The sequence below is a fragment of the Arachis hypogaea genome, chromosome 14 (assembly GCF_003086295.3).
Source record: "Arachis hypogaea cultivar Tifrunner chromosome 14, arahy.Tifrunner.gnm2.J5K5, whole genome shotgun sequence".
Lineage (NCBI taxonomy): Eukaryota > Viridiplantae > Streptophyta > Magnoliopsida > Fabales > Fabaceae > Arachis > Arachis hypogaea.
This window is the reverse complement of record NC_092049.1, coordinates 39,921,185-39,993,273: the sequence shown is the minus strand read 5'-3', so window position 1 is coordinate 39,993,273 and position 72,089 is coordinate 39,921,185. Positions and strand designations below refer to the sequence as shown.

General features: G+C 36.9%; 3 protein-coding genes and 2 non-coding genes across 5 annotated transcripts; 2 read left to right on the top strand and 3 right to left on the bottom strand.

The window, feature by feature from the left end:
- Positions 1 to 32,175: 32,175 nt before the first annotated feature.
- LOC112745566 (small nucleolar RNA R71) lies at positions 32,176 to 32,283 on the bottom strand. The gene has a single exon (XR_003173486.1). It is a non-coding gene; the product is annotated as a small nucleolar RNA R71 (small nucleolar RNA).
- An 8,052-nt stretch (positions 32,284 to 40,335) lies between these two features.
- Positions 40,336 to 40,443, bottom strand: LOC112745565 (small nucleolar RNA R71). Its single transcript, XR_003173485.1, has one exon. It is a non-coding gene; the product is annotated as a small nucleolar RNA R71 (small nucleolar RNA).
- A 20,728-nt stretch (positions 40,444 to 61,171) lies between these two features.
- Positions 61,172 to 62,794, bottom strand: LOC112742009 (serine carboxypeptidase-like 50). The gene has a single exon (XM_025791221.3). The coding sequence runs from the start codon at positions 62,576 to 62,578 to the stop codon at positions 61,259 to 61,261; it is 1,320 nt and encodes a 439-aa protein (XP_025647006.1). The 5' UTR covers positions 62,579 to 62,794; the 3' UTR covers positions 61,172 to 61,258.
- A 4,302-nt stretch (positions 62,795 to 67,096) lies between these two features.
- On the top strand, positions 67,097 to 68,006 carry LOC112742548 (zinc finger BED domain-containing protein RICESLEEPER 2-like). Its single transcript, XM_025791787.1, has 2 exons — positions 67,097 to 67,385; positions 67,465 to 68,006. The coding sequence occupies exons 1-2, from the start codon at positions 67,097 to 67,099 to the stop codon at positions 68,004 to 68,006; spliced, it is 831 nt and encodes a 276-aa protein (XP_025647572.1).
- Positions 68,007 to 68,051: 45 nt separating this feature from the next.
- Positions 68,052 to 68,975, top strand: LOC140178580 (zinc finger BED domain-containing protein RICESLEEPER 2-like). The gene is made up of 2 exons (XM_072215773.1): positions 68,052 to 68,611; positions 68,930 to 68,975. Exons 1-2 carry the CDS (start codon positions 68,052 to 68,054, stop codon positions 68,973 to 68,975), a joined length of 606 nt encoding a protein of 201 aa, XP_072071874.1.
- Positions 68,976 to 72,089: the final 3,114 nt, after the last annotated feature.

Here is a 72,089-nt window from a genome sequence, read left to right as displayed (position 1 = left end):
TAATAGAAGATGTCTAACTGAACCCACTCTGAAAACATTTCAGAGGGGCATTTTCGTAGCATCTCTCTGTATCTCTCCCAGGCGTCATAAAGAGATTCATTATCTCCTTGTTTAAAGCCTTGGATGTCCAGCCTTAGCTGTGTCATCCGTTTTGGGGGAAAGTATTAATTCAGGAATTTTTCTGTCAGTTGTTTTTATGTCCTTATGCTGGCCTTAGGTTGGTTATTTAACCACCTCTTAGCTTGATCTTTCACAGCAAATGGAAACAGTAATAGTCTGTAGACATCCTGATCTATTTTCTTATCATGTACTGTGTCAGCAATTTGTAAAAACTGTGCCAGAAACTCTGTAGGTTCTTCCTGTGGAAGACCGGAATACTGGCAATTTTGTTGCACCATGATAATGAGCTGAGGATTCAACTCAAAGCTACTGACTCCAATGGAGGGTATGCAGATACTACTCCCGTATGAAGCAGTAGAGGGGTTAGCATATGACCCCAGAGTCCTCCTGGACTGTTTATTTCCACTTAGATCCATGATGGAGAAAGGGAGATGATGTAAAAAAAAAATTATTTATTTATTTATTTATTTTGAAAATGAAATAAATTAAAATAAAATAAATAAAAATGGTTGAGAATTTTCGAAAAAAATGAGGAGAGAGAAAGTGGTTAGGATGTTTTGAAAAGGATATAATGATTTTTGAAAAAGGTTTTAAATTTTGAAATAAAAATATGAATTTTAAAGGCAAATTTCGAAAATTTGCTTTAAAATAGAGAGAAAAGATATTTTTGAATTTAAAGAGGAGATAGAAAAACAATAAGATAGCACAAGATTTAAAATTTTTAGATCTAATGCTCCTTGTTTTTGAAAATTTTGGAGGGAAAACACCAAGGAACACCAAACTTAAAAATTTTAAGATCAAGACACAAGGAAAACTCAAGAACACTTTGAAGACTCACAAGAACACAAGAACATGAAGAAAGAACACCAAACTTAAAATTTTTAGAAAACCAAACCAAAATTTTTGAAAACCAAAGGGAAATCAACAAGAAAACACCAAACTTAAAGTTTGGCACAAAATTTAATAGAGAAATTATTATTTATGAAAAAGAAGATTTTGAAAAGAATATAAAAGATTCTAACCCAATTACCAAGAACACAGACTAACGCTCTAGCTAAATGAGTTATGAATGTAACACTTGTTTTGAAGAAGTATTTTTTTTTAACCAAGAACAATAATAAGAGACTCTAAACCAAAAAGAAAATTTTTCCTAATCTAAGAAACAAAATAAACCGTCAGTTGTTCAAACACGAACAATCTCCGGCAACGGCGCCAAAAACTTGGTGCACGAATTGTGAATCACACTTTTCACAACTCGTACCACTAACCAGCAAGTGCACTGGGTCGTCCAAGTAATACCTTATGTGAGTAAGGGTCGAATCCCACAGAGATTGTTGGTTTGAAGCAATCTATGGTTATCTTGTAATTCTTAGTCAGGAAGTCAATTTTATTTATTAGTTGAATTGCGAATAAGCAAGAGAGTATGGGTTAAAGGTTACTTGTTATGCAGTAATGGAGAATATGTTGGAGTTTTGGAGATGCTTTGTCTTCTGAATCTCTGCTTTCCTTTGTCCTCTGATTCACGCACGCACGTCCTTCTATGGCAAACTGTGTGTTGGGGCATCACCGTTGTCAATGGTTACATCCCCTCCTCTTGTGAAAATGGTCCAAATGCTCTGTCACAGGACGGCTAATCATCTGAGGTTCCCGATCATGCTGGAATAGGATCCATTAATCCTTTTGCGTCTGTCACTACGCCCAGCACTCGCGAGTTTGAAGCTCATCACAGTCATTCAATCCCTGAATCCTACTCGGAATACCACAGACAAGGTTTAGACTTTTCGGATTCTCATGAATGCCGCCATCAATCTAGCTTATACCACGGAGATTCTGATTAAGAAATCTAAGAGATATTTATTCAATCTGATGTAGAACGGAGGTGATTGTCAGACACACGTTCGTGGATTGAGAAAGGTGATGAGTGTCACTGATCATCACCATCTCCATAGTTAGGCGCGAATGGATATCTTAGATAGGAACACGCATGTTTGAATAGAAAACAGAAATACTTGCATTAATTCATTGAGACACAGCAGAGCTCCTCACCCCCAACAATGGAGTTTAGAGACTCATGCCGTCAAAGAGTATAAAGTTCAGATCTGAAATGTCATGAGATGCGAAATAAGTTTTCAAAAGTTGTTTAAATACTAAACTAGTAGCCTAGGTTTACAAAAAGTGAGTAGACTATGACAGATGGTGCAGAGATCCACTTATGGGGCCCACTTGGTGTGTGCTGGGGCTGAGACTTAAACAATTCACGTCAATAAGGCTGTTTTGGCCGTTCAACGCCAGGTTTGGATCCATTTCTGGTGTTGAACTCCAACTTTTAATCATTTTCTGGCGCTGGACGCCAGAATTGGGCAGAGAACTGGCGTTGAATGCCAGTTTACGTCATCTATCCTTGATCAAAGTATGGACTATTATATATTGCTGGAAAGCCCTAGATGTCTACTTTCCAACGCAATTGGAAGCGCACCATTTCGAGTTCTGTAGCTCCAGAAAATCCACTTTGAATGCAGGGAGGTCAGAATCCAACAGCATCAGCAGTCCTTTTTCAGCCTGAATCAGATTTTTGCTCAGCTCCCTCAATTTCAGCCAGAAAAATACCTGAAATTACAGAAAAACACACAACTCATAGTAAATTCTAGAAATATGAATTTTTTCCTAAAATCTAATGGAAATAAACTAAAAACTAATTAGAATATACTAAAAACTATATGAAATTAACCCCAAAAAGCGTATAAAATATCCGCTCATCAGCACACATGCTGAAATTTCCTCTTGTGCGTACGCACACATGGCTGTGTGCTTCTCCTTTGATTTCTTCATTTGTTCTCCCTTTTTGCATGCTTTCTTCTACTTCTACCAAACCATTCTTGCCTAAATGACCTGAAATCACTCACAAAGCATATCACGGCATCGAATGGAATAAAAATGGGATTAAATTGCTCAATTTAAGCATAAAATAGCATGTTTTTACATTTAAGTCCAATTTAGGGATAAAACACGAAGTATGCTATTTGGATGAATAAATGTGGGTTTATATGATGAAATCCACTCAAATCAAACCAAAATATATCGTCAAATATGGATTCATTATAGCTGAACCAGGATACATCTGCGTGTTATTTCTTCTTCCCTTCTACTTTTCTGTTTCTATTACTAATGAGACAAAAATGAAAATGACTCTCAGTTGACTACGAGACAAAAGTGAAAATATCTCCTAAGTTCTCTTGAGAAAGAAAAAGCAATATTCAGCAGAAAAAAAGTAGCTAAGATTCAACCCCCCCTTTTCTTAGCCACTAATTGATGCCAGGGTATTTTGGCCAGTTTCACTGACCTTTTCTTTACTGTTTTAAGGTAGTTTCATACATTTTCTTAGGAAATAAGCAAGTTTTGGGTAGAATTTCACTTACATCTTGATTCAAGCAAACATTGTGCACTTTACATGATTTCATGAGAATTATGCAAGAATTGAATGACAAATTGGATGATGCATATCTCATGACTTGGATTAGAATTTTGATGCACTCTATTGCTTGATTTCAGGACAAAGGAAGCAAGGAAGAACCACGTTAGCAGCCACGTTAGTCTAACTAACGTAACCACTAACGTGGAATGGGAGCTAGCTTGCAACGTTAATGAGAAAAGTAATCGCCAATAACATTCTCGAAGCCATCATAGCCCACGTTAAAAGTCACATTAACTCAGTTAACGTGAACTCTAACGTGGAAGAAGAAAATGAAGCCAACGTTAGTGACACTCACCTTTGTCACTAACGTTGGACCAAGCTCATATTGGCCACGTTAAGAGCCACGTTAACTCAGTTAACGTGGACTCTAACGTGGGGAAGCAAAAGAATAGCCAACATTAGTAACACTCACCTTTGTCACTAACGTTGGACTAAGCTAGTTTGAGCCACGTTAGTTGCCACATTAGCTTAGTTAACGTGGAAGCTAACGTGGAGGGAGCAAGAATCGCCAATGTTAGTGACACTCACCTTTGTCACTAACGTTGGAATGAGCCACTATGAGCAACGTTAACTCCCACGTTAACTTAGTTAACGTGGAAGCTAACGTGGATTGAAGAATGATGAGCCAACGTTAGTGACACTCACCTTTGTCACTAACGTTGGAGATGGCTATCACCACCACGTTAGAAGCCATGTTAACCTAGTTAACGTGAACTCTAACGTGGGAAGTAGGGGCATTTTGAAATGTTAGTGACAAAGGTAAGTGTCACTAATGTTTTTGAAGATTTGGCAAGCCTACATTAGAGGTTACGTTAGCCACACTAACGTGAACTCTAACGTAGGAGGAAGGGAGGATTCTCAACGTTATTGGGAAAGGTAAGTCCCAATAACGTGTGCGAAGGACCAAGAGGCAACGTTAGTGGTCACGTTGGTGCCACTAACGTTGAAGTTAATGTGAATTATCCTTGGGTTAGGAACGTTAGTGAAAAAGCTGACTGCCACTAACGTTCTCAAACCCACACTTTCACTTAACGTTAACGCCACTAACGTCCTAAGCTAAAATTCCCTGCCCACTTCATACTTTCTCTCTGCAAGTAAAGCTAAGCCCACTGAAGAAGATAACTGCTTCAAACTCAAGACCCAAAGTCCCATATCCAAGATTTGAAGAACCAACTAGAAGATCAGAAGAGTAGTATATATAGGGGTAGTTTTGAATTAGAAAAGGGAGGAGAGTTGGAAATTTGAGAACTACTCTCTGTATTTTACTTTCTCTGCAGCTTTTAGTTTAATTCTAAGAATGTACTCTCCATCTATGCTTTTCATTCCCAGAGCTATGAACAACTAAATCCCTTTCATTGGGTTAGGGAGCTCTGTTGTAATTTGATGGATCAATATTAGTTTTCATTATTCTTCTTCTATCTTTTCTCTTGATTTTACTAGAAAGCTTTCAATCTTCATTCAATTGGGTAGTTATCTTGGAAAAGAAGCTATTCATACTCAGATCTCTTCGGAACTTTGGAAGAGGAATGAAGAGATCATGCTAGAAATGCTTTCTCATGTTGGACCAAATTGGGGTTTGGATGGATATAGTGACATATAATCCTACCAACACTTTGATTTGGAAATACATGTGGTATAATCAGTGACCATACTTCATCTCTTCTCATGAGCAATTGACCAAGGAATTGGCTATTGATCAAGATTTGAGAGATTGAATTACCAAGAAATTGGAATTCGATCACTTAAGATTGCCAAGGAGATCAATGAATGCATTGATTGAGGAAGAGATGAAAATGAACTTGATCCGGAGAATGCAACATCTTCTAAGCCCAATGAATTCCCCATTTCTGATCTTACCCATTCTCTTTAAATTCTGCAATTTACTTTTATGAGCATCTTCCCCATTCCCATTTAAGATTCTGCAATTTACTTTCCGCTATTTACATTCAACTCTTTATTTCCAGCATTTACGTTTTCTGCTATTTATTTTTCCGCCATTTAATTTTCTGCAAATCTCAAATCCAATTCTGCTTAGTTCAACTAGAACATTCCTCTAATTAAAGTTGCTTGACCAATCAATCCCTATGGGATTCGACCTCACTCTATTGTGAGTTTTTACTTGACGACAATTTGGTATACTTGCTGAAGGAAAATTGTTGAGAGACAAGTTTCCATGCATCACTAATAACCATCAATTGGTATCAAAGCTTGGTCTCAAAAGAGATCAAGCTTTGCAGCTTGGAGGAAAGATCTTGATGGCAAACAATAGTGGTTCAAATTTGGTGGCCTATACTCTAGCAGAAGGACAATCAAGCAATAGACCCCCCATTCTTCAATGGAAAGAACTACAGTTATTGGAAGGAAAGAATGAAGATATTTATTCAATCTGTAGATTTTAACATCTGGCATATCATTTTGAATGGTCCCCAAATCCTAACCAAGGCCAGAGCAGATGGTGTGGTTACTCTAAAGATAGTGGCCAAGTGGAACGAGGAAGAGAAAAAGAAAATGGAGCTCAACGCCAAAGCTGTCAAGTTACTTAAATTGTGCTTTCATCTTCAAGGAATTTTGAAGGGTATCTAGATGCAAAACAACAAAGAAAATCTGGGACAAGCTTCAAGTTACTCATGAAGGAACCTCTCTAGTCAAATGGACCAGAACAGGCATGCTGAACAAAGTATACAAAATATTCTCCATGAAGGAAGGAGAAACGATTGATGAATTGTTTAAATGGTTCAACGTCATCATAAATAGCCTAGATGCTTTGGGAATCACTCATCCAGAACCTATGCTAGTGAGAAAAGTTTTGAGAAATCTCACCAAAGAGTGAGAAACTAAGGCTATTGTAATAGTTGAGAGAAGTAGCATAGATGAAATGACCTATGATGATCTGAGAGGAAATTTACTTGCTTTTAAAAACACTTATTTGAAAAAAGATACAAAAAGGAAAGGAATTGCTCTTAAATCAGTCACTGAATCTCTAGATGATGAATCTAGTGATAATTTATCTGACGATGAGTTTTTTTTATTTGCTAAGAAATTCAGAAAAATGATGAAGATGAAGGAACGAAACAAAGGAGGCAATTCAAGGAAACCAAAGAGGGATTTAAGCAAGGTCATTTGCCATAACTGCAAAGAAGCTAGACACTACAAGTTTGACTATCCAAAACTAAAAAAGGAAGATAAGCCAAAAAGGGAAAAGAAGAAGGGACTCATGGCATCTTGGAAAGACTTGGAGAACAACTCAGAGGATGAGGAAAAATCATACAACAAATCTCAAACTTGTCTCATGGCCGATCAAACTGATGAGGTACGTTTTATTAAACCTACCACTGAAGATCTTCATCTTATGATCGATCATCTCACTGAAAAATCTATATGCTTATTGAATGAAAATTATGAACTTGGGTCTCAAAATACCATTCTAAGGGCAGAAAATGATTTTCTCAAAGATAAATTAAAGGAAGCTAAAACCGCTGTTGATCTTGTTGAAGAAAATAAGCAGTTAAAGGCTAAAATTAAGAGCTGTGAGAAACAACACTCTGTGATTGCATACTTAAATTGTTTTGAAGAAAATGAAAGGTTGCACAAAGAGGTAAAAAGTCTAAAAGAGGACCTATCTAACTTTGCTAAAAGTTATGAAAATCTAAATCAATTTTTAGCTAGTCAAAAACCTCTTTATGATAAAGCTGTGTTGGGTTTTCACAAGAAATCTGAAATGTTTATTGAAAAACTCTCCTTTTTCTAATATGGATACCACTTTGGATGACATAAGATTTCAAAATCCAACAAATTTAAAAAATAGCAACCTAAAAGATTTTTTAGATTATGCAATCGAAATGGTCATTTTTCCTATTCAATGTTTCATGAGTGAAAGAATAATTGGAGAAAAAGTGTATAAAATAATTGGAAACTACAATGGTCTTGGACAAAAGAGATGGTTTAACATTAAAGAATCCAAAAATATTTGGATACCTAAGGTCACTTGAGAATTTTTGTAGGTTTGCCTAGCATCCAAAAGAAAGGACAGCATGTGGTATTTGGACAGCGGATGCTCTAGGCATATGACCGAAAGGTCTACATTCTTCATCAAGCTAGACAAGTATGATGGAGGGTTTATAACCTTCGGCGACAATGGAAAGGGAAAGATAGTAGCCATAGGTAAAGTGGGTAAGAATTTTTCATCCTTCATAAATGATGTTTTTCTTGTTGATGGTTTAAAACACAACTTACTAAGCATTATCCAACTATGTGATCTTGGAGATTTAGTTATTTTTAGAAAATTATATTTCTTAGTTGTTTGTGAGAAATCCGGTGAAGTTTTGTTTGAGACAAAAAGATGTAACAATGTGTATGGACTTACTCTAGAGGACTTAAAAGATAAAAAACTAACATGTTTTACGTCTTTAGAATTTGAAAAATGGCTTTGGCATAAGAAATTAGGACATGCTAGCATGTACCAAATTTCTAAGCTTGTTAAGAAAAATTTGGTTAGAGGAATTCCAAATATTAAATTTGACAAAGATATTGTTTGTGAATCTTGTCAATTAGGCAAACAAATAAAATCTTCTTTTAAGCCCAAAGATAGAATTTCTACTAAAAAGCCATTAAAAATGTTGCAGATTAATCTTTTTGGTCCCACTAGAACTCAAAGTTTGGGAGAAAAACACTATGGTTTGGTGGTGGTTGATGGTTATTCAAGATATGGATGGGTTATTTTCTTGGCTCATAAAAATGATGCTTTCTATGCCTTTTCTTCTCTTTGTAAAAAGATTCAAAATGAAAAGGATTTAAAAATTTCTCACATAAGAAGTGATCATGGAAAAGAATTTGAAAATCAAGATTTTAAAAGCTTTTGTGATGAATTTGGAATTGCACACAATTTTTCATGTCCTAGAACACCTCAACAAAATAGGGTCGTTGAAAGAAGAAATAGAAGTCTTCAAGAAATGACTATGGCAATGCTTTGTGAAAATGATGTTCCAAAATTTTTGTGGGCCAAAACTGTGAATACTTTTTGTTACATTCTAAATAGAACCATCATTAGAAAAAGTTTGAAGAAAACCCCCCAATGAGCTATGGAAAAGAACTCCCCCTAATCTTAAGTACTTTCATGTTTTTGGATGCAAATGTTTTGTACTTAACAACAAAGAAAACCTAGGAAAATTTGATCCAAAATCTTATGAAGGTATGCTTGTTGGATATTCAACAACTAGCAAAGCTTATAGAGTTTACCTTAAAGAACATAGAACAATTAAAGAGTCCATAAATGTATCTTTTTGTAATGCTAACTCCATACCCAGTGCTATTTTAGATGATGATGCAGGAAGTGAAGCAGAAGCAAGTCCTCAAGAAAATCAAATAAATCCCAAATCTGTTCCAGCTGTGGAAAACGTCAGTCTAGAAACTGCTCCTCAGAATGAAGGAGACATTTTCATTGTGTCTCCTGACCAGGTCAGAGAATCCAGAACGGTGAACTCATCAGAACCTTACCAAAGTCAACCTGAAGCCTCTTCTCAAAATTCACGTGAATGAAAGTTTTTCAAGAATTATCCTGATGAATTTATCATTGGAGATCCTTCACAAAGCGTAACCACTAGGTCCTCAAGAAAGAAGCAAGTGGAAGCTAACAATGTTGCTTTCTTGTCCCAATTAGAACCTCTCAATGTGAAACAAGCTCTTGAAGATCCCTCTTGGGTAAAGGCCATGGAAGAAGAGCTAAACCAATTTGAGAAAAATGAGGTTTGGACACTTGTACCATACACGAATGGTAAAAAGGTAACCGCTACTAAGGGAATTTTTAAAAATAAATTGGGTGAGGATGGTAGTATTGTTCGTAACAAGGCTAGATTGGTGGCCCAAGGTTATGATCAAGAGGAAGGCATTGACTTTGATGAGTCATTTGCCCCAGTAGCAAGAATGGAAGAATTTCGGTTGCTACTTGCCTATGCTGCCCACAAGGGTTTTAAAATATTCCAAATGAATGTTAAATGTGTCTTTTTAAATGGATTTATTGATAGAGAAGTATTTGTAGCTCAACCTCCCTGGTTTTGAAAATAAAGATTTTCCTATTCATTTTAAACTTTCAAAGGCCCTTTATGGCCTTAGGCAAGCTCCAAGAGCTTGGTGTGAAAGGCTTAGTGCCTTCTTATTGGAAAATAAATTTCAAAAGGGTACTAGAGATACTATTTTATTCATAAAAGCATCTAATGATGATATTTTACTTGTTCAAGTTTATGTGGATGATATTGTGTTTGGATCAGCAAATGAATCCTTGTGTGAAGAGTTTGGAAAACTAATGACTAGTGAGTTTGAAATGAGTTTGATGGGAGAATTAACTTTCTTTCTTGGGCTTCAAATCAAACAAACTCCTAGTGGCATCTTTATTCACCAAGGAAAATATGTCAAAGAATTAATAAACAAATTTGGTTTAGAAAATCCAAACCAATGGGTATTCCCATGCATCCAAACACTAAACTTGACAAGGATAAAAATGGCAAAGATGTTGATGAAACAAGGTATAGGGGAATGATAAAATCTCTTATGTATCTTACATCCTCTAAACCGGATATTGTTCAAAGTGTGGGTGTATGCTCTAGATTTCAATCTCACTCTAAGGAATCACATCTTTCATCCATTAAGAGAATCATTAGATATATAAAAAGCACATGTGACTGATGTGAGAATTATTGCCGGTCTAGAATTACTCTTATAGAAATAATAACTTCTTTGTTGTAAGTATAGTTCCAAACTAACAAATAACTCTCAATCAAATTTTAAATATATTTTGGTTGTCACAAGTACAAACCCAAATAAAAATTAACCGAAGTATTTAAACCCCGGGTCGTCTCACAAGGAATTGCAATGAAGTAATCAATTATTGGCTATGAAGATGCAAGGGGGGTTTGATTTGTAGTTGGCAAGAAAAGTAAGTAACAAGAAAGTAAATGATAAGAACTAATAAAATAAAGGAAAAGAACTCTTGGCTAAGACATGGGAATTAAGATCACCATCCTTGTCTAGAGATGGTATATTGATAATTATGAGGAACCGAGCTCATTAAGTCTACTTCTATACTTGAAGTATGTCGAATGGCTTGACCAACATCAATCTATAAGTCCTAACTGGTGCACGAAATTGTGATCTCAACGGCGCCAAAAAATTGGTACGCACTTTCATAATCTCAATTCTTCTTCACAACTCCGCACAACTAACCAGCAAGTGCACTGGGTCGTCCAAGTAATAAACCTTACGTGAAAAAGGGTCGATCCCACGGAGATTGTCGGCTTGAAGCAAGCTATGGTCATCTTGTAAATCTCAGTCAGGCAGATTTCAAATGGTTATGAAGTTTTTGATGCAGGTGCATCATTGCCTGTTTTTGATAGTTATTTCAGTAGGTTTTAGTTAGTTTTTATATAAATTTGGCCAATAAATGAGTAATAGCATGAAAAATCACTGCATGAAACAAAATCTCAAGCATAGGTGAATTTTAGTTAATATACATGGTAAATATGATGAAATAGATCACACTAAGTGAAAGTATGATTTTGAGCATTATTAGCACACTTAGTATAGTAAAGTTTATCTTGTACGTTACTTTGATACACTTTGTTTGTTTGATTTCAGACCAAAAGAAGCAGAGAAGAGCCACGTTAGTGGCTACATTAGCGCCACTAATGTGGCCATTAAATTGGAAGGAAGGAAAGCTTGGAAAGTTAGTGAGAACTTTAACGCCACTAACGTTAGCGAAGGGCAAGAAGACCCACGTTAGCGACCCCGTTAGCTCCACTAACGTGGGCACTAACGTGGAAGAAAAGAGAAGCCCCAACGTTAGTGAGAAAGTTAATGGCATTAACTTTGAAGAAGGAGCAGCATTATTAGCAAAAGTGAGTGCCAATAACACTAGCGAAGCAAGAAGACCGACGTTAGTTACATTAACGTGGAAGGAAAGGAAAACGCCAACGTTAGTGGAAAAAGTGAGTGCCACTAACGTTTGCGAAGCAAAGGAAGACCCACGTTAGTTACACTAACGTGGACAAAAGTCTCACCTGGCAGCCTGACCATACCTTCTTCAAATAAGAATAACTTGAGCCACAAAGCTCCAAATTAGGTGATTCTAATGGCATTGGAAAGTAGGATTCTAGATCTTTCGAAGCATATATGGTACTACATGGTGAACACTGAATTTGAAGGAGAAAACCTGCCCCAAAAGTGCAAAGATGAACATGGTATCAAGCTGTAGTAAGGCCAGCTGACCTCTTCATCTTCCAAGAAGTGTAACTCGAGCTGTAGAGCTCCAAATGATGTGCTTTCAAAAGCGTTGGAAAGTAGACCTCCAGGGCTTTTCAACAATATATAATAGTATGGGGTGGACATTAAGTTTGAGCTCCAGAACCTGGCAATATTAAGCCCCTGATCGCTAACGTTATTGTGACTCGCTTTTTCCAGTAACGCTAGTGACTATGCCAGCGACCTTGTCCACTTCAAAGGGGCATAACTTGAGTTACAGAGGACCAATTATGGTGATTCTAGTTGTGTTAGGAAGCTGACATTCAGAGCTTTTCAACGATATATAATACTTTATAGTGGGCATTCAATTGGAAAACAAACAAGAGGCATATTTTAAGCCCCAAAAACACCAACTGGGTAGCAAGTGTGACGTTAGCCACACTAACTTCAGCACTAACGCCACACTTGTAGCGTTAGTATGGATAACGGAAGCAATAAAGCCAAGTCACCCTGGACCACAATTTGATTCACTTCTCTCTCAAGTCCACTTCAAAGCTCAAGCAAGCAAGCCCACAATTGTCAACCAATCAAGGCCATAAGAAGCATCTAGAATAGTTAATTTTCATTTCATTATAATTTACTTTTAATTTCATTTCATTTTTGTAATTTAGGAGAGCCTATAAAAAGGCCTTAGTTTTTGCATTGAATTTATTTTTCTGGAACGGAGACTTGAAGGAAGGGGCAGAGAGTGAAGACCAATTCGAACTTCTGTGAATTGACACACTCCAAAGGGAGTGGGTCTTCGGACCCCTCCCCTCTAACACTCTTCTTCCTTTTCTCTTCTTTTCTTCCTTAGGAGTAGTTTCGTTTTCTTTGTACTTTTCATTTATGAATTTTGAAGTTTCAATTTTAGTTTCAATCTTCATCTTTACTTTTCTGCACTTTCTTTATTTTCTATTTTGGTAGAGCAATGATCAACTAACTCTTTTCATTGGGTTAAAGAGCTCTATTGTGATTCAATGGATCAATTGAAGTTCTTATTCTTCTTCTTCTTTCTTTTCTCTTGATTTTACTAGAGAGCTTTCGATCTTCATCCAATTGGGTAATTATCTCGGAAGAGAAATTGCTCATACTTGAACTTCCTCTGAACCTTGGAAGAGGAATGAGGAAATCATGCTAGAAATGCTCTCTCACATTGGATTAGATTTGGGGTTGGATGGATATTGTGACATTTAATCTTACCAATACTTTGATCTATGAATGTGTGTGGTATAATCAGTGACCAAACTTTATCTCTTCCCATGAGCAATTAAATCAAGGAATTAGGAAATTGTTCAAGCTTAGAGAGATTGTATTGCCAAGGAATTGGGATCAATCACTTAAGATTGCCAAGGAGATGAATGAATGTATTGATTGAGAAAGAGATGAGAATGAAATTGATCCAGAGGATTGCAATATCTCTTGATCCCAATGTTCATTTTATTTTTAGTTCTTACATTTACTTTTCTTGCCATTTTACTTTTCTGCACTTTATTGCTTTCTTTACTTTTATGCCATTTACAATTCCTGCTGCCCATCATCCAAATCTGAACCGTCTGACTAGGATAATCAATCAACTATTGATTGCTTAATCTGTTAATCTCTATGGGATTCGACCTCACTCTTTTGTGAGTTATTACTTGACGACAATTCGGTATACTTGCCGAGGGAAATTTGTTGAAAGACAAGTTTCTGTGCATCAAGTTTATGGAAACGTTAGTGGCACTCACTTTTTCCACTAACGTTGGCGTTTTCCTTTCCTTCCACATTAGTTCCCACGTTAATGTAACTAACGTGGAAGCTAACGTGGGTCTTCTTGCTTCGCTAGCGATATTGGCACTCACTTTTTCCAATAACGATGCTCCTTCTTCAAAGTTAATGCCATTAACTTTCTCACTAACGTTGGGGCTTCTTTTTTCTTCCACATTAGTGCCCAGGTTAGTGGAGCTAACGGGGTCGCTAACGTGGGTCTTCTTGCCCTTCGCTAACGTTAGTGGCGTTAACGTTCTCACTAACTTTCCAAGCTTTCCTTCCTTCCACTTTAATGGCCACGTTGGTGGCGCTAACGTAGACACTAACGTGACTCTTCTCTGCTTCTTTTGGTCTGAAATCAAACAAACAAAGTGTATCAAAGTAACGTACAAGATAAACTTTACTATACTAAGTGTGCTAATAATGCTCAAAATCATACTTTCACTTAGTGTGATCTATTTCATCATATTTACCATGTATATTAACTAAAATTCACCTATGCTTGAGATTTTGTTTCATGCAGAGATTTTTCATGCTATCACTTATTTATTGGCCAAATTTGTATGAAAACTAACTAAAACCTACTGAAATAACAATCAAAAATAGGCAATGATACACCCGCATCAGTTTTGATAATTAAAATATAATTAGAACATAAAATAAGATAGAGATACTTATGTAATTCATTGGTGAGAATTTCAGATAAGCGTATGGAGATGCTTTGCTCCTTCTGAATCTCTGCTTTCCTACTACCTTCATTCAATCATTCATACTCCTTTCCATGGCAAGCTGTATGTTGGGGGATCACCGTTGTCAATAGCTACTGTCTGTCCTCTCAGTGAAAATGGTCCAAATGCGCTGTCACCACACGGCTAATCATCTGTCGGTTCTCGATCATGTTAGAATAGGATCCATTGATCCTTTTGCGTCTATCACTACGCCAAACAATCGTGAGTTTGAAGCTCGTCATAGTCATCCCTTCCCAGATCCTACTCAGAATACCACAGACAAGGTTTAGACTTTTCGGACCTCAGGAATGGCTGCCAATAATTCTAGCCTATACCACGAAGACTCTGATCGTGAACAAGGAGGCTAAGTGATACACACTCAAGCTATTGTAGATAGAATAGAAGTGATTGTCAGGCACGCGTTCATAGGTGAGAATGATTATGAGTGTCACGGATCATCACATTCAACAGGTTAAAGTGTGAGCGAATATCTTAGAATATGAATAAGCTTGAGTTGAATAGAAAAACAATAGCACTTTGCATTAATTCATGAAGAACAGCAGAGCTCCACACCTTAATCTATGAGGTGTAGAAACTCCACCGTTGAAAATACATAAGTGAAAGGTCTAGGCATGGCCGTGAGGCCAGCCTCTAAACGTGTACAATGGTCTCAGTTTCGAAATATGAAAACTGGATGTAAAATAATTCTCTAAAAGTAGTTTTTATACTCAAATAGTAACTAGGGTTACAAAAAATAGGTAAATAATGCAGAAATCCACTTCCAGGGCCCACTTGGTGTGTGCTTGGACTGAGCATTGAAGCTTTCACATGTAAAGACTTCTCTTGGAGTTAAATGCCAGGTTGCAACCTGTTTGTGGCGTTTAACTCTGGTTTGTAACTTGTTTCTGGCGTTTAACTTCAGAATAGGGCAGGAAGTTGGCATTTGAACGCCAGTTTGTGTCGTCAAAACTCGGGTAAAGTATGGACTATTATATATTTCTGGAAAATCCTGGATGTCTACTTTCCAACGCAATTGAGAACGTGATAATTGGGTTTCTGTACCTCCAGAAAATCCATTTCGAGTGAAAGGAGGTCAGAATCCAACAGCATCTGCAGTCCTTTTCAGCCTCTAAATCAGATTTTTGCTCAGGTCCCTCAATTTCAGCCAGAAAATACCTGAAATCACAGAAAAAGACACAAACTCATAGTAAAGTCCAGAAATGTGAATTTTGCTTGAAAACTAATAAAAATATACTAAAAAGTAGCTAGATCCTACTTAAAACTTCCTAAAAAAATTGCCAAAAAGCGTATAAATTATCCGCTCATCACTAACCTAGCTACTAATTGACTTAGTAGTAGGCTAGTGTCAATGGTTATCAAATTGACCTCACATGGTTCTTAAATCACTAATTCAAGGAGACCCAATGACTCAAGGTTAGTCAACTCCCATAGCCTAGGCCAAGAGTAAAGAAAACTACTCAAAAACTAGAGAAAATATTTCAACAAACACCTAGAGTGCAATAAAAGTAAACATCATAAAATGAAAGAATCAATAAAAGCTACAACTAAGGTAGGTAAGAAATCAACAACAACAATGAAGATAAACATGAAAGAGACATGAAAATATAAATTTGCATTAAAAGAGAACCAAATCCAACAAGAGTGCATCAACATAAAAAATAGGCAACAAAATAAAGGGAATAACTAGTAAAACTAAGGAAGCAAGGATGTAGAAACAAGAAATTGTAAAGAAAACAAGATGAGAACAACAAATTAAACCTAGATCTAAGATGCAATTGACCTAAGAACCCTAATTTTTGAGAGAAGAAGGGGGCTTCTCTCTCTAGAAAACTAAACTACATGATGATATCCTACAACTAAGTGCTCCCCCCTTTGTCCAAGCTTGAATTCTGCAAGAAATAGCCTCAGGAATGAGTTGGATTTGGGCCTAGGAAGCTCGGAAATTGCCCCCAACATTTTCACTTTAATGAGGTCATGTGCGAGCTGTGACGTGTACGCATGGTCACGCGTACGCGTCGCTTGGCGTTTTACTTCTCATGCATACGCGTCATGTCACGCGTACGCGTCGCCTAGCGACCTCATCTCCATGCGTGCGCATCTGTCACGCGTGCACGTCGATGAATGCACTCCAAATCCTTGTTTTCCCATGAATTCTCCACTTTGTATGATTTTCTCTTCACTTCTTCCATTCAATACTTGCCTTATGAACCTGAAATCACTCAACAAACACATCAAGGCATCGAATAGAATTAAAGTGAATCAAAATCACCTATTTAAGGGCCTAAAAAGCATGTTTTTACACTTTAGCACAAATTAAAGGAGAATTACAAAATCATGCTATTTCATTGAATAAATGTGAGAAAAGGTGATAAAATCCCCTAAATTAAGCGCAAGATAAACCACAAAATTGGGGTTTATCAAATCTCCCCACACTTAAACCAAGCATGTCCTCTTGCTAAACTCAAGAAAGAAACAAAGGGTATCAACATTTATTCAATGCAAACTACCTAAATGCAATCTACCTATATGCAATCTATCTAAATGAATGCAACTACTTGGTCAAAATAAATCCATTCCCAAGAAAGCATGTATAAACATGAGGGCTAAAGGTATCTCAATGAGATCAAATCCACAATTGAATTGAGTTATTAAAATGATTTTACAAACTTGCAAGAGAAGATGATCATGGGTGGAAACATGTAATTGAGCAATCAAACCCTCACCGGATGTGTATCCGCTCTAGTCACTCAAGTGTATAGGGTTAATTCACTCAATTCTCCCCTAATCATGCTTTCCAAGATTTGTTCTTCATCTAACAATCAACAATTATTTCATGCATGTATACAAATATCATGAGGACTTTCCCATAGGTTATAATGGGGCTAGGGTCAAGGTCAGAATGCATATGGTCAAGTGAGCTTGAAATTTGAATCTTTGATTAACTTAAACTTCCCACCTAACCTATATAGCAACCTATACAATTCTAAACAACCTAACTACCCATTCTTCACTTTTTCACATACTCATGCATTCTCTTTGATCACCACACATATGCATTGATTTTTTTTTATTGAACTTTCTTTTGGGGCATTTTGTCCCCTTTTTATTACTTTTCTTTTTCTTTTTTTTTTCTATTTTTTTCTTTTTAATATATATTTTTCTTTATTTTGTTTTTCTCATTTTTTTTCAAACTAAAATATATACAAGAGCATCAATGCATATGGTTAACATTTAATTAACACATGAGTATGTACCCAATTCTCAATATTTTCTATAAAATACAAAAATACTCTTTTATCCCAACCCAATATTCCTACCTCTCCCACAATTAAATGATAAACACTCTTACTAGCCTAAGCTAATCAAAGATCCAAACAAGGGATAGTTATTATTTTCACTTAGGCTTGTAATGTGCTAAAATTAAGAACAAATGAGTTTAACATATGCTCAAAGTTGGCTAACAATAGAAGATAAAAGGTAGGCTATTTAGTAAGTGAGCTAATTAAAACAATGACCTTAATCATATAAGTGCATTCATACACAAAATAATGGACATAAAAAATCAAAAACGCCGAGAAAATAAGAAAATACAACTAAAAATTCTAAAAAGACCTAAAAATGAAATGCAAAAGTGTTGGGATTGAAAACTTGTCACCCAAAAACGCCGAGAGGTCAGACGACCTCCCCACACCTAAAAGTTTGCACCATCCTCGGTGCATTCATGAATGAGTAAGGGGGTACGGCGACTCTCCGGGTTGCCACCCTCAGCTGGTGGATCAACCGGTGCTGCGTGTTCTTTCTTTCACTTTCATTTTGCTTATGGCAGTTTATCCTGAAAATAGAAAATAGGATTGTATGAAAAGTAAATGCAAAAGCAAGCAAGCGTAAATTATTGGAATGAGGTAAGAACCACTAGAATGATGTGAGAGAATTAGTGTGACATTAAGGAAGAATAGGTGTGTGAATTCTAAATTAGGCGCCCTTCAGAACACACACACTACCATAGAGAGCTATGTCACAATTACACAAAGAAAGTATGCACGTCACTCATTCTAGTATGTTTGAGATACTTTAAAAGACTTGTAAGTTAAGATACAAACAAGTAGTGAAGAAGCATGAAAGCATTCAAGCAGTTAATCAAGACATTGTAAATTGGATAATGAATGGACATTAATTGATGTGCAAGTAAACTTAGTGAACAAAATGGTATATGAAACTTACACAACAATCAATGACATATATTGAAGTTTGTTTGCAAAACCTATGTGACATAAAGGTGGAACACATGGGTGCTATGAAACTTAGGAAAAAGAAGATAGAAGTGGAAATCAATCACATAGCAAGCATGGTCCACAAGGCTTAGAAAGCTCAAAAATATGTCACTAGGTAAGCTTTCGATCCACTTTCACAATTCCACAAATCACAATGCATGAAATAGGTGGTGTCAATAAAGGTTAATCATAAACAAGCATCACCTAAAAAATGCATTGATGATGTACAATTGCCTAACAATGGATGATGAATACATGGTGGCCAAAACATGCAATTCAACAGAGTTAAGATGCTCGAAGGCAATGTACAAGTACTTGGTATGCAAAAATATTAAGCATGAAGCACTCAAACCAATCATCAAAAGGTAACATCAATAAAGAATCCAACAATGAATATAAACAACAATGATGTGAAACTAACATCCTATTAGTAATTAGCAGCAATGGATCGCAAACAAGATCAACAATCCAACACTCATAATGAAAAATAAAAAATTAAACATGAAACAAACTAACTAAACAACTAACTAAAATAAATGGTAATAGATGGTGATAGATGGTGCTTGGTAGTGTTGGATGATAATTGAATGAGGGAAAGAAAAGAAGAGAAGAGAGAAGAAGGAAAGAAATAGAGAGAAGAAGAGAAAAGAAAGGGGTGAAACAGGGCAATCCACGCGTACGCGTGGATTAACACGTAAGCATGGTGATGTGAAATGGGTACGACACATACGCGTGGGTCACGCGTACACGTGATGGGTTATTTAGAGAGGCGACGCATAGGGCATGCGTACGCGTGGAATCGATTTTGCGCCAAACGCACAATTCCAGCCCAAAGCTCGCACAACTCTCTGGAATTTGTATGTGAGGTGAAAATTTTGGATCCACGTGTACGCGTGGTCGAGGCGTATGCGTGGATGGTTGAAAAGCTTGGGGTCACACGTACGCGTGGGTGACGTGTACGCATGGCATGGTGCTCTGTTTTTCAAAATTTATCAAGTTCTTGCACCAAACCAAGCATTCCAAACCTCCAAACAGCTACCAAAACACCATAAAACCTTATTTAACCTACTAGACTCCAAAATAAACCTAACTACTAAACAAAACATGAAATTAAACAAATTTTTACCAATATTTACAAAAAGGAAAAAGGGAAAGATGTTACCATGGTTTGGTGTCTCCCACCTAGCACTTTTGTTTATTGTCCTTAAGTTGGACTTATGGAGAGCCCTCATCAAGGTGGCTTGTTCTTGAACCCATCCTTAAACATTCACTAATGCTTGGACTTCCAATAAGCTACATCATTCAAGATTGATATCTCCAAGCCTTGATGGAGTTCCTCACAAACCATGAGCTCCCAAAATTGATCCACACCTTGTAATCCGGGATCCCATATTTTGTTTTCATACCCGTCTTCAAATTGATCACATTGATTCCCTCCAGGTGGTAAGCAAGCCGAACTCTCATGAAGGCACCAAACTACCCTCCTAGACCCATGCAATTTGGTTCTACACCAACCATTGCTATTCAACTTTGAGCATGTACCCATCATGAACTTAGAGTGACGTTTCCAACACACAACTCTCTCCTACTTATAACTCCACAAAGAGCTCTAAGTTGACTATCATTTTCAATCAAACCATATTCAAGTGAGAAAGTAAAGTTTAGGGATAAGAATTTTACCCACTTGAATGTTGTGTTGGATGGTGACCTAGGAAGGGGTAGTTCCAATGATCTTGCAAGTTCCACTCCCTTGTACTCTTCCTTGATTACCTTCACTTTTTCTCAAGCTTCTTCAATTTTAACATCGTCCTCTTGGTGGCTTTCTTCCAATTTAATCTCCTTTTCATTACTTACCAAAGGCATGGGAGGTTGTGCATCTTCTTCTTTGATCTCAATGTCAAGTCCAAAGGGAGAGGATTCAATTGTATATAGGAACTCCTCAATGACTGAATCCATCTCTTGATCAACCTCTTTAAAGTCTTCAATCATGATATGCTTTGGAGGTTGTACACCCTCCTCAACATCAAATTCAAGCTCATTGGAAGAAGGTTCAACAACTTCCACGAGATCATTAACAATATGACTAGGTGTAGAAGTGTTCTCAGGCTTGAAATCCACCTCTTGTTTAACTTCCTCTAGCTCTTCAACCACTTCTTCTTCTTCAACAATCTCTTCCTCCTCCACCTGTTGCAAGACATACCCCCTCTCTTTGTCCTCATGTTGGGATTCTAAAATCTCCTTCCTACTCCACTCTTCGGTTGATTTCTCACATTCATCCGTCGAGGTGCCTTGCTTGTTGCATGAGTCCCATGAGTTCAAGGTGGCTTTAATTTTGGAAAGTTAGCCATGATATCTTCGTACGTCTTTTGGGCTTCCTCTTGCTCCTTTTGACGGGTGATTGCTTGAGGCCAGTCCATTGCTTCCTCGAAGCGATCCATTGGCTCTTGTTCCAGTTGACTAACATAAGTAGGATCATTGATGAGCGGATAATTTATACGCTTTTTGGCATTGTTTTTAGTATGTTTTCAGTATATTTTAGTTAGTTTTTATTATGTTTTTTTTAGTTTTTAAATAAAAATCACATTTCTAGACTTTACTATGAGTTTGTGTATTTTTTTGTGATTTCAGGTATTTTCTGGCTAAAATTGAGGGACCTGAGCAAAAATCTGATTCAGAGGCTGAAAAAGGACTGCAGATGCTGTTGGATTTTGACCTCCCTGCACTCGAAGTGGATTTTCTGGAGTTACATAAGCCCAATTGGTGCGCTCTCAATAGCGTTGGAAAGTAGACATCTTGGGCTTTCCAGTAATATATAATTGTTCATACTTTGCCCAAGATTTGATGGCCTAAACTGGCGTTCCAAGTCAGCATAGAAATTCTGGCGTCAAAATGCCTGGCATAAAAGCTGGAGTTAAATGCCCAAACTGGCACAAAAGCTGGCATTTAACTCCAAGAAAAGTATCTACACATGAAAGCTGCAATCCTCAGCCCAAGCACACACCAAGTGGGCCCGGAAGTGGATTTCTACATTAATTACTTATTTCTGTAACTCTAGGCTACTAGTTATCTATAAATAGGACCTTTTACTATTGTATTTGAACGAATCTTTGGACGTTTAGTCCTTAGACCTTTGAGGCTGGCCATTCGGCCATGCTTAGACTATTTTCACTTATGTATTTTCAACGGTGGAGTTTCTACACACCATAGATTAAGGTGTGGAGCTCTACTGTTCCTCATGAATTATTGCAAAGTACTATTGTTTTTCTATTCAACTCAAGCCTATTTCTGTTCTAAGATATCCATTCGTTCTTCAACATGATGAATGTGATGATCCGTGACACTCATCACCATTCTCACCTATGAACGCGTGCTTGACAACCACTTCCGTTCTACATGCAATCAAGCTTGAATGTGTATCTCTTGGGTTTCTAATCTAAGATTAGAACCTTCGTGGTATAGGCTAGAATCATTGGCGGTCATTCTTGAGATCCGAAAAGTCTAAACCTTGTCTGTGGTATTCTGAGTAGGATCTGGGAAGGGATGACTGTGACGAGCTTCAAACTCGCAAGTGTTGGGCGTGTGACAGACGCAAAAGGATCAATGGATCCTATTCCAACATGATCGAGAACCAACAGATAATTAGCCGTGCGGTGACAGTGCATTTGGAACATTTTCACTGAGAGGACTGGAAGTAACCATTGACAACGGTGATGCCCAACATAAAGCTTACCATGGAAAGGAGTATGGATGATTGGAAGAAGGCAATAGGAAACCAGAGGTTCAGAAGGAACAAAGCATCTTCATACACTTATCTGAAATTCCTACCAATGAATTGCATAAGTATCTCTATCTTTATTTTATGTTTTATTCATCTTTTAATTATCAATTCTCCATAACCATTTGAATCCGCCTGATTGAGATTTACAAGATAACCATAGCTTGCTTCAAGCCGACAGTCTTCGTGGGATCGAACCTTACTCACGTAAGGTTTATTACTTGGACGACCCAGTGCACTTGCTAGTTAGTTGTGCGGAGTTGTGATAAAGAGTTGAGATTACAATTGTGCGTACCAAGTTGTTGGCGCCATTGATGATCACAATTTCGTGCACCAATCATAATTCTCTTGGACCAATAGATATGGGTATTCTTCCATGAAGGGTTGTGGTGGAAAGGGGAATTCATTTTGTGGTTGAAAGTTATCATACATGGGAGGTGATTCATTTTGGTAAGAATAGTGAAGTAGTGGTTCTTGAGGGTATTGGTGATGGAATTGGGATGGTTCTACATATGGTTCATATGGTTCACAAGGTGGTTGGTGTGGTGGGTAAGGATTAGGGTCATATGGAGGTGTTTGGTGGTATGGGGCTTGTGAGTATGGTTGTTGAGGGCTAGGTTGAGGGAAGGGGTCATATGTATGTGGTGGTTGTGGTTGACAATCACAATGAGGGTCACAACATACATTAGATTGGTATGCATTAGGAGTTGGATTGTACCCATAAGAAACCGGAGGAGGTCGTTACCAAGAAGGTTGGTCAATTCCTTGAGGCTCCTCTCACTTTTGATTCCCAAATCCTTGATGCACATCCTCATTGAAGCTTCTATTTCCTACAACATAGTTGTTACTACACTCATAGCCAAAAGGGTGAGAATTCATGATGGCAAATAAAAACAAAGGCTAACAAAAATAAGCAACAAAGTCCTAAACCTAACAAAAACTAACAAACAAGAAAAAGGTAAACATATTCACATATTCACAATAGCCAACAATATAACACTATTGTAATTCCCTGGCAACGGCGCCAAAAATTTCATGTGAGAATTATTGCCGGTCTAGAATTTCTCTTATAGAAATAAGAACTTCTTCGTTGTAAGCATAGTTCCAAACTAACAAATAACTCTCAATCAAATTTTAAATGTATTTTGGTTGTCACAAGTACAAACTCCAATGAAAATTGACCGAAGTATTTAAACCTCAGGTCGTCTCACAAGGAATTGCAATGAAGTAATCAATTATCGGCTATGAAGATGTAAGGGGGGTTTGATTTGTAGTTGGCAAGAAAAGTAAGTAACAAGAAAGTAAATGATAAGAACTAATAAAATAAAGGAAAAGAACTCTTGGCTAAGACATGGGAATTGAGATCACCATCCTTGTCTAGAGATGGTATATTGATAATTATGAGGAACCGAGCTCATTAAGTCTACTTAGATACTTGAAGTATGTCGAATGGATTGACTAACATCAATCCATAAGTCCTAACTGATGCATGAAATTGTGATCTCAACGGCACCAAAAACTTGGTACGCACTTTCATAATCTCAATTCTTCTTCACAACTCCGCACAACTAACCAGCAAGTGCACTGGGTCGTCCAAGTAATAAACCTTACGTGAGTAAAGGTCGATCCCACGGAGATTGTCAGCTTGAAGCAAGCTATGGTTATCTTGTAAATCTCAGTCAGGCAGATTTCAAATGGTTATGAAGTTTTGATAATTGAAATATAATTAGAACATAAAATAAGATAGAGATACTTATGTAATTCATTGGTGAGAATTTCGGATAAGCGTATGGAGATGCTTTGCTCCTTCTGAATCTCTGCTTTCCTACTGCCTTCATTCAATCATTCATACTCCTTTCTATGGCAAGCTGTATGTTGGGGGATCACCGTTGTCAATGGCTACCGTCCGTCCTCTCAGTGAAAATGGTCCAAATGTGCTGTCACCGCATGGCTAATCATCTGTCGGTTCTCGATCATGTTAGAATAGGATCCATTGATCCTTTTGCGTCTGTCACTACGCCCATCAATCGCGAGTTTGAAGCTCGTCACAGTCATCCCTTCCCAGATCCTACTCGAAATACCACAGACAAGGTTTAGACTTTCCAGATCTCAGGAATGGCTGCCAATAATTCTAGCCTATACCACGAAGACTCTGATCGTGAACCAGGAGGCTAAGAGATACACACTCAAGCTATTGCAGATAGAACGTAAGTGATTGTCAGGCACGCATTCATAGGTGAGAATGATGATGAGTGTCACGGATCATCACATTCAACAGATTGAAGTGCGAGTGAATATCTTAGAATAAGAATAAGCTTGAGTTGAATAGAAAAACAATAGTACTTTGAATTAATTCATGAAGAACAGCAGAGCTCCACACCTTAATCTATGAGGTGTAGAAACTCCACTTTTGAAAATACATAAGTGAAAGGTCTAGGCATGGCCGTGAGGCCAGCCTCTAAATGTGTACAATGGTCTCAGTTTTGAAATATGAAAACTGGATGTAAAATAATTCTCTAAAAGTACTTTTTATACTCAACTAGTAACTAGGGTTACAAAAAATAGGTAAATAATGCAGAAATCCACTTCCAGGGCCCACTTGGTGTGTGCTTGGGCTGAGCATTGAAGCTTTCACATGTAAAGACTTCTCTTGGAGTTAAATGCCAGGTTGCAACCTATTTGTGGCGTTTAACTCTGGTTTGTAACCTGTTTCTGGCGTTTAACTTCAGAATAGGGCAGGAAGTTGGCGTTTGAACGCCAGTTTGCGTCATCAAAACTCGGGCAAAGTATAGATTATTATATATTTCTGGAAAATCCTGGATGTCTACTTTCCAACTCAATTGAGAACATGCCAATTGAGTTTCTGTAGCTCCAGAAAATCCATTTCGAGTGAAAGGAGGTCAGAATCCAACAACATCTGCAGTCCTTTTTCAGCCTCTGAATCAGATTTTTGCTCAGGTCCCTCAATTTCAGCCAGAAAATATCTGAAATCACAGAAAAATACACAAACTCATAGTAAAGTCCAGAAATGTAAATTTTGCTTGAAAACTAATAAAAATATACTAAAAAGTAGCTAGATCCTACTTAAAACTTCCTAAAAACAATGCCAAAAAGCGTATAAATTATCCGCAAATCACTAACCTAGCAACTAATTGACTTAGTAGTAGGCTAGTATCAATGGTTATCAAATTGACCACATAGGGTTCTCAAATCACTAATTCAATGAGACCCAATGACTCAAGGTCACTCAACTCCCATAGCCTAGGCCAAGAGTAAAGAAAACTACTCAAAAACTAGAGAAAATATTTCAACAAACACCTAGAGTGCAATAAAAGTAAACATCATAAAATGAAAAAATTAATAAAAGCTACAACTAACATAGGTAAGAAATCAACAACAACAATGAAGATAAACATGAAAGAGACATGAAAATATAAATTTGCATTAAAAGAGAACCAAATCCAACAAGAGTGCATCAACATAAAAAATAGGCAACAAAATAAAGGGAATAACTAGTAAAACTAAGGAATCAAGGATGTAGAAACAAGAAATTGTAAAGAAAACAAGATGAGAACAACAAATTAAACCTAGATCTAAGATGCAATTGACCTAAGAATCCTAATTTTTGAGAGAAGAGGGGGGCTTCTCTCTCTAGAAAACTAAACTACATGATATCCTACAACTAAGTGCTCCCCCCTTTTTCCAAACTTGAATTCTGCATGAAATAGCCTCAGGAATGAGTTGGATTTGGGCCTAGGAAGCTCGGAAATTGCCCCCCCAGCATTTTCCCTTTAATGAGGCCATGTGCGAGCTGTGACGCGTACGCATGGGTCACGCGTACGCATCGCTTGGCATTTTACTTCTCACGCGTACGCATCATGTCACGCGTACGCGTCGCCTGGCGACCTCATCTCCATGCGTGCGCGTCTGTCACGCGTGCACGTCGATGAATGCACTCCAAATCCTTGTTTTCCCATGAATTCTCCACTTTGCATGATTTTCTCTTCACTTCTTCCATCCAATACTTGTCTTATGAACCTGAAATCACTCAACAAACACATCAAGGCATCGAATGGAATTAAAGTGAATCAAAATCACCTATTTAAGGACCTAAAAGTATGTTTTTACACTTAAGCACAAATTAAAGGAGAATTACATAACCATGCTATTTCATTGAATAAATGTGAGAAAATGTGATAAAATCCCCTAAATTAAGCGCAAGATAAACTACAAAATTGGGATTTATCAAATCTCCCCACACTTAAACCAAGCATGTCCTCATGCTAAACTCAAGAAAGAAACAAAGGGTATCAACATTTATACAATGCAAACTACCTAAATGCAATCTACCTATATGCAATCTATCTAAATGAATGCAACTACTTGGTCAAAATAAATACATTCCCAAGAAAGCATGTATAAACATGAGGGCTAAAGGTATCTCAATGAGATCAAATCCACAATTGAATTGAGTTATTAAAATGATTTTACAAACTTGCAGGAGAAGATGATCATGGATGGAAATATGTAATTGAGCAATCGAACCCTCACCGGATGTGTATCCGCTCTAGTCACTCAAGTGTATAGGGTTGATTCACTCAATTCTCCCCTAATCATGCTTTCCAAGATTTGTTCTTCATCTAACAATCAACAATTATTTCATGCATGCATACAAATATTATGAGGACTTTCCCATAGGTTGTAATGGGGCTAGGGTCAAGGTCAGAATGCATATGGTCAAGTGAGCTTGAAATTTGAATCTTTGATTAACTTAAACTTCCCACCTAACCTATATAGCAACCTATACAATTCTAAACAACTTAACTACCCATTCTTCACTTTTTCACATACTCATGCATTCTCTTTGATCACCACACATATGCATTGATTTTTTTTATTGAACTTTCTTTTGGGGCATTTTGTCCCCTTTTTATTACTTTTCTTTTTCTTTCTTTTTCTATTTTTTTCTTTTTAATATATATTTTTCTTTATTTTATTTTTCTCATTTTTTTTCAAACTAAAATATATACAAGAGCATCAATGCATATGGTTAACATTTAATTAACACATGAGTATGTACCCAATTCTCAATATTTTCTATAAAATACAAAAATACTCTTTTATCCCAACCCGATATTCCCAACTCTCCCACAATTAAATGATAAACACTCTTACTAGCCTAAGCTAATCAAAGATCCAAACAAAGAATATTTATTATTTTTCACTTAGGCTTGTAATGTGCTAAAATTAAGAACAAATGAGTTTAACATATTCTCAAAGTTGGCTAACAATAGAAGATAAAAGTTAGGCTATTTGGGTAAGTGAGCTAATTAAAACAATGGCCTTAATCATATAAGTGTATTCATACACAAAATAATGGACATAAAAAATCAAAAACGCCGAGAAAATAAGAAAATACAACTAAAAATTCTAAAAAGACCTAAAAATGAAATGCAAAAGTGTTGGGATTGAAAACTTGTCACCCAAAAATGCCGAGAGGTCGGATGACCTCCCCACACCTAAAAGTTTGCACCATCCTCGGTGCATTCATGAATGAGTAAGGGGGTACGGCGACTCTCCGGGTTGCCACCCTCAGGTGGTGGATCAACCGGTGCTGCATGTTCTTCCTTTCACTTTCATTTTTGCTTATGGCGGTTTATCCTAAAAATAGAAAACAGGATTGTATGAAAAGTAAATGCAAAAGTGATGAGCGGATAATTTATACGCTTTTTGGCATTATTTTTTGTATGTTTTTAGTAGAATCTAGTTACTTTTAGGGATGTTTTCATTAGTTTTTATGTTAAATTCACATTTTTGGACTTTACTATGAGTTTGTGTGTTTTTCTGTGATTTCAGGTATTTTCTGGCTGAAATTGAGGAACTTGAGCAAAAATCAGATTCAGAGGTTGAAGAAGGACTGCTGATGCTATTGGATTCTGACCTCCCTGCACTCAAAGTGGATTTTCTGGAGCTACAGAACACAGAATGGCGTGCTTTCAATTGCGTTGGAAAATAGACATCCAGGGCTTTCCAGCAATATGAAATAGTCCATCCTTTGAACGAGTTTAGATGACGTAAAAGGGCGTTGAACGCCAGTTTTATGCTGCTGTCTGGAGTTAAACGCCAGAAACAAGTCACAAACCAGAGTTGAACGCCAGAAATACGTTACAACCTGACGTTCAACTCCAGAAAGAGCCTCTGCACGTGTAACATTCAAGCTCAGCCCAAGCACACACCAAGTGGGCCTCGGAAGTGGATTTATGCATCAATTACTTACTTCTGTAAACCCTAGTAGCTAGTTTATTATAAATAGGATTTTTTACTATTATTTTAGACATCTTTGAACATCTTTGGACGCCTAGTTCTTAGATCAGAGGGGCTGGCCATTCGGCCATGCCTGGACCTTTCATTTATGTATTTTCAACGGTAGAGTTTCTGCACTCCATAGATTAAGGTGTGGAGCTCTGCTGTTCCTCAAAGATTAATGCAAAGTACTACTGTTTTTCTATTCAATTCAACTTATTCCGCTTCTAAGATATTCATTCGCACTTCAACCTGAATGTGATGAACGTGACAATCATCATCATTCCCTATGAACGCGTGCCTGACAACCACTTCCGTTCTACCTTAGATTGAATGAGTATCTCTTGGATCTCTTAATCAGAATCTTCGTGGTATAAGCTAGATTGATGGCGGCATTCATGAGAGTCCAGAAAGTCTAAACCTTGTCTGTGGTATTCCGAGTAGGACTCTATGATTGAATGACTGTGATGAACTTCAAACTCGCGAGTGCTGGGCGTAGTGACAGACGCAAAAGGAGGGTGAATCCTATTCCAGCATGATCGAGAACCTCAGATGATTAGCCATGCTGTGATAGAGCATTTGGACCATTTTCACAAGAGGATAGGATGCAGCCATTGGGAAGGGTAACGCCTCCAGACGATTAGCCATGCAGTGACAGCGCATCGGACCATTTTCCAGAGAGGATCAAAAGTAGCCATTGACAACGGTGATGTCCTTACATAAAGCCAGCCATAGAAAGGAGTAAGATTGATTGGATGAAGACAGCAGGAAAGCAGAAGTTTAGAGGGACGAAAGCATCTCCATGCATTTATCTGAAATTCTCACCAAGGATTTACATAAGTATTTCTATCCCTGTTTTATTATTAATATTCAAAAACTCCATAACCATTCTATATCCGCCTGACTGAGATTTACAAGATGACCATAGCTTGCTTCATACCAACAATCTCCGTGGGATCGACCCTTACTCGCGTAAGGTTTATTACTTGGACGACCCAGTGCACTTGCTGGTTAGTTGTGCGAAGTTGTGATAAAAAGTTGAGATTACAATTGAGCGTACCATGTTGATGGCGCCATTGATGATCCCAATTTCGTGCACCAAGTTTTTGGCGCCGTTGCCGGGGATTGTTCGAGTTTGGACAACTAACGGTTCATCTTGTTGCTCAGATTGGGTAACTTTCTTTTCGTTCTTTTCAAAAAGTTTTCAAAAATTTTTCAAAAAATCTTTCAAAAATATATTTTTCTTCAGAATTTTTAAGAATGAATTCTAGAGTTTCATGAAGCATGTTGAAGCATGCTGGCTATAAAACCATGTCTAAATTCTTTTGGACAGAGGTTTTGGCTTAAAATTGAATGAATTACTCCCATATTCATGCTAAAGCTTGACTAGCTATTAAGCCATGTCTAACCCTCAGATTGGAGCTTTAGATTAAGATTGTAAGATTCCTGGAATTCATATTAAAAATTTTGGAATCCTTATTTTTCTTTTTCAAATGATTTTCAAAAAATATAAAATAAAAATACAAAAAAAAAATCATAAAATCATAAAAATCAAAAATATTTTTTGTGTTTCTTGTTTGAGTCTTGAGTCAACTTCAAGTTTGGTGTCAATTGCATACTCATCTTGCATTTTTCGAAAATTGCATTCATGCATTGCATTCATCATGATCTTCAAGTTGTTCTTGATAAAACCTTCTTGATTGATCTTCATATTATATTGTTTTGTGTTGTATGATGTTTTTCATATGCATTCTTGAATTCTTAGTGCCTGAGCATTAAAGATTTCGAAGTTTGGTGTCTTTCATGTTTTCTTTGCATTAAAAATTTTTCAAAAATATGTTTTTGATGTTCATCATGATCTTCAAAGTGTTCTTGGTGTTCATCTTGACATTCATAGCATTTTTGCATGCATTCATTGTTTTGATCCAAAATTTTCATGCATTGCATCATTTTCATGTTTTTTCTCTCTCATCATTAAAAATTCAAAAATCAAAAAAATATCTTCCCCTTTTTCTCTCTTAAAATTTCGAAAATTAGATTTGACTTTTTCAAAAATTTTTAAAATCTAGTTGTTTTTATGAGTCAAATCAAATTTTCAATTTAAAAATCTTATCTTTTTCAAAATCTTTTTCAAAAAAAAAAAATCAAATCTTTTTCACTTTTCTTATTTATTTTCGAAAATTTTAAAAATATTTTTCAAAAATCTTTTTCTTATCTTTATCACATAATTTTCGAAAATAACATCATCAATTAATGTTTTGATTCAAAAATTTCAAGTTTGTTACTTACTTGTTAAGAAAGATTCAAACTTTAAGTTCTAGAATCATATCTTGTGATTTCTTGTGAATCAAGTCATTAATTGTGATTTTAAAAATCAAATCTTTTTCAAAACTAATTTCAATCATATCTTTTCAAAAATATCTTCTTATCTTATCTTTTTCAAAATTTGATTTTAAAATATCTTTTCTAACTTCTCATCTTCTTATCTTTTCAAAATTGATTTTCAAATTTGTTTCAACTAACTAACTAACTTTTTGTTTGTTTCTTATCTTTTTCAAAACTACCTAACTAACTCTCTCTCTCTCTCTAATTTTTGAAAATATCTTCCCTCTTTTTCAAAAATTTTTTTAATTAACTAATTATTTTAATTTTTGAAAATTACTAACCTTTTTCAAAAACTATTTTCGAAAATCACTAACCCTTTTTCAAAAATAATTTTCAAAAATCCTGCTCCCTCATCTCCTTCTAATTATTTATTCATCTACTAACACTTCTCTTCATCTCACATCACTGCTCCTATCCTTACCTTTGTATTTGGATTCTTCATTCTTCTTCACCCCTATTCCTTTTCTTCTTCTACTAACAATAAGGAACCTCTTTACTGTGACATAGAGGATTCCTCTTCTTTTCTTGTTCTCTTCTCTTTCTTATGAGCAGGAACAAGGAAAAAGGCATTCTTGTTGAAGCTGATCCAGAACCTGAAAGGACTCTGAAGAGGAAACTAAGAGAAGCTAAATTACAACAATCCAGAGACAACCTTATTGAAAATTTCGAACAAGTAAAGGAGATGGCAGCCGAACCCAACAACAATAATGCAAGGAGAATGCTTGGTGACTTTACTGCACCAAATTCCAATTTACATGGAAGAAGAATCTCCATTCCTGCCATTGGAGCAAACAACTTTGAGCTGAAACTTCAATTAGTTTCTCTGATGCAGCAGAACTGCAAGTTTCATGGACTTCCATCTGAAGATCCTTTTAGTTCTTAACTAAATTTTTGCAGATATGTGATATTGTTAAGATCAATGGAGTAGATCCTGAAGTCTACAGGCTCATGCTTTTCCCTTTTGCTGTAAGAGACAGAGCTAGAGTGTGGTTGGACTCTCAACCCAGAGATAGCCTGAACTCTTGGGATAAGCTGGTCACGGCTTTCTTAGCCAAGTTCTTTCCTCCTCAAAAGCTGAGCAAGCTTAGAGTGGATGTTCAGACCTTCAGACAGAAGGAAGGTGAATCCCTCTATGAAGCTTGGGAGAGATACAAGCAACTGACCAAAAAGTGTCCTTCTGACATGCTTTCAGAATGGACCATCCTGGATATATTCTATGATGGTCTGTCTGAACTAGCTAAGATGTCATTGGATACTTCTGCAGGTAGATCCATTCACCTAAAGAAAATGCCTGCAGAAGCTCAAGAACTCATTGACATGGTTGCTAATAACCAGTTCATGTACACTTCTGAGAGGAATCTTGTGAATAATGGGATGCCTCAGAAGAAGGGAGTTCTTAAAATTGATACTCTGAATGCCATACTGGCTTAGAATAAAATATTGACTCAGAAAGTCAATGTGATTTCTCAGAGTCTGAATGGAATGCAAGCTGCATCCAACAGTACTCAAGAGGCACCTTCTGAAGAAGAAGCTTATGATCCTGAAAACCCTGCAATAGCAGAGGTAAATTATATGGGTGAACCATATGGAAAAACATATAATCCATCATGGAGGAATCACCCAAATCTCTCATGGAAGGATCAACAAAAGCCTCAACAAGGCTTTAATAATGGTGGAAGAAACAGGTTTAATAGTAATAAACCTTTTCCATCATCCACTCAGCAACAGACAGAGAATTCTGAACAAAATACCTCTAATTTAGCAAACTTAGTCTCTGATCTATCTAAGGCCACTGTAAGTTTCATGAATGAAACAAGGTCCTCTATTAGAAATTTGGAGGCACAAGTGGGCCAGCTGAGTAAAAGGATCACTGAAATCCCTCCTAGTACTCTCCCAAGCAATACAGAAGAAAATCCAAAAGGAGAGTGCAAGGCCATTGAATTGATCACCATGGCCAAACCTGTAAGGGAAGGAGAGGACGTGAATCCCAGTGAGGAAGACCTCCTGGGACGTCCAGTGATCAATAAGGTGCTTCCCTCTGAGGAACCAAAGGAATCTGAGGCTCAACTAGAGACCATAGAGATTCCATTAGACCTCCTTATGCTATTCATGAGCTCTGATGAGTACTCCTCTTCTGAAGAGAATGAGGATGTTACTGAAGAGCAAGTTACCAAGTACCTTAGTGCAATCATGAAGCTGAATGCCAAATTATTTGGTATTGAGACTTGGGAAGATGAACCTCCCTTGTTCACCAATGAACTGAGTGATCTGGATCAACTGACATTGCCTCAGAAGAAACAGGATCCTGGAAAGTTCTTAATACCTTGTACCATAGGCACCATGACCTTTGAGAAGGCTCTGTGTGACCTTGGGTCAGGAATAAACCTCATGCCACTCTCTGTAATGGAGAAACTAAGAACCCTTGAGGTACAGGAAGCCAATTTCTCATTAGAAATGGCAGACAAATCCATGAAAATAGCTTATGGACAAGTAGAGGACATGTTAGTAAAGGTTGAAGGCCTTTACATCCCTGCTGATTTTATAGTCCTAGATACTGGGAGGGATGAGGATGAATCCATCATCCTTGGAAGACCCTTCCTAGCCACAGCAAGAGCTGTGATTGATGTTGACAGAGGTGAACTAGTCCTTCAATTGAATGAGGACTCCCTTGTGTTTAAAACTCAAGGATCTCTCTTTGTACCCATGGAGAGGAAGCATAAAAAGCTTCTCTCACTGCAGAGTCAACCAAAGCTCCCACAGTCAAACTCTAAGTTTGGTGTTGGGAGGCCACAACCAAACTCTAAGTTTGGTGTTGAACTCCCATATCCAAACTCTAAGTTTGGTGTTGGAAAGTCTCAACAATGCTCTGAACATCTCTGAGGCTCCATGAGAGCCCACTATCAAGCTATTGACATTAAAGAAGCACTTGTTGGGAGGCAACCCAATTTTTATTTATCTAATTTTATTTTTCTTGTTTTCTCATGTTTTATTAGGTTCATGATCATGTGGAGTCACAAAATAAAAAAAAATTGAAAACGGAATGAAAAACAGCAGAAGAAAAATCACACCCTGGAGGAGGATCTCACTGGCGTTTAAACGCCAGTAAGAAGCATCTGGCTGGCGTTCAACGCCAGAACAGAGCATGGTTCTGGCGCTGAACGCCCAAAATGGGCAGCATCTGGGCGTTTGAACGCCAAAAGTGTACCCTGGAGAAGAGCTGGCGCTGAACGCCCAGAACAAGCATGGTTCTGGCATTCAACGCCAGAAATGGGCAACAAATGGGCGTTCAACACCCAGAACAAGCACCAATCTGGCGCTGAATGCCCAGAGTTATGTGCAAGGGCATTTTACATGCCTAATGGGTACAGGGATGTAAATCTTTGACACCTCAGGATCTGTGGACACCACAGGATCATCTCAGGATCTATGAATCTCACAGGATCCCCACCCACCTCACCCTCTCTCTCTCTCCATTCATGGTCATCCCTTCTGTTTTCCATTCACCACTCACATCCATACACATATCCCTCCATCTCCTCCATATCTTCTTCTTCTTCTTCTATTCTTTCTTCTTTTGCTCGAGGGCGAGCAACATTCTAAGTTTGGTGTGGTAAAAGCATAAGCTTTTTGTTTTTCCATTACCATTGATGGCACCTAAGACCGGAGAAACCTCTAGAAAAGGGGAAGGGAAGACAAAAGCTTCCACCTCCGAGTCATGGGAGATGGAAAGATTCATCTCAAGGGTTTATAGCTCAGTGGTAGAACATGTGGCTGCAAATCAAGAGATCCCTGAGATACCTCAGGGGATGCACTTCCCTCCACATAAATATTGGGAGCAAATCAACACCTCCCTAGGAGAATTAAGTTCCAACATGGGACAATTAAGGGTGGAACATCAAGAGCACTCCATCATCCTTCATGAAATTAGAGAAGATCAAAAAGCAATGAGGGAGGAGCAACAAAGACAAGGAAGAGACATAGAAGAGCTCAAGGACATCATTGGTTCCTCAAGAAAAAAATGCCACCATCACTAAGGTGGACTCATTCCTTGTTCTTAAATTCTCTGTTTTTTGTTTTCTTTATGTTAAGTGCTTATCCATGTTTATGTCTTATTACATGATCATTAGTAGTTAGTAACTTTGTCTTAAAGTTATGAATGTCCTATGAATCCATCACCTCTCTTAAATGAAAAATGTTTTAATTCAAAAGAACAAGAAGTACAAGAGTTTCAAATTTATCCTTGAACTTAGTTTAATTATATTGATGTGGTGACAATACTTTTTGTTTTCTGAATGAATGCTTGAACAGTGCATATGTCTTTTGAAGTTGTTGTTTATGAATGTTAAATATGTTGGCTCTTGAAAGAATGATGACAAGGAGACATGTTATTTGATAATCTGAAAAATCATAAAAATGATTCTTGAAGCAAGAAAAAGCAGCAAAGAACAAAGCTTGCAAAAAAAAATAGACGAAAAAAAATAGAAAGAAAAAGAAAAAGCAAGCAGAAAAAGCCAAAAGCTCTTAAAATCAAGAGGCAAGAGCAAAAAGCCAATAACCCTTAAAACCAAAAGGCAAGGGCAAATAAAAAGGATCCCAAGGCTTTGAGCATCAGTGGATAGGAGGGCCTAAAGGAATAAAATCCTGGTCTAAGCGGCTAAACCGAGCTGTCCCTAACCATGTGCTTGTGGCGTGTAGGTGTCAAGTGAAAACTTGAGACTGAGCGGTTAAAGTCAAGGTCCAAAGCAAAAAAAAGAGTGTGCTTAAGAACCCTGGACACCTCTAATTGGGGACTTTAGCAAAGCTGAGTCACAATCTAAAAAGGTTCACCCAATTATGTGTCTGTGGCATTTATGTATCCGGTGGTAATACTGGAAAACAAAGTGCTTAGGGCCACGGCCAAGACTCATAAAGTAGCTGTGTTCAAGAATCAACATACTAAACTAGGAGAATCAATAATACTATCTGAACTCTGAGTTCCTATAGATGCCAATCATTCTGAACCTCAATGGATAAAGTGAGATGCCAAAACTATTCAAGAGGCAAAAAGCTACAAGTCCCGCTCATCTGATTGGAGCTATGTTTCATTGATAGTTTGGAATTTATAGTATATTCTCTTCTTTTTATCCTATTTGATTTTCATTTGCTTGGGGACAAGCAACAATTTAAGTTTGGTGTTGTGATGAGCGGATAATTTATACACTTTTTGGCATTGTTTTTAGTATGTTTTTAGTAGAATCTAGTTACTTTTAGGGATGTTTTCATTAGTTTTTATATTAAATTCACATTTCTGGACTTTACTACGAGTTTGTGTGTTTTTCTATGATTTCATGTATTTTCTGGCTGAAATTGAGGGACTTGAGCAAAAATCAGATTCAGAGGTTGAAGAAGGACTGCTGACGCTGTTGGATTCTGACCTCCCTGCACTCAAAGTGGATTTTCTAGAGCTACAGAACTCAAAATGGCGCGCTTTCAATTGCGTTGGAAAGTAGACATCTAGGGCTTTCCAGCAATTTATGATAGTCCATACTTTGAACGAGTTTAGATGACGTAAAAGGGCGTTAAACACCAGTTCTACGCTGCTGTTTGGAGTTAAACGCTAGAAACAAGTCACAAACCAGAGTTGAACGCCAGAAATACGTTACAACCTGGCGTTCAACTCCAGAAAGAGCCTCTGCACGTGTAACATTCAATCTCAGCCCAAGCACACACCAAGTGGGCCCCGGAAGTGGATTTATGCATCAATTACTTACTTCTGTAAACCCTAGTAGCTAGTTTATTATAAATAGGACTTTTTACTATTATTTTAGACATCTTTGAACATCTTTGGACGCCTAGTTCTTAGATCAGAGGGGCTGGCCATTCGGCCATGCCTGGACCTTTCATTTATGTATTTTCAACAGTAGAGTTTCTGCACTCCATAGATTAAGGTGTGGAGCTCTGCTATTCCTCAAAGATTAATGCAAAGTACTACTGTTTTTCTATTCAATTCAACTTATTCCGCTTCTAAGATATTCATTCGCACTTCAACCTGAATGTGATGAACGTGACAATCATCATCATTCCCTATGAACGCGTGCCTGACAACCACTTCCGTCCTACCTTAGATTGAATGAGTATCTCTTGGATCTCTTAATCAGAATCTTCGTGGTATAAGCTAGATTGATGGCGGCATTCATGAGAGTCCAGAAAGTCTAAACCTTGTCTGTGGTATTCCGAGTAGGACTCTATGATTGAATGACTGTGATGAACTTCAAACTCGCGAGTGCTGGGCGTAGTGACAGACACAAAAGGAGGGTGAATCCTATTCCAGCATGATCGAGAACCTCAGATGATTAGCCATGCTGTGACAGAGCATTTGGACCATTTTCACAAGAGGATAGGATGCAGCCATTGGGAAGGGTGACGCCTCCAGACGATTAGCCATGCAGTGACAGCGCATCGGACCATTTTCCAGAGAGGATCAAAAGTAGCCATTGACAACGGTGATGTCCTTACATAAAGCCAGCCATAGAAAGGAGTAAGATTGATTGGATGAAGACAGCAGGAAAGCAGAAGTTTAGAGGGACGAAAGCATCTCCATGCATTTATCTGAAATTCTCACCAAGGATTTACATAAGTATTTCTATCCCTGTTTTATTATTAATATTCAAAAACTCCATAACCATTCTATATCCGCCTGACTGAGATTTACAAGATGACCATAGCTTGCTTCATATCAACAATCTCCGTGGGATCGACCCTTACTCGCGTAAGGTTTATTACTTGGACGACCCAGTGCACTTGCTGGTTAGTTGTGCGAAGTTGTGATAAAAAGTTGAGATTACAATTGAGCGTACCATGTTGATGGCGCCATTGATGATCCCAATTTCGTGCACCAAGTTTTTGGCGCCGTTGCCGGGGATTGTTCGAGTTTGGACAACTAACGGTTCATCTTGTTGCTCAGATTGGGTAACTTTCTTTTCGTTCTTTTCAAAAAGTTTTCAAAAATTTTTCAAAAAATCTTTCAAAAATATATTTTTCTTCAGAATTTTTAAGAATGAATTCTAGAGTTTCATGAAGCATGTTGAAGCATGCTGGCTATAAAACCATGTCTAAATTCTTTTGGACAGAGGTTTTGGCTTAAAATTGAATGAATTACTCCCATATTCATGCTAAAGCTTGACTAGCTATTAAGCCATGTCTAACCCTCAGATTGGAGCTTTAGATTAAGATTGTAAGATTCCTGGAATTCATATTAAAAATTTTGGAATCCTTATTTTTCTTTTTCAAATGATTTTCAAAAAATATAAAATAAAAATACAAAAAAAAAATCATAAAATCATAAAAATCAAAAATATTTTTTGTGTTTCTTGTTTGAGTCTTGAGTCAACTTCAAGTTTGGTGTCAATTGCATACTCATCTTGCATTTTTCGAAAATTGCATTCATGCATTGCATTCATCATGATCTTCAAGTTGTTCTTGATAAAACCTTCTTGATTGATCTTCATATTATATTGTTTTGTGTTGTATGATGTTTTTCATATGCATTCTTGAATTCTTAGTGCCTGAGCATTAAAGATTTCGAAGTTTGGTGTCTTTCATGTTTTCTTTGCATTAAAAATTTTTCAAAAATATGTTTTTGATGTTCATCATGATCTTCAAAGTGTTCTTGGTGTTCATCTTGACATTCATAGCATTTTTGCATGCATTCATTGTTTTGATCCAAAATTTTCATGCATTGCATCATTTTCATGTTTTTTCTCTCTCATCATTAAAAATTCAAAAATAAAAAAAATATCTTCCCCTTTTTCTCTCTTAAAATTTCGAAAATTAGATTTGACTTTTTCAAAAATTTTTAAAATCTAGTTGTTTTTATGAGTCAAATCAAATTTTCAATTTAAAAATCTTATCTTTTTCAAAATCTTTTTCAAAAAAAAAAATCAAATCTTTTTCACTTTTCTTATTTATTTTCGAAAATTTTAAAAATATTTTTCAAAAATCTTTTTCTTATCTTTATCACATAATTTTCGAAAATAACATCATCAATTAATGTTTTGATTCAAAAATTTCAAGTTTGTTACTTACTTGTTAAGAAAGATTCAAACTTTAAGTTCTAGAATCATATCTTGTGATTTCTTGTGAATCAAGTCATTAATTGTGATTTTAAAAATCAAATCTTTTTCAAAACTAATTTCAATCATATCTTTTCAAAAATATCTTCTTATCTTATCTTTTTCAAAATTTGATTTTAAAATATCTTTTCTAACTTCTCATCTTCTTATCTTTTCAAAATTGATTTTCAAATTTGTTTCAACTAACTAACTAACTTTTTGTTTGTTTCTTATCTTTTTCAAAACTACCTAACTAACTCTCCCTCTCTCTCTAATTTTTGAAAATATCTTCCCTCTTTTTCAAAAATTTTTTTAATTAACTAATTATTTTAATTTTTGAAAATTACTAACCTTTTTCAAAAACTATTTTCGAAAATCACTAACCCTTTTTCAAAAATAATTTTCAAAAATCCTGCTCCCTCATCTCCTTCTAATTATTTATTCATCTACTAACACTTCTCTTCATCTCACATCACTGCTCATATCCTTACCTTTGTATTTGGATTCTTCATTCTTCTTCACCCCTATTCCTTTTCTTCTTCTACTAACAATAAGGAACCTCTTTACTGTGACATAGAGGATTCCTCTTCTTTTCTTGTTCTCTTCTCTTTCTTATGAGCAGGAACAAGGAAAAAGGCATTCTTGTTGAAGCTGATCCAGAACCTGAAAGGACTCTGAAGAGGAAACTAAGAGAAGCTAAATTACAACAATCCAGAGACAACCTTATTGAAAATTTCGAACAAGTAAAGGAGATGGCAGCCGAACCCAACAACAATAATGCAAGGAGAATGCTTGGTGACTTTACTGCACCAAATTCCAATTTACATGGAAGAAGAATCTCCATTCCTGCCATTGGAGCAAACAACTTTGAGCTGAAACTTCAATTAGTTTCTCTGATGCAGCAGAACTGCAAGTTTCATGGACTTCCATCTGAAGATCCTTTTAGTTCTTAACTAAATTTTTGCAGATATGTGATATTGTTAAGATCAATGGAGTAGATCCTGAAGTCTACAGGCTCATGCTTTTCCCTTTTGCTGTAAGAGACAGAGCTAGAGTGTGGTTGGACTCTCAACCCAGAGATAGCCTGAACTCTTGGGATAAGCTGGTCACGGCTTTCTTAGCCAAGTTCTTTCCTCCTCAAAAGCTGAGCAAGCTTAGAGTGGATGTTCAGACCTTCAGACAGAAGGAAGGTGAATCCCTCTATGAAGCTTGGGAGAGATACAAGCAACTGACCAAAAAGTGTCCTTCTGACATGCTTTCAGAATGGACCATCCTGGATATATTCTATGATGGTCTGTCTGAACTAGCTAAGATGTCATTGGATACTTCTGCAGGTAGATCCATTCACCTAAAGAAAATGCCTGCAGAAGCTCAAGAACTCATTGACATGGTTGCTAATAACCAGTTCATGTACACTTCTGAGAGGAATCTTGTGAATAATGGGATGCCTCAGAAGAAGGGAGTTCTTAAAATTGATACTCTGAATGCCATACTGGCTTAGAATAAAATATTGACTCAGAAAGTCAATGTGATTTCTCAGAGTCTGAATGGAATGCAAGCTGCATCCAACAGTACTCAAGAGGCACCTTCTGAAGAAGAAGCTTATGATCCTGAAAACCCTGCAATAGCAGAGGTAAATTATATGGGTGAACCATATGGAAAAACATATAATCCATCATGGAGGAATCACCCAAATCTCTCATGGAAGGATCAACAAAAGCCTCAACAAGGCTTTAATAATGGTGGAAGAAACAGGTTTAATAGTAATAAACCTTTTCCATCATCCACTCAGCAACAGACAGAGAATTCTGAACAAAATACCTCTAATTTAGCAAACTTAGTCTCTAATCTATCTAAGGCCACTGTAAGTTTCATGAATGAAACAAGGTCCTCTATTAGAAATTTGGAGGCACAAGTGGGCCAGCTGAGTAAAAGGATCACTGAAATCCCTCCTAGTACTCTCCCAAGCAATACAGAAGAAAATCCAAAAGGAGAGTGCAAGGCCATTGAATTGATCACCATGGCCAAACCTGTAAGGGAAGGAGAGGACGTGAATCCCAGTGAGGAAGACCTCCTGGGACGTCCAGTGATCAATAAGGTGCTTCCCTCTGAGGAACCAAAGGAATCTGAGGCTCAACTAGAGACCATAGAGATTCCATTAGACCTCCTTATGCTATTCATGAGCTCTGATGAGTACTCCTCTTCTGAAGAGAATGAGGATGTTACTGAAGAGCAAGTTACCAAGTACCTTAGTGCAATCATGAAGCTGAATGCCAAATTATTTGGTATTGAGACTTGGGAAGATGAACCTCCCTTGTTCACCAATGAACTGAGTGATCTGGATCAACTGACATTGCCTCAGAAGAAACAGGATCCTGGAAAGTTCTTAATACCTTGTACCATAGGCACCATGACCTTTGAGAAGGCTCTGTGTGACCTTGGGTCAGGAATAAACCTCATGCCACTCTCTGTAATGGAGAAACTAAGAACCCTTGAGGTACAGGAAGCCAATTTCTCATTAGAAATGGCAGACAAATCCATGAAAATAGCTTATGGACAAGTAGAGGACATGTTAGTAAAGGTTGAAGGCCTTTACATCCCTGCTGATTTTATAGTCCTAGATACTGGGAGGGATGAGGATGAATCCATCATCCTTGGAAGACCCTTCCTAGCCACAGCAAGAGCTGTGATTGATGTTGACAGAGGTGAACTAGTCCTTCAATTGAATGAGGACTCCCTTGTGTTTAAAACTCAAGGATCTCTCTTTGTACCCATGGAGAGGAAGCATAAAAAGCTTCTCTCACTGCAGAGTCAACCAAAGCTCCCACAGTCAAACTCTAAGTTTGGTGTTGGGAGGCCACAACCAAACTCTAAGTTTGGTGTTGAACTCCCATATCCAAACTCTAAGTTTGGTGTTGGAAAGTCTCAACAATGCTCTGAACATCTCTGAGGCTCCATGAGAGCCCACTATCAAGCTATTGACATTAAAGAAGCACTTGTTGGGAGGCAACCCAATTTTTATTTATCTAATTTTATTTTTCTTGTTTTCTCATGTTTTATTAGGTTCATGATCATGTGGAGTCACAAAATAAAAAAAAATTGAAAACGGAATGAAAAACAGCAGAAGAAAAATCACACCCTGGAGGAGGATCTCACTGGCGTTTAAACGCCAGTAAGAAGCATCTGGCTGGCGTTCAACGCCAGAACAGAGCATGGTTCTGGCGCTGAACGCCCAAAATGGGCAGCATCTGGGCGTTTGAACGCCAAAAGTGTACCCTGGAGAAGAGCTGGCGCTGAACGCCCAGAACAAGCATGGTTCTGGCATTCAACGCCAGAAATGGGCAACAAATGGGCGTTCAACGCCCAGAACAAGCACCAATCTGGCGCTGAATGCCCAGAGTTATGTGCAAGGGCATTTTACATGCCTAATGGGTACAGGGATGTAAATCCTTGACACCTCAGGATCTGTGGACACCACAGGATCATCTCAGGATCTATGAATCTCACAGGATCCCCACCCACCTCACCCTCTCTCTCTCTCTATTCATGGTCATCCCTTCTGTTTTCCATTCACCACTCACATCCATACACATATCCCTCCATCTCCTCCATATCTTCTTCTTCTTCTTCTATTCTTTCTTCTTTTGCTCGAGGGCGAGCAACATTCTAAGTTTGGTGTGGTAAAAGCATAAGCTTTTTGTTTTTCCATTACCATTGATGGCACCTAAGACCGGAGAAACCTCTAGAAAAGGGGAAGGGAAGACAAAAGCTTCCACCTCCGAGTCATGGGAGATGGAAAGATTCATCTCAAGGGTTTATAGCTCAGTGGTAGAACATGTGGCTGCAAATCAAGAGATCCCTGAGATACCTCAGGGGATGCACTTCCCTCCACATAAATATTGGGAGCAAATCAACACCTCCCTAGGAGAATTAAGTTCCAACATGGGACAATTAAGGGTGGAACATCAAGAGCACTCCATCATCCTTCATGAAATTAGAGAAGATCAAAAAGCAATGAGGGAGGAGCAACAAAGACAAGGAAGAGACATAGAAGAGCTCAAGGACATCATTGGTTCCTCAAGAAAAAAATGCCACCATCACTAAGGTGGACTCATTCCTTGTTCTTAAATTCTCTGTTTTTTGTTTTCTTTATGTTAAGTGCTTATCCATGTTTATGTCTTATTACATGATCATTAGTAGTTAGTAACTTTGTCTTAAAGTTATGAATGTCCTATGAATCCATCACCTCTCTTAAATGAAAAATGTTTTAATTCAAAAGAACAAGAAGTACAAGAGTTTCAAATTTATCCTTGAACTTAGTTTAATTATATTGATGTGGTGACAATACTTTTTGTTTTCTGAATGAATGCTTGAACAGTGCATATGTCTTTTGAAGTTGTTGTTTATGAATGTTAAATATGTTGGCTCTTGAAAGAATGATGACAAGGAGACATGTTATTTGATAATCTGAAAAATCATAAAAATGATTCTTGAAGCAAGAAAAAGCAGCAAAGAACAAAGCTTGCAAAAAAAAATAGACGAAAAAAAATAGAAAGAAAAAGAAAAAGCAAGCAGAAAAAGCCAAAAGCTCTTAAAATCAAGAGGCAAGAGCAAAAAGCCAATAACCCTTAAAACCAAAAGGCAAGGGCAAATAAAAAGGATCCCAAGGCTTTGAGCATCAGTGGATAGGAGGGCCTAAAGGAATAAAATCCTGGTCTAAGCGGCTAAACCGAGCTGTCCCTAACCATGTGCTTGTGGCGTGTAGGTGTCAAGTGAAAACTTGAGACTGAGCGGTTAAAGTCAAGGTCCAAAGCAAAAAAAAGAGTGTGCTTAAGAACCCTGGACACCTCTAATTGGGGACTTTAGCAAAGCTGAGTCACAATCTAAAAAGGTTCACCCAATTATGTGTCTGTGGCATTTATGTATCCGGTGGTAATACTGGAAAACAAAGTGCTTAGGGCCACGGCCAAGACTCATAAAGTAGCTGTGTTCAAGAATCAACATACTAAACTAGGAGAATCAATAATACTATCTGAACTCTGAGTTCCTATAGATGCCAATCATTCTGAACCTCAATGGATAAAGTGAGATGCCAAAACTATTCAAGAGGCAAAAAGCTACAAGTCCCGCTCATCTGATTGGAGCTATGTTTCATTGATAGTTTGGAATTTATAGTATATTCTCTTCTTTTTATCCTATTTGATTTTCATTTGCTTGGGGACAAGCAACAATTTAAGTTTGGTGTTGTGATGAGCGGATAATTTATACACTTTTTGGCATTGTTTTTAGTATGTTTTTAGTAGAATCTAGTTACTTTTAGGGATGTTTTCATTAGTTTTTATATTAAATTCACATTTCTGGACTTTACTATGAGTTTGTGTGTTTTTCTATGATTTCATGTATTTTCTGGCTGAAATTGAGGGACTTGAGCAAAAATCAGATTCAGAGGTTGAAGAAGGACTGCTGACGCTGTTGGATTCTGACCTCCCTGCACTCAAAGTGGATTTTCTAGAGCTACAGAACTCAAAATGGCGCGCTTTCAATTGCGTTGGAAAGTAGACATCTAGGGCTTTCCAGCAATTTATGATAGTCCATACTTTGAACGAGTTTAGATGACGTAAAAGGGCGTTAAACACCAGTTCTACGCTGCTGTTTGGAGTTAAACGCCAGAAACAAGTCACAAACCAGAGTTGAACGCCAGAAATACGTTACAACCTGGCGTTCAACTCCAGAAAGAGCCTCTGCACGTGTAACATTCAATCTCAGCCCAAGCACACACCAAGTGGGCCCCGGAAGTGGATTTATGCATCAATTACTTACTTCTGTAAACCCTAGTAGCTAGTTTATTATAAATAGGACTTTTTACTATTATTTTAGACATCTTTGAACATCTTTGGACGCCTAGTTCTTAGATCAGAGGGGCTGGCCATTCGGCCATGCCTGGACCTTTCATTTATGTATTTTCAACAGTAGAGTTTCTGCACTCCATAGATTAAGGTGTGGAGCTCTGCTATTCCTCAAAGATTAATGCAAAGTACTACTGTTTTTCTATTCAATTCAACTTATTCCACTTCTAAGATATTCATTCGCACTTCAACCTGAATGTGATGAACGTGACAATCATCATCATTCCCTATGAACGCGTGCCTGACAACCACTTCCGTCCTACCTTAGATTGAATGAGTATCTCTTGGATCTCTTAATCAGAATCTTCGTGGTATAAGCTAGATTGATGGCGGCATTCATGAGAATCCGGAAAGTCTAAACCTTGTCTGTGGTATTCCGAGTAGCACTCTGTGATTGAATGACTGTGATGAACTTCAAACTCGCGAGTGCTGGGCGTAGTGACAGACGCAAAAGGAGGGTGAATCCTATTCCAGCATGATCGAGAACCTCAGATGATTAGCCGTGCTGTGACAGAGCATTTGGACCATTTTCACAAGAGGATAAGATGCAGCCATTGGGAAGGGTGACGCCTCCAGACGATTAGCCATGCAGTGACAGCGCATCGGACCATTTTCCAGAGAGGATCAAAAGTAGCCATTGACAACGGTGATGTCCTTACATAAAGCCAGCCATAGAAAGGAGTAAGATTGATTGGATGAAGACAGCAGGAAAGCAGAGGTTTAGAGGGACGAAAGCATCTCCATGCATTTATCTGAGATTCTCACCAAGGATTTACATAAGTATTTCTATCCCTGTTTTATTATTAATATTCGAAAACTCCATAACCATTCTATATCCGCCTGACTGAGATTTACAAGATGACCATAGCTTGCTTCATACCAACAATCTCCGTGGGATCGACCCTTACTCGCGTAAGGTATATTACTTGGACGACCCAGTGCACTTGCTGGTTAGTTGTGCGAAGTTGTGATAAAAAGTTGAGATTACAATTGAGCGTACCATGTTGATGGCGCCATTGATGATCACAATTTCGTGCACCAAAAAGCAAGCAAGCGTAAATTATTGGAATGAGGTAAGAACCACTAGAATGATGTGAGAGAATTAGTGTGACATTAAGGAAGAATAGGTGTGTGAATTCTAAATTAGGCACCCTTCAGAACACACACACTACCATAGAGAGCTATGTCACAATTACACAAAGAAAGTATGCACGTCACTCATTCTAGTGTGTTTGAGATACTTTAAAAGACTTGTAAGTTAAGATACAAACAAGTAGTGAAGAAGCATGAAAGAATTCAAGCAGTTAATCAAGAAATTGTAAATTGGATAATGAATGGACATTGATTGATGTGCAAGTAAACTTAGTGAACAAAATGGTATATGAAACTTACACAACAATCAATGACATATATTGAAGTTTGTTTGCAACACCTATGTGACATAAAGGTGGAACACATGGGTGCTATGGAACTTAGAAAAAAGAAGATAGAAGTGGAAATCAATCACATAGCAAGCATGGTCCACAAGGCTTAGAAAGCTCAAAAATATGTCACTAGGTAAGCTTTCGATCCACTTTCACAATTCCACAAATCACAATGCATGAAATAGGTGGTGTCAATAAAGGTTAATCATAAACAAGCATCACCTAAAAAATGCATTGATGATGTACAATTGCCTAACAATGGATGATGAATACATGGTGGCCAAAACATGCAATTCAACATAGTTAAGATGCTCAAAGGCAATGTACAAGTACTTGGTATGCAAAAATATTAAGCATGAAGCACTCAAACCAAGCATCAAAAGGTAACCTCAATAAAAAATCCAACAATGAATATAAACAACAATGATGTGAAACTAACATCCTATTAGTAATTAGCAGCAATGGATAACAAACAAGATCAATAATCCAACACTCATAATGAAAAATAGAAAATTAAACATGAAATAAACTAACTAAAAAACTAACTAAAATAAATGGTAATAGATGGTGATAGATGGTGCTTGGTAGTGTTGGATGATAATTGAATGAGGGAAAGAAAAGAAGAGAAGAGAGAAGAAGGAAAGAAATGGAGAGAAGAAGAGAAAAGAAAGGGGTGAAACAGGGCAATCCACGCGTACGCGTGGATTAACACGTAAGCGTGGTGATGTGAAATGGGTACGACACATATGCGTGGGTCACGCGTACGCATAATGGGTTATTTAGAGAGGCGACGCGTATGTGTGGGGCACGCGTACGCGTGGAGTCGATTTTGCGCCAAATGCACAATTCCAGCCCAAAGCTCGCACAACTCTCTGGAATTTGTATGTGAGGTGAAAATTTTGGATCCATGTGTACGCGTCGTCGAGGCATATACGTGGATGGTTGAAAATCTTGGGGTCACACGTACGCGTGGGTGACGTGTACGCATGGCATGATGCTCTGTTTTTCAAAATTTTTCAAGTTCTTGCACCAAACCAAGCATTCCAAACCTCCAAACAGCTACCAAAACACCATAAAACCTTATTTAACCTACTAGACTCCCAAATAAACCTAACTACTAAACAAAACATGAAATTAAACAAATTTTTATCAATATTTACAAAAAGGAAAAAGGGAAAGATATTACCATGGTTTGGTGTCTCCCACCTAGCACTTTTGTTTATTGTCCTTAAGTTGGACTTATGGGGAGCCCTCATCAAGGTGGCTTGTGCTTGAATCCATCCTTAAACATTCACCAATGCTTGGACATCCAATAAGCTCCATCATTCAAGATTGATATCTCCAAGCCTTGATGGAGTTCCTCACAAACCATGAGCTCCCAAATTGATCCACACCTTGTAATCCGTGATCCTATACTTTGTTTTTACACCCGTCTTCAAATTGATCACGTTGATTCCCTCCGGGTGGTAAGCAAGCCGAACTCTCATGAAGGCACCAAACTACCCTCCTAGACCCATGCAATTTGGTTCTACACCAACCATTGCTATTCAACTTTGAGCATGCACCCATCATGAACTTAGAGTGACGTTTCCAACCACCACACAACTCTCTCCTACTCTTAACTCCACAAAGAGCTCTAAGTTGACCATCATTTTCAATCAAACCATATTCAAGTGAGAAATTAAAGTTTAGGGATAAGAATTTTACCCACTTGAATGTTGTGTTGGATGGTGACCTAGGAAGGGGTAGTTCCAATGATCCTGCAAGTTCCACTCCCTTGTACTCTTCCTTGATTACCTCCACTTTTTCTCAAGCTTCTTCAATTTTAACCTCGTCCTCTTGGTGGCTTTCTTCCAATTTAATCTCCTTTTCATTGCTTACCAAAGGCATGGGAGGTTGTGTATCTTCTTTTTTGATCTCAATGTCAAGTCCAAAGGGAGAGGATTCAATTGTATATAGGAACTCCTCAATGATTGAATCCATCTCTTGATCAACCTCTTCAAAATCTTCAATCATGATATGCTTTGGAGGTTGTACACCCTCCTCAACATCAAATTCAAGCTCATTGGAAGAAGGTTCAACAACTTCCACGAGATCATCAACAATATAACTTGGTGTAGAAGTGTTCTCAGGCTTGAAATCCACCTCTTGTTTAACTTCCTCTAGCTCTTCAACCACTTCTTCTTCTTCTTCAACAATCTCTTCCTCCTCCACTTGTTGCAAGACATACCCCCTCTCCTTGTCCTTATGTTGGGATTCTAAAATCTCCTTCCTACTCCACTCTTCGGTTGATTTCTCACATTCATCCGTGGAGGTGCCTCGCTTGTTGCATGAGTCCCATGAGTCCAAGGTGGCTTTAATTTTGGCAAGGTTAGCCATGATATCTTCGTACGTCTTTTGGGCTTCCTCTTGCTCCTTTTGACGGGTGATTTCTTGAGGCCAGTCCATTGCTTCCTCAAAGCGATCCATTGGCTCTTGTTCCCTTGACTAACATAAGTAGGATCATTGATGAGCGGATAATTTATACGCTTTTTGGCATTATTTTTAGTATGTTTTCAGTATATTTTAGTTAGTTTTTATTATGTTTTTATTAGTTTTTAAATAAAAATCACATTTCTGGACTTTACTATGAGTTTGTGTATTTTTCTATGATTTCAGGTATTTTTTGGCTGAAATTGAGGGACAAGAGTAAAAATCTGATTCAGAGGCTGAAAAAGGATTGCAGATGCTGTTGGATTCTGACCTCCCTGCACTCAAAGTGGATTTTCTGGAGCTACAGAAGCTTAATTGGCGCGCTCTCAATTGAGTTGGAAAGTAGACATCCTGGGCTTTCCAGAAATATATAATTGTCCATACTTTGCCCAAGATTTGATGGCCCAAACCGGTGTTCCAAGTCAGCGTAGAAATTCTGGCGTCAAAACGCCAAAACTGGCATAAAAGCTGGAGTTAAATGCCCAAACTGGTACAAAAGCTAGCGTTTAACTCCAAGAAAAGTCTCTACACATGAAAGCTGCAATGCTCAGCCCAAGCACACACCAAGTGGTCCCGGAAGTTGATTTCTACATTAATTACTTATTTCTGTAACCCTAGGCTACTAGTTATCTATAAATAGGAACTTTTACTATTGTATTTGAACGAATCTTTGGATGTTTAGTCCTTAGACCTTTGAGGCTGGCCATTCGGCCATGCTTAGACTATTTTCACTTATGTATTTTCAACGGTGGAATTTCTACACACCATAGATTAAGGTTTGGAGCTCTGCTGTTCCTCATGAATTAATACAAAGTACTATTGTTTTTCTATTCAACTCAAGCCTATTTCTGTTCTAAGATATCCATTCATTCTTCAACATGATGAATGTGATGATCCGTGACACTCATCATCATTCTCACCTATGAACGCATGCCTAACAACCACTTCTGTTCTACATGCAATCAAGCTTGAATGTGTATCTTTTGGGTTTCTAATCTAAGATTAGAACCTTCGTGGTATAGGCTAGAATCATTGGCGGTCATTCTTGAGATCCAGAAAGTCTAAATCTTGTCTGTGGTATTCCGAGTAGGATCTAGAAAGGGATGACTGTGACGAGCTTCAAACTCGCGAGTGTTGGGCGTGTGACAGATGCAAAAGGATCAATGGATCCTATTCCAACATGATCGAGAACCGACAGATGATTAGCCGTGCGGTGACAGCGCATTTGGAATATTTTCACTGAGAGGACGGGAAGTAGCCATTGACAACGGTGATGTCCAACATAAAGCTTGCCATGGAAAGGAGTATGGATGATTGGAAGAAGGCAATACGAAAGCAGAGGTTCAGAAGGAACAAAGCATCTTCATACGCTTATCTGAAATTCCTACCAATGAATTGCATAAGTATCTCTATCTTTATTTTATGTTTTATTCATCTTTTAATTATCAATTATCCATAACCATTTGAATCCGCCAGACTAAGATTGTCGACTTGAAGCAAGCTATGGTCATCTTGTAAATCTCAGTCAGGCAGATTTCAAATGGTTATGAAGTTTTGATAATTAAAATATAATTAGAACATAAAATAAGATAGAGATACTTATGTAATTCATTGGTGAGAATTTCAGATAAGCGTATGGAGATGCTTTGCTCATTCAATCATTCATACTCCTTTCCATGGCAAGCTGTATGTTGGGGGATCACCGTTGTCAATGGCTACCGTTCGTCCTCTCGGTGAAAATGGTCCAAATGCATTGTCACCGCACGGCTAATCATCTGTCGGTTCTCGATCATGTTGGAATAGGATCCGTTGATCCTTTTGCGTCTGTCACTACGCCCAACAATCGCGAGTTTGAAGCTCGTCATAGACATCCCTTCCCAGATCCTACTCGGAATACCACAGACAAAGTTTAGACTTTCTGGATCTCAAGAATGGCCGTCAATAATTCTAGTCTATACCACGAAAACTCTGATCGTGAACCAGCAGGCTAATAGATACAAACTCAAGCTATTGCAGATAGAACGGAAGTGGTTGTCATGCACGCGTTCATAGGTGAGAATGATGATGAGTGTCACGGATCATCACATTCAACAGGTTGATGTGCGAGTGAATATCTTAGAATAAGAATAAGCTTGAGTTGAATAGAAAAACAATAGTACTTTGCATTAATTCATGAAGAACAGCAGAGCTCCATACCTTAATCTATGAGGTGTAGAAACTCCACCGTTGAAAATACATAAGTGAAAGGTCTAGGCATGGCCGTGAGGCCAGCCTCCAAACGTGTACAATGGTCTCAGTTTTGAAATATGAAAAATGGATGTAAAATAATTCTCTAAAAGTAGTTTTTATACTCAACTAGTAACTAGGGTAACCGAAAATAGGTAAATAATGCAGAAATCCACTTCCAGGGCCCACTTGGTGTGTCCTTGGACTGAGCATTGAAGCTTTCACATGTAGAGACTTCTCTTGGAGTTAAACGCCAGGTTGTAGCCTGTTTGTGGCGTTTAACTCTGGTTTGTAACCTGTTTCTGGCATTTAACTTCAGAATAGGACAGGAAGTTGGCGTTTGAACGCCAGTTTGTGTCATCAAAACTCGGGCAAAGTATGAACTATTATATATTTCTGGAAAGCCCTGGATGTCTAATTTCTAACGCAATTGAGAACGCACCATTTGGGTTTCTATATCTCCAGAAACTCCATTTCGAGTGCAGGGAGGTCAGAATCCAACAGCATCTGCAGTCCTTTTTCAGCCTCTGAATCAGATTTTTGCTCAGGTCCCTCAATTTCAGCCAGAAAATACCAGAAATCACAAAAAAATACACAAACTCATAGTAAAGTCTAGAAATGTGAATTTTGCTTGAAAACTAATAAAAATATACTAAAAAGTAGCTAGATTCTACTTAAAACTTCCTAAAAACAATGCCAAAAATCGTATAAATTATCCGCTCATCACTAACCTAGCTACTAATTGACTTAGTAGTAGGCTAGTTTCAATGGTTATCAAATTGACCACATAGGGTTCTCAAATCACTAATTCAATGAGACCCAATGACTCAAAGTCACTCAACTCCTATAGCCTAGGCCAAGAGTAAAGAAAACTACTCAAAAACTAGAGAAAATATTTCAACAAACACCTAGAGTGCAATAAAAATAAACATCATAAAATGCAAGAATTAATAAAAGCTACAACTAACGTAGGCAAGAAATCAACAATAACAATGAAGATAAACATGAAAGAGACATGGAAATATAAATTTGCATTAAAAGAGAACCAAATCCAACAAGAGTGCATCAACATAAAAATAGGCAACAAAATAAAGGGAATAACTAGTAAAACTAAGGAAGCAAGGATGTAGAAACAAGAAATTGCAAAGAAAACAAGATGAGAACAACAAATTAAACCTAGATCTAAGATGCAATTGACCTAAGAACCCTAATTTTTGAGAGAAGAGGGGGGCTTCTCTCTCTAGAAAACTAAACTACATGATGCTATCCTACAACTAAGTGCTCCCCCCTTTGCCCAAGCTTGAATTCTGCATGAAATAGCCTCAGGAATGAGTTGGATTTGGGCCTGGGATGCTTAGAAATCTCCCCCAGCATTTTCACTTTAATGAGGTCACGTGCGAGCTGTGACGTGTACGCATGGATCACGCGTACGCGTCGCTTGGCGTTTTACTTCTCACTCGTACGCGTCATATCACGTGTAAGCGTCGCCTGGCGACCTCATCTCCACGCATGCGCATTTGTCACGCGTGCGCGTCGATGAATGCACTCCAAATCCTTGTTTTCCCATGAATTCTCTACTTTGCATGATTTTCTCTTCACTTCTTCCATCCGATACTTGCCTTATGAACCTGAAATCACTCAACATACACATCAAGGCATCGAATGGAATTAAAGTGAATTAAAATCACCAATTTAAGGGCCTAAAAAGCATGTTTTTACACTTAAGTACAAATTAAAGGAGAATTACAAAACTATGCTATTTCATTGAAGAAATGTGAGAAAAGGTGATAAAATCCCCTAAATTAAGCACAAGATAAACCACAAAATTGGGGTTTATCAGTGACCTTGGCTTATGGTATCCTAAATTTAATGAGTTTAGTGTAGTTGGGTATTGTGATACAGATTATGCGGGAGATCGTGTGGACTTGGGAACTCCTTAAATATGTGGTCAAGCAAAAAGCAAGCCACTGTTGCCTTATCCATGGCTGAAGCTGAATATATATCTGTATCTGCTTGTTGCTCACAATTAATTTGGCTTAAAACTCAACTTGAAGATTACAAACTGAAAAATTAATAATATTTCCTTATTTTGTGATAATATGAGTGCTATAAATATTTCAAAAAATCCTGTGTTGCACTCTAGAACTAAGCACATTGAAGTAAGATATCATTTCATTAGAGAACAGTTGCAAAAGAGAACTATTGATATTCAATTTGTAAAATTTGAAGAGTAATTGGCTGATATTTTCACTAAACCTCTGTGTGAAGTTAGATTTTGCAAGCTAAGAACAGAATTGGGAATGATTGATTTTAATTTTGTTGATTAAATGATGATTTGGTGCTCTCTATGTTATTTTGTCTCGTAGGTAGCAGGGAGACAAAACTGGGCAAGTGGTGAAATCTTCAAAGGAAGGCTTGTACAAAGCCCAGAAAATTTTGGATTGAAAAATAGAGAAATGGGCTGAAGCTTGCACTAACTACCTTTTGGGCTAATGTAAGACAAATCTTGTTCATATGATATGAGCTCATTATTATAAATCATAAATTTTTATTATTTAAATTTCTTTTGATTTTAAAAATTTTCATAAGCAGTCTCTTCATTCCATTCCTAGTCATGTCAGTTATATCCTTTCACCATTCCTCATGACTAGTCTTTTCAGTTACCATGTTTTAAAATTTAAATAAATTTGTTTTGAAAATCGTTTCATTAATTGCGTTTGTTTTTTAAAAGAGAAAGAGTCTACTATGCATTAGTGGCGGTTATTTACTCCTAATCTCTCTCCACCACTTCTCCTCTTCGTCACTTTCTATCTTTCCTTCTTCCATTATTCCTTCAAAATGAGAAAGAAGATAGCCACTAGAAGAAGCACCGGAGCATACTTTTCTTCCAAAAATCTTTCTCTCCCCAAGCAACCACAGTCACACACTCACATACATATACATTTCCATTCTTCTTCTTATCGTTCATCCCATTCATCAGAATCCATGGCAAGAAAGGTCATTCATCAAAAGAGTTCTTTGGCTCGTAAGGAGACCACCTCTTCCCATAATAAAAGAGCAAAGGGTAAGGAACCCATGCATGATGAGGAAGCCCCACCGTCACCTCCACCTCGCCAATCAACTCCTCACCCCACTGGCCGTTCTGTTCCTAGTCAACGTCCTTCTCGTGGTCCAAAGTGCTCTGTTCTTCAAGATACAAGAGAGTCCCCTAACCTTGAGTCTTTAGACTTCAAACAGAAATATGGTAAATCTCATTCTCACTTTGACCACTACCATTTTTTATCATGTGTGGCCTATGAGTTTCACACTCAAGTTCTTACAAACCACAATCTCTGTGCATCTTTTGTTGTTGATCTTGAAGTCTTATTTGACAAAGGAATCGATTTTAAAACAAACTTTCATGATTTAAAATAGTCTCCTATTTTCAAAATTTGAAAACTAGTTTATCCGAACTTGGTATGTGAATTTAATGAAAATGTGATTTTTCATGAAGGAGAGCTTCATTCGTTTGTTAAAAACACTCAATTTGTTTTGAGTTCTGAAACCATAAGTGCTACCCTGGGGTATGAGGACTCAGGGGTAAGGGCATATATGTCTGGCAAGTGGGATAATCATGTTGGCATTTTCCATCAAGATGCCCTAGCTCAAGTTTGTGAAAACTTTTCTTCTATGGATGGTAATACTCCCACACACAAAGCCCTAGGACCTGTTAGGGCTCTACTACACCATATCATCACTCACATTATCATGCCATAGAGCGGATCATACCAGAGAGTAACTGTCTGCGATACTCTCGTACTCTATGCTGTTTTAAACTCCATTCCCATATATTTTGCTTACCTTATGATATGTCATATATGGGATTGTGTGAAAAGTGATAAAAAGAGTACCTTGCCATATGGAATATTTTTAACTTGCTTGTTTGAGTATTTCAATATTAATTTGAGTAATGAGCCTGTTGAGAATAGAGTGTCCACAATCAAAGGTGGTGGTGTACCGGAACATGCTAAAGGTAAAAAGGTAAAAGGCTCTAAGGCTCTGATGAGCGGATAATTTATACGCTTTTGGGCATTATTTTTAGTATGTTTTTAGTATATTTTAGTTAGTTTTTATTATATTTTTATTAGTTTTTATTTAAAAATCACATTTCTGGACTTTACTATGAGTTTGTGTGTTTTTCTGTGATTTCAGGTATTTTCTGGCTGAAATTGAGGGACCTGAGCAAAAATCTGATTCAGAGGCTGAAAAAGGACTGCAGATGCTGTTGGATTCTGACCTCCCTGCACTCGAAGTGGATTTTCTAGAGCTACAGAAGCCCAATTGACGCGCTCTCAATTGTGTTGGAAAGTAGATATCCTGGGCTTTCCAGAAATATATAATAGTTTATACTTTGCCCAAGATTTGATGGCCCAAACTGGCGTTCCAAGTCAGCATAGAAAAGCTGACGTTAACTCCAAGAAAAGCCTCTACACGTGAAAGCTTCAATGCTCAGTCCAAGCACACACCAAGTGGGCCCGAAAGAAGATTTCTGCATTAATTACTTATTTATGTAAACCCTAGGCTACTAGTATTATAAATAGGACCTTTTGCTATTGTATTTTCATCTTACTTTTAATCTTTGGACGTTTAGTCCTTAGACCTTTGAGGCTGGCCATTCGGCCATGCTTAGACTATTTTCACTTATGTATTTTCAACGGTGAAGTTTCTACACACCATAGATTAAGGTGTGGAGCTCTGCTGTTCCTCATGAATTAATACAAAGTACTATTGTTTTTCTATTCAATTCACGCCTGCTTCTTCTCTAAGATATTCATTCGTTCTTCAACTTGATGAATGTGATGATCCGTGACACTCATCATCATTCTCACCTATGAATATGTGCCTGACAACCACCTCTGTTCTACTAGCAATGGCTTGAATGCGTATCTCTTGGGTTTCTAATCTAAGATTGGAACCTTCGTGGTATAGGCTAGAATTATTGACGGTCATTCTTGAGATCCGGAAAGTCTAAACCTTGTCTGTGGTATTCCGAGTAGGATCTGGGAAGGGATGACTGTGACTAGCTTCAAACTCGCGATTGTTGGGCATGTGACAGACGCAAAAAGATCAATGGATCCTATTCCCACATGATCGAGAACCGACAGATGATTAGCCGTGCGGTGACAGCGCATTTGGAATATTTTCACTGAGAGGACGGGAAGTAGCCATTGACAACGGTGATGCCCAACATAAAGCTTGCCATGGAAGGGAGTATGAATGGTTGGAAGAAGGCAATAGGAAAGCAGAGGTTCAGAAGGAACAACGTATCTTCATACGGTTATCTGAAATTCCTACCAATGAATTACATAAGTATCTCTATCTTTATTCTATTTTATAATTATCAATTCTCCATAACCATTTGAATCTGCCTGACTGAGGTTTACAAGATGACCATAGCTTGCTTCAAGCCGACAATCTCCGTGGGATCGACCCTTACTCACGTAAGGTATTACTTGGACGACCCAGTGCACTTGCTGGTTAGTTGTGCGGAATTGTGACAAAGTGTGATTCACGTTTGAGAGCTCCAAGTCTTTGGCGCCATTGTTGATGATCACAATTTTGTGCACCAGGCTCCAGCCTTGTCTGAAAGTTAGGATGAAAGTCTTCCATCTCCCTCTGTTGCTGGAACATCTGATTCCTACAAATATCTCTTCTCTGGAATGATTAAAGATGTTCTCTTGGAGTTTGCTACCATGTTCAAGCAAATGGTAAAACCCAGCAAAGAAGCTAGAAAGCTTGCATTGCAAAATGAAAAGGCTTGGCTAAAATCTCATGAAAGGGTAAACTTGCTCTTAAAGCATTTGGATTCCGTTAATGAGGACATGGCTCCCTCCGAGAAAGAAGATAATGTTTTGGAATCTGATGAAGAGACCTCTGATGCCTAGTTTGCTCCCTGCTGCTGTGGTTGACTATTCCTTATTTTGCTCTCTCTGAATTTGAAACTATGGACTTTTTTTTTGTCTTGAACTTTGATTTATGTTGGATGACTGTAACTAACTTAACTTTGGTACTATTTCTTTGTTATGCATGAATTATCATTTTGGACTGCATTGCTTGATCTATTTTACTTGCAGGTGTCCCTCCTTGATGACAAAAGGGGGAGAAAAGGGACTGAATTTAAACAGTTTTTTGTTTTACTATTGATGCTCTGTTTTTGTTATTGGTGCTCTGTTTTTTTACTGCCCTGTTATTGGCTCTTATTGATGCTCTAATTTGGCTCTATTTTGAGCTCTCTGTTTTAATGGATTGATTTCAGTTTTGAGCTTTGATTGTTTTGACAAAAGTATTTTTTGCTCAAATGTATATGGGCAGTTTGGCTTATGGAGCATCATTAACCCCTGTTCTTAAATAATTCTGTGTGCTTTGACTTGTGGAAAAATGGCTTTGTATTAAAAAGCTCCAATTTTTGAAATTTTAATCATCCTTTAGGAATTTTTTAGAGCTTGTATATAGGCATTGTTTCTATGAATATGTGTGTTAATCAGGTTAATCAAGCACATATTGATGGGGAGCTTATTGAACATAAGAAAAAAGGGAGAAATCTGCGAATCTTCAAAGGGAAGTACTCTATCCTAATATTTTCAATTAAGTTTTAATAATGTTTGTCATTAAGGGGGAGACTGTTGGGTTTGAAAAACTTATATTAGTTTAATATGATGAATAAACATTATTAAAAAGTGTTTAATAAATTGTTTTCAATTGTTTGTTTGATGAATTTAGTGAGTGTGCAAGAAAAGCAACTTAATTTTCATAGTGGCCTAAGTTCAACAAGCCCAACTTGATCATTAAATAAATTCAGCCCTGTGCAAAAATTATTTCACAACAAGTGGCTGAACCTTGAGACTAAGGAAGAATAGACAAGTCCAAATCACAAGCCCATGAACCAAAATGGATGATTCAGAAAAAGAAACCCAAGGTTCTCAAAGCATTCTTCGGTTACTCCATCCCTTGGTAATTGGAACTTAGAATTCAATTTAATTTAATTTCATTCAAAGCTTTTATCGAAAGTTTCTCTCTTCTCCCTCCTCTCTCTTGCTTCAGTCACATCACGTGTTCATCCAAGAAAAAAAAAGAAGAAAATGGAAGGTTCAGAGATCAGATTTTGAAGATAAATCAAAGCAAGAAAGAAGGCTTCAGTCAAGAAGTAAATCTATCTTGGTGAAACACAACAAAAAAATTTTTTTCCTCCTTTGTGCTACACCGAGGATCAAAGAAGAAATCTTCAAGGTCTCAAGCATGGAAGAGGTAACAATGGAGAACGTGAAGCCTATATGGTTCAGAGGCACATCGACGGTCAAAATCAAAACTTGGGGCCAAAGACAAGCTCAATGGTCAAGATTGAAGAAGTTTGAAGAAAAAGGATGAGAGAGAAGAGGTGAGCATGCATGCAACAGCCTCGGTCCTCTCTCTCCTCTGTTGTAGCCGCTGCTACTCTGATATTTGAGAAGAAGTTATTGTGAGGGTTGAACTTGTTTCAACCTTGGAAGTTTCACCCTTCTATATTAAGGGTGAATGGCCAAGGGTTGAAGGCAAGGAGAGTAAGTGAAAAGCATAGAGTTCACTCTCATAGCTACCCAAGCTGTTAGAGTTCTTCTCCTTCATGTAGTTTATTTTGTATTTTCTTTTTCTCAGTTTGGATCTGTCTGAGTCTCATTGTAAAAGGCAAACATGGCGAGGTTTGTAAGAAAAAGCCAATGAGAGGTAAACGGCAGTGAGTTAAAACAGTGAGAAAAAGTCATAAGATGTCTCAGAGGTTCTTTGTACATCTTTCTGTTTTATGTCATGATCCTGTGGAGATTCCCTTACAAGTTGGGTTAGCACTTTGCAGTTGAAAGCTAGATTAAGGTCTAGTCAAATTCAAGTTGGGGTTAGAATCTGGATTTGTCCCAGATAGGATTGGGTAGATCCTAGGGAAGGAATTGGTGTTTGTAATTTGTTAAAGATAGTGAAATTCCGTCACTATTGTGATGGAGACTGGATGTAGGCTACATTGCACCTTGTAGCTGAACCAGGATACATATGGGTGTTATTTTTTCTTCCCTTCTACTTTTTTGTTTCTGTTACTAAGGAGACAAAAATGAAAATGTCTCTCAGTTGACCACGAGAGAAAAGTGAAAATATCTCCTAAGTTCTCTTGAGAAAGAAAAAGCAATATTCAGCAGAAGAAGTAGCTAAGATTCAACTCCCCCTTTTCTTAGGCACTGATAACCATCACACCATATTAGAATCTAAAATACTCCGAAACTTTGAACAAAATAAATTCATCAAAATAATAAAATCAGATTCAAAACTTGTACATTACATTCAAATTCAAACCATCAACTATTAACAATAATTTTCACAAACAAAAATAAAATTATTCAACTACAGAATCATAAACAACTAACAAACTACATTACCTAGATTCAAACTAACCTTACCACTTGATTCGATTTAAAACAATAATACAATTCGGCTTGGTTCAATTGAAAGTCTAAACCTAAAAACACACCGCAAGATTACCAAAATACACCAATTTTTAAATAGAAATACACCAAAATAAGAATGAGACAGATTCATCACAATAATAATTCAGATTCAGAACTCCTGCCTTTCATTCAATTCAAACCAGCAATTTTCAAAGAGAAAAACAACTTTATTCACCTACAGAATCATAAACTACTAACGAACTACAGTAACTAGAATCGAACCAGACTTCAGCTACTTAGTTCAATTCAAAACAATAATCCACTTTACTTTGGTTCAATTGACAGTCTGAACTTGAATCATTCATTATCTTCGATAACGACATACCTGTTCAAACTTGATTTCACAGCTTGATTTCAAAAACTTTGATTCAAATCTTCAAATTAGATAAAAGAGCATTAAACTTGAACGAAAAGAACATAAAGAAGGAAGAGAAACGCAAAGAATGCAGAGATGAAACAGAATGTAAAGACGCAGAAAATGCTGAAAAAATTCAAGAAAAAAAACAAAATCCACATGAAAAAGGCAGTTATATACATTTGCGTGTTAAGTTAAAAGTTTGTTATAAGTAATAGCGCGTGAAGGGTGAATTAAGTGAAAGCTACTCGATTAGTTAAATAACTTGAATATATATATATTAATTAATTATGCGCGTTTGTATGTGGGGCCAAGGAGAGAATGCGAGAAAAGAAGAAAATAAAATATTCAATGTGGGATCTACATATTTATTTTATTATTAATAATATAATATTATTATATTCATTTAGATTTCACTTTAATTAAATATTTATAAAGATACAATAATTCACATATATTCTTTTAATAATTATAATATTTTTTTCACGCAAAGGCGCCTTCCAAGATATTAAGTCCCATATTAAATCGTGGTAAGAAGCCGAGTTTTTACTTTTTATACTTGGTCTAGGTAAAGTCCTCAAATGGTGTATTTTTTTTTAAATAAGGCGCTCTGTAATGTGCCACAAAGATTCCTTTTTTTAAATAAAAATTAAAAAAAAAATAAAATTAAACTAAATGACAAATATAATAAAATAAAATCAATTATCTGACACGTTTTCGTAGAAAATTTAAATTATGTTGAGAAAAATTAGTGACAGAGCCAAGATGCTAATAAAATTTATTTTTAATAAATAGTTAGTTAATAATATTTAAAAATATAGAATAAAAATATTGTTGGATTATCATAAATAAAATAAAATCAATTATTAAAAATATTAAAATAATAATAAATAATGTTCATTTTTGAACATTTTTTATAGTAATAATATTTTTTTTTTTTACCAAAAATAAGAGATTCGAACTCGCAACTTCTTAATTGAGTATGGAGAGATTATATCATTTGAGTTATAACTTGCCTTCGTAGTAATAATACTTGAATACACAAAAGAAGTCTAAAATACTGCGGGATATAATTAATTTAAAGGTCAACAAATTATTTTTAAGGGGTAACTTGAATTATTCATTTATCTATTTATAATTTTTCCTTTTCAATACAACAACAATTTTTAGGTACATGTTTTTGTTACACATTTTGATACAAACCCCTTTGCAAGACCCAATCTTGTATCATTGTCTGAGCATTAACAGGCTGGTCAGCAGGCATAAGATGGCCACCACCCAAGACAACAACATTGGTGAGTGACTTCCATTGTTGGACATAGCCAGCAAGCTCTCCATTCACCCTCCATATCTTCCTCTCTGCATTCACATACTCCTCAATCCCTTCCCATTTCATAGTATTCACCCATGCCGCAGTTTGAACCGGACCAGCGACCAAATCAAGTTGACCTTGGTACAACAACACCCTAATAGTGTTGCTCTTCAACAACTCCTCCACCATAAACTTCACACTCTTCATTATATCTCCTAGCAATGCTTCCCCAACATTACTGCTGCTCGATTTAAACACTTGAGGTTCATTCACGCCCAATGCCTTCTTCACTTCAGCTATATTCAAGAATTGAGTAACCCAATCTTGATAGTGATAAGGATGATCTTTCCTTGTGTAATCATACAAAGTAGCCAGCCCTGACATGTTTTGCAACTTCCCCTGGAGTCTTCGCCATGCAATCGTTGCTTCACTCCAATGCTGAATCTGTGCCAACCTAACTACTTCCAGTTGATCCTTCTCCAACTCACTCTTTTGCCTCTCATTGATTAGACCCTCATAATAAGCATTAGCCGGATGCGTGCGTGATTGGGTCACTGCCTCAATTATTCCATTCCCAATAGCCACACCAACAAGATTCACTCTTTTAGAAGCATGCAACTGTGCATTTCTTTTCAATATGTAATTTCCAGTTGTAGACGCATACTTTCCTCCATAACTTTGGCCAACAATATAAATAGGGCGGTGTTTGTAAACAGGATCAAGTTGAAGAAACCTTGTAAGAGCAACATAAAGGTGTTTGGCAATACCTTCTTGATTCGTTGGGATCTCTTGCGGTGATGAGGCTATACTGAATCCAGTGCCAATGGGGTTATCAAGAAAGAGAACGCCAAAGAACTTGTTCCAAGCACCAGGGTTGGGTTCAAAGGTGATGGATTCTGTGATACGCCATGGTCCAACTGCATAGAGGCTGCCAATCATCGAGGAGCTTCCAGGGCCACCTTGGAGCCAAATGAGAAGCGGGGTTTTGGAGAGAGGCAAGGTCGAGTTCTGAGCTTCATAGAAAGTGTAGAAGAAGGCGGAAGAAGAGGTTTTGCTGACAGAAAGGTAACCTGATTTTGTGGGGTGAGCTTCTTTTGGAAACAGTGTGTTTGATTTGGAAGAATTCGAAGAAGCTGATGCATGGGTTTGAATGCATAAGCAAAAGAAGATAATGAAGAAAAGAGTATTCATGATGATGACAAAGTAAATTGGAACGTGGATTGAAGGTGATTGCTTGATTCCAACCTCGTAATATTTTGGGAGTATATATAAGCCCGGATTCGTTTGATTATTCGATAAAATATCAAGGGTACTTTTATGGTGGTACGGGATCGGGTGGCTAAGAGTGACTGAAATTTGAATGACCAATGATGTGATGACAGGTGGCAAGGCAAATCTCTGGATGCAGTAGCAGTGGATTAAGCTTAAGTGTGGTAAAGTTTGGAGAGTTTACTGCGTGGGCAATTTTGGAATTTTCCAGACCAAAAAATCGTTTCTGCAACGTGCATCATTAGCTGCGTGGACAAAACGGGATGAAATGAAAGTTGTTAGGTTTGGAAAAAAAATTGGTGAAATGAATGAAGCTGTTTTTTGACTATAAAGGATAAACTAAGATAGGGGAAAAAAAAAGTATAAACTAAGATCGAGAGTGTAAACAAAAAAATTGGAGAGAACGAGAATTGATAGGGGAAAAAATGGCTTTTATTAGGTTGCATACGAATCGGATCGGATCGAATTTAATATTTATATTTTTTGTGTTTGGATCTCATCCGATCCAATTCGTACATTTGTGAATAGGATTAGATCGGAATTCGAATATATCCCAAAAATAAAAATATTTTTAATTTTAAAAAAATTCACAAAATAAAAAATAGAAACGGAACCCCAAATCCGTAATTTCGCATTAATGTTTAATATTCACTGGCTTGGGCTTAGACCGTTGCATACGGTTTGCAAGTATGAAGCGTCCAACATAATACCCTAAACTCGAGGTCAAGGTTGCAAATAAACTAACTCATACACATAATCATTCATAGTTAACCTCAAGCTAACTCAAACACATCATCGATAATCAATCTCAATTTTTTCTCATTCAATCTCGTCATATCTTTCTTTAATTAGTCACTTTAAAAGCTAACAAACCAAACTTTTAAGATTCTCAAGTTCCATTTAGGATAGACCTAGGGATGTCAATGGGGCAGGGCGGGGGCGGGGATGCCTCCTTGCTCCCCATCCCCGCCCTCAGATTTGCTTACTATTCCCGCCCCATTCCCCGCCGTGGGGGAATATTGCTCCCCATCCCCATTTCCCACGGGGCCCTATTCCCCTCGGGGACCCCATTCCCCATGTACATAATAGTTCTAACTAATTATTAATTTCCATATGAATAGAGCTGCAAGTATCTATCTTATACAAAAACTGCAAGATTTTATACAAAAAGTCTAAATGACACGATGGTGACTTCTTTCGAAATAACGCAATGGGACGCAACGACGAGCCAAAGGACAAAGTAGTAAACGAGGTGGGAGACGCGGCAACAGAGAGGAGAATGGACACGACGGCAAAATTACGAAAAGAAACACCATAAAAAAATTACGACGTGGTAAGCAGGGACGGACCTACATTGATGGAAGAGGGGGCATTTGCCCCACAAGGTTTAAAAGAAACACTAATATATATATATATGTTTTAAAATAAAATATAAATATTTTTTTATGTTTTATGTTAAAAAAAATATTTTGTTAAACTTAACATTTAATAATAATTATATTATTAAATTTGATTTAGCATAAAATAAAAAATTAAATAAATAAATAAACTCAAAAAAAGTGATAATTAATTTTATTATATTAGTTAATTAGCTGATAATTAAATTAAGTTATATTAGCTTAGTCGTCCACTTAAGCAAGTGTTGTGAGTTCGAATTTCGTCTCGTATATATAGTAACTCATTGGCTCTTTTAAATGAAATTCAAATTTTTGATAATTAATCCTTAATTTGTTGGGTATCGTAGGAACAAAAAAATATATCTATACCTAAATTTTATTATATTTTTGCCCCCACAACTAAATTTTTCTGGGTCCGTCACTAGCGATAAGGGTGATGGCACGGTGAGGTGTGACGATGCGGTGAGAAGGGTGACAAGGGGGTGGCTACAGAGAGGTTGGATGAAGTATGGACTGCCTTAGGAATCTCTGAATTGAAGAAGGGTTATGCAAATAAAGATTAGGAGTTTTGGGTTTCTATATATATATATGTGTGTGTGAGAAATGTCTAAAAAAATATATGAGAAATAAACTATTAAGGATAATTCAAGGAATTCATAAATTTCGGGGAATAGCGGGGACGGGGCGGGGATCCCTGCTCAGGTCTCCGCGCCTGCTTCGGTGAAATTTTGTCCCCCATCCCCATCCCCGCGGAAAAAATTCTCCACAATCGGATCCCATTCGGGACAGTCCCCGCAGAGATCCCTACGTCTCGAAAAATTTTGCCATCCCTAGATAGACCTAAAGATACTTAACATTTATTCCATGACTCTTAGAAATCATAATCTTGTCATCATATTCTTTAAATAACTTTTTTTTTTCAACTCTTATGTTTAGCTCTATCAAAACGTCATAATCACACCTCATATTCTCAACCCTTGAATTAATAATTAATTAACTTTTTAAATCTTCAACTAAATAATTAAATCTCTTTCCAAGTTAAATTTAATTACTTGTTTACTCTTTTTGTTGTTATTCAAAATCTAATAACTAAAGCCACAAATTAATTTCATTATTTTAAATTCATTTAAAATCCTCAAAACACAACTCTTTAGTTAGAATTACTCAAATAAAACTCATTTTTCTTTAACCAAGTTATCAAACTAACTTCATTTCTATTTTAAGTTTAAAACTCTCCAAAAAGACTCAAAATCACTCTATCTTTCAATCAAAATCTTAATTGGAACATCATAATTGTTTATTCTTAAAACAATCACTTCCATTGCTTTCAATTCACTAAAGAGCCCCAAAATAAACTTCTTTGATCAAAGTTAATCAAATAGAACTTCAAAACAAAGTCTCTAGTCTTTATGAAAATCAAAGTTGCGAGAACCGGACCGGTCAATAAACCGATAAGATTACTAATTTATTGGTTCGTTGGTTTGACCGGAATTCAATCGAAGTTCAACCGATTTAATTAAATACTAAATAAATTATTAAAAGACCTATATATAATTTCAAATATATAAATTCAACATATAATCTTTTATCAATGGAGCTGAGATGCTTTGAGTTTCATGCTTTCTAAGACCAAAAGAAATAACTTGATAATCAATTACTTATTAATTCCAAGAACTCCTCCAATGACTCCCAATAGTATTGCTGCTAGTACGTCGCCAGCGCTGTATGTAGGGGTGGAAATAGGCCAGGCGGCCTACCAGGGGTCTACAGCCTGGCCTGGCCTGATAGGAAATAGGCCCAGGCTCATGCTATTGAAAAAGTCTAGGCTTTTGAAATAGCCTGTTGGGCCTGTCAGGCCGGCCTGAGACTGCAAATATATATATATATATAGTTTTATTATACTAGTAAAAATGCAATTGGAAGGATTTGAACTTGGGTCTTCTATCATATGAAAATACCTTTATCCACTAAGCTATTTGTCTCTTTAACTATACATGTGTATTTTTATTTTCTTAATATCTTTAATCTTTGATGTTGGAATATCAAAAGTCAATCAAATAAAATAATTCTAAAAATTTTCCCTCCACATTAATAAAGAAATAAACATACACACGGTCATTTTCTCTTCTCTACTTTACATGCTCTTCCACCCGACTACCATCCTCTTTATCTTCTCTTCCTTTCTTCCTTTGACTGTACGTACTTCTTCTTCTTTCTCATGTCATTATTTTTTATTTTATTATTTTTTTATATTTGTTGTTATAATGTTAATTATTTTTCATCAATTATTGTTTTATTCTGTCAAAGATCTTCTTTTAAGTTCGATTTTTTGTTTGTGTTGCGATATTATTTCTACTTTTTCGAACATAAAATTTTATCAATTTTTTCTTCATTAAAAGGTTCTTACTTTATGCCATTGATATTATGAAAGTAAAAAAAATCATAAGATAATATTGTCTGTTAATTTTTGTTTAGGTATTATAATAGGCTTTAGAAATGACTGAATCTGTAACTCCAAGTAATCCATTGGCTAATTCTATTTCTTTAAATAGAGAAGAAATTAATCGGTCAGTACCAACAATGCCAACAACAGATACTGGCATTGCACCATTACAAACACCAACAACTACATCAGCACCAACACAGACAACAACTGTTACAAATCAACCCGTCACTGATGAAAATGGTTGTAATGAAACTGTTGTTACAAAAAAAAGGAAGAAGACTTCACCAATTTGGGACGATTTTGATCAAGTTGAAAGTTCTGAAGGTACAAAAGCTATTTGCAAGTATTGCAAATCTATGTTTTCTTACGCTGGAAAAGGATCTAGTACTTCACATTTATGGATGCATTCTAGTAGTTGCTTACAAAGGAGATTGCATGTTGCTGCACAAAAAAAGCAACCATTGATTCCATTTCAACCTTCCAATTCAAGTGTTAATCCCTTTGTGACACCAGGTGCAAGATATTCTTAAGAAAAGATGAGACAAATAATTGCTGCAGCAATTATGGTTCATGAGCATCCTTTCATCATTGTTGAGGATGAAGTTTGGATGTTCTGAATTTCATAAAATTTCTCGCAAAACTGCTCGAAGTGATTGCTTGGCAATATATGAGGCTGAAAAGAAACAATTGAAGGCTTTGTTACAAGGTGTTAGGAAGATAAGTTTGACAACTGACATGTGGAGATCAAGCCATCAAATTGTTGAATATATGGTTATCACAGGTCACTTTATTGATGCAGGGTGGAATCTTCAAAAAAGGGTTTTGAGTTTTGTTCAGGTACCTGCTCCTAGACGTGGCATTGATGTTGTGGATGCTATTCTCAAGTGTTTGAAGACTTGGGGAATTGAAAACAAAGTCTTCTCAGTATCTGTTGACAATGCTTCCTATAATGATTCATGTCTAAGGGCTCTTAAAGGATACTATTTCAGATAACAACTCATTACCTGTTGGTGGTAGTTTGTTTTATATTAGGTGCTGTGCACACATTCTGAATTTGTTGGTACAAGATGGGCTAGGTAAAATTAAAGGTATTATTCAGAAAGTTTGTGAGAGTGTCAAGTATGTCAATTTTAATGATTCAAGATTTAAAACATTTCTTGAGATTGCTGAAAACAAGCGTTTGAAGGAGAAAAAATTCATCATTGATTGTCCCACAAGATGGAATTCTACTTACAATATGTTATCTGTGGCTTTGAAGTTTAAATTTGTGTTTCCTGTGTATAAGAAAAGAGAACCCCACTACAATTACGAACCATCATCAGAGGATTGGAGAAAAGTTGAGAAGATTTGTAAACTTTTAAAAGTTTTTAATCTTGCTACTCATGTCATTTCTGGTAGTGAGTATCCTACTGCAAACTTGTACCTTCCTGAAGTTTGGAGAGTGAAACAAGTAATTGATGATGCTATTGAAGATAGAGATTCCTTCATGAGAGAAATGGCAACCTAAATGAAAGAAAAGTTTGACAAATATTGAGGAGAATGCAATATGGTAATGTCTCTTGCTTGTATTTTAGATCCTAGGTGCAAATTACATGTTATTACATTCTGTTTTCCTTTAATCTACAAACCTGAGCATGTGGCTGCTGAAAATGTTGACAAAGTGAAGAATAAATTGCAAGAAATGTATGATGAATATGCTGAAAATTGTCATGGTGAGACAATAATAAGTGGAGTTAACACTAATAGTCTAGTTGCTTCTTCTAATGTGGTTAGTTCTGAAATTAGTGGAATTGATGAAATGTTGAATATGGTTCGAGAAAAAGAAACCATTCATCCAACGAAATCTGAATTAGAAGTTTATCTTGATGAGAGTGCTTACATTCCTGAAGGCAATTCTAAGTCTTTTAGTGCTTTGGAGTGGTGGAAAAACAATAGCCTGAAATCCAAGGTTTTACCTAAAATGGCAGCGGACATATTAGCAATTTCTGTCTCAACGGTGGCTTCAGAGTCTTCATTTAGTGCTAGAGGAAGAGTTATTGATGAATACCGTTCTCGACTAAATCAAGAGTCCATTGAAGCTCTCATTTGTGGAGGAGATTGGCTTCGGAACAAGTATGGTTTGAAAAAAAAAAAAACAAAGCTAAAAATCAACTTTCTAATATTTCTCTTTTTGACTAAGTATCTATATTATAGAAAATATTTTCTCTTTTTAAATGTGAAAATATTGATATTGGAATGATGTGAGTAGTTAGAATAATAAAGTTGAATTTTTCATGATATATAAATGAGGTATCATATAATTTATACTAAAATTATGACCACAATTTTATTTTAAACATTCTCTTTTGTACTAATAAAAAAAGTATTTGTTACATTTATATTATTTAAAAATCTAATGATATATGTATGTTTGCTTTTTTTTTTTTCAAGGTGTTGGAACAGGAAGATTAAATCACTTGTAAGCTTGGAGGGTTAATCGATTAATTGTTCAACATTTCCTTTATTGTATTTTGATTTAAGTAGTTATTAGCTTTTATTTGATATTATGTTTAGTTGGTTTGTTACAACTCTTGATAATGATGAAGTCTATTATTTTGAAATGTTACATATTTTAGAAGTAGTCAAGTGGGAATATATTCATATATATTATCTTTTTTTAATCAATAGTAGTTATTTATCGATATTTTGTCTTTATTTTGTATCAATATTATTCATAAATTTATTATTTTATATTTTATAATTTTAAAAATTGAATTATATCTTAAATATAATTATTATTAAAAAAAAAAGCCTATTGACAGGGTTCAGGCCAGGCCAAATTTAACAACAGGCCAGGCTTAGTACTCATTAAAAAGCCTATACCAGGCTATAGGCCAAGCTAAGGCCAATATACTCTATTACAGGCCTGGCCTGTTAAGAGTAAAGCCTGACCTGGCCTGACCTGTTTCTACCCCTAGCTGTATGTTACCTTGGAAGAACCAACATCATACATTATCAGACCACCTTCTCCGAATAAGCTGCATTTACTGGTGGCACAAAGCTGAATTGTAGCTCTTAAAACAATAACAACTACTGCTGTGGTGAAAAATGTCCTCCACAGAAGAGCACTCCTCCACCTAAAGAAAAAGAAAGAAAATGATAAGTTTTCAAGCTATGCTATGTAACATCTTTGTTTGTTACTCTTTTTACACTTTGATGATCAAAGCAACATAAACTCTTGCATCTAATTAACATCTTATAGAGAATGTTAGAAAAATTGGATTGGTAAGTAAGTTTTTCTTTCACTCAATATCAAATTTACAAGCTATAGATAGTATGAGATTAAGAGAGAAAGAATGAATGGTCTAAACAGAAATAGATAGATACCATGAAGCTGCCTCTTTAAGGACAAAAAGGACACCACCTACTGGTGCGCTAAAGGCAGCATCAACACCAGCAGGCGCGCATAAATCATATTCAACATATTAGTCCAAAATCATAATAATAAAAAACAACTCAGAATTATTATAATTAACAAAAATAAAATAAAAAAACAAAAATAGCAACTCACAATGGTTAAAATCAACAAAATAAAAAAAAGAATGCAACAACAACAAAAGTTCTGTCTTGGCAATCAGACTCCAAAATCAACAAAAATAGCAATTCAGAATCTAGAATCATTATAATCAACTCTAGTTTCATAAACATTAGCAACTCAGCAATAACAAAATCTTTGTAGAAAATTTAACAAAATCAAGAAAAAATTAACAAATCAACAACTCAGAATGACAAATCCTAAATTAGCAACTCAATTATTAACAATAGTAAAACCAGCAAACACAGAGGAGACGACGAGGAGGTGGCGACGCCGGTGAACACAGTATTATCAAAATCTAAGTATTATCAAAATCCAAGTCATAGTACTTACCGGCGGCGAGGAGGAAGGGGAGTGACGGCGACGACAGAGGAGACGACGACACCGACAAACAGAAAGAGAGAGAGAGCGCTCAAATAGAAGAGACGACGACGGTCATAGAGCTTTCACATGACGGCAGGGAGCTTTCTAGGACGGTGACACAGCTTCCTAGGACGGCGACAGAGCTTCCTACAATGGCGACACAGCCCATGTGATGGCGACAGAGCTTCTGCATGCGACGCCTCTACCTAATGAAGACGAGTTCGGTGATGACAACGAAGTGTGGCTGTGGGCTATGGGGCTGCGGTGGTTGCGGGGCTGGGGGCTAGGGTTCTTTGTTCTCTCAATTTCCAATTTTCACTTCATTTTCAGAGAGGAGAGGAATGGGGCTTGGGTTTGTTGGGGAGTGGGGATTTAGGGTTTGCTTTTTTTTTTAGGAATTTAAAACGACACCGTTTGGATGGGTTTTTGAACCAGAAATCCTTCAAAAAATTGGCCAAAAATTCTGGCGGTTCACTGGTTAACCACCAGTTCGATCGGTTTTTTGACCAATTTTTTGCTAGGCGGTTTATCAGGCTAACCAAACCGGCTTAGTGATCAGTTTTCGATTAATCCGATTGATCCTATCGGTCTGGTTCGGTTTTCAGAACTATGATGAAAATAGCACCAGCTTCCATTATTCTTATTATTCAATTTCACTCAAACTCCTATACAAATTTCGGCTGAACCTCTCCTAAAACTCGGAGTTTGCCACCCTTCAAGGGTTCCATCCAAACCGAACATCTCTCAATCCTTCTCAACCATTCAAAACATTCAAGAATTCTCAACCTTTCCTATGCCAAACACAGTTCCTATATCAATGTATTTATTTTCTAATCTTAATTTATCTTTAATTTATTAAATTTTCACACATTAGGGCAATAAACAAGTTGTTCAAGTCTTAATCCACCACCAAGAGGTATCAAGCATTATTACTAATTAATTTTATTATTAGAATATTAAATCCCTATTTAAACTGTTACCAGTTTCATTCAATTACGTAAACAAATCTTAAATTATAAAAATCAAATGAATCAAACTTTAATAGAGATAACCGAGGCATAAAATGCTCATCAACTCAACTGCATATATGTTTTAAACTCTGAAAACATTCCAAATTTATTAAAATCAATAACCCTTACCTCAATCGTGACTCAAGTACGTGACAAACTCCTTTTTATTCTTATTTCGCAGCAGTGGTAGAAATTCTGACCATTTTCGCGCCAGCAGCATCATTGAACACGGCTTACAGTTGCAGTTCTAGCAGTTCTGAGGACTTCTTGCAGTAGCGATAGCCACAAATGCAACATGCAACTACGGTAACTCAACCCTATGATATCAACAACTCAAGATCTTTAATGAACCAATAGCAAAACACTAACGGCGAGGGTTCCAAAACAAAAAAACTTATTGTAATCTAAGAGGAACAAAAGAATAGAGCAGCAGTAGCTCCAGTAATAATGGAAAACCTCAGCCGAAACTACAACAACAACACAATGACAACAACATCCCCAAAAATTAAAAAAATGGAAACTAGAAGCAAGAACATCCTTACCAGTGGCAGTAGTGCTAACTCAGCCAGTTCCAACAATAAGAGTGTGGCTCAGTTCACCATCAATGGCGGCGTGATAGAAACCAGGAACTTCGGCAATGACG

Bases quoted from the DNA above. Each gene is read 5' to 3' on its own strand.
- LOC140178580 (XM_072215773.1), top strand. From the start codon at position 68,052: ATGTCTCTTGCTTGTATTTTAGATCCTAGGTGCAAATTACATGTTATT. The intron at 68,612-68,929 runs GTATGGTTTGAA...TTTTTTTTCAAG, and splicing joins GGAGATTGGCTTCGGAACAA to GTGTTGGAACAGGAAGATTA.
- LOC112742009 (XM_025791221.3), bottom strand. From the start codon at position 62,578: ATGAATACTCTTTTCTTCATTATCTTCTTTTGCTTATGCATTCAAACC.
- LOC112742548 (XM_025791787.1), top strand. From the start codon at position 67,097: ATGAAGTTTGGATGTTCTGAATTTCATAAAATTTCTCGCAAAACTGCT. The intron at 67,386-67,464 runs GTTTGAAGACTT...TTCATGTCTAAG, and splicing joins TGTGGATGCTATTCTCAAGT to GGCTCTTAAAGGATACTATT.